The following is a 72,089-nucleotide window of genomic DNA, read 5'->3' on the forward strand; positions in this document are numbered from 1 at the left end:
GTACGTACAGCGGCCATGGTGCAAGAAAGAAAATACGGCCACGTATGTGTACATACGGACGGGGTCTCGAACGCCTACTCGCGCATATGTACGGCGAGGGCTCGTTGACATGGCTGGGTCGGAACGGAGAAACAGCATCGTCGTCGTGTTCATGGGGAGGCAACAGAATGCGTCGTGTTCATGGGGAGGCAACGGAATGCGTCGTGTTCATCGGGAGGCAACGGAACACGTGGGAGCCAACCGGCTGGGTCGGAACGGAATGCGTGGTCATGTTCATCGGGAGGGCTTGGACGGAACAGGCGATGGAAACGAGGCCTGGCGTACAGTAGAACGGAGGAAACGGCGTTGTGTTAGACCGGCCACGTTCGAAACGGGATCCTGTTCATCGGGAGGGGTCTGGCGTACCGCAAAACGGTCGAAACGGGGGTCCTGTTGATCGGGAGGGGTGTGGCATACCGCAAAATGGACGAAACGGACCTCCTACGGTCAAAACGGGGGTCCTGTTGATCGAGAGGGGTGTGGCGTACCGCAAAACGGACGAAACGGACCTCCTACGGTCGAAACGGGGGTCCTGTTCATCGGGAGGGGTGTGGCGTACCGCAAAACGGGACTCCACGGGATACTGTTCATCTCCACCGTCGACCTCCTCCAGCCTCCACGGGCTACCGTCGACCTCCTCCAGCCTCCACGGGCTCCTGTTCATCCAGCCTCCACCGCGCGCTACTCCACCGGCTACTGTTCAACCACCCCTGCACGGGCACCCCTCCACCGTCTACTGTTCATCCAACCCTCCACACCACGGGGTCCTGTTCAACCACCCCTCCACGGGCACCCCTCCATCGTCTACTGTTCATCCAGCCCTCCACACCACGGGGTCCTGTTCATCCAGAGGCAACGCCACCGCTCACTGTTCATCCAACCCCCCCCCCCCCGCAACGCTCACTGTTCATCCCAGAGGCAGCATCGATCAGCTTCAGTTAGCAGCAGTAGCGAAGGAATCGCTCGATCGGGTTCAGTTAACAGCCATCGATCGATCGCTCGGGTTCAGTGACGCGTAGCCTGCAGTGCAATCGCTCGGGTTCAGTTAGAGCCCAACGCCTCGCTCGGGTTCAGTTAGAGCCAACGCCTCGCACACACGCGCGTACGTGTACGAGAGAAACGCGCATCGCTCGGCCCCCGACCTCCCACCGTAACCGGGAACTCCCCGAAATTTCCTCGCCCTCGCTTCTACCACGGTTTTTTCCGTCATGGACGGCCCAAAGAATGTCATGCAGCTGCGTCTCCGGCCCGCCCAGGACGAAAAGCCCATTTTCTGTCATGATTTTTTGTCATAGAAGTAGGATCCCACCACATCTATGATGATACCGGGTTTTGTCACAATTATCGTCATAGAAGTGTCATATGTATGACAGAAAAAAAATTCGTTCAGCCCAAAATGTCACGGATGTGTCTTTACTAGTGTCCACAGTTACACACCTCGGTCATATTGTCGTAGTGCTTAGGCAAAGCCCTGCGCCAGTAACTTCATCATCACCATTGCCAAGCCTTCATGCTGACGGAACTCTCCCTCGACCTCAACTGGATCAAGAGTTTGAGGGACGTCACCAAGCTGAACGTGTGCAAATCGCGGAGGTGCCGTACGTTAGGTACTTGGATCGGTTGGATCGCGAAGACGTTCAACTACATCAATCGCGTTACTAAACGCTTCCGCTTTCGGTCTACGAGGGTACGTAGGCACACTCTCATGGCTTGTTGCTATGCATCTCCTAGATAGATCTTGCGTGGTCGTAGGCAAAAAATTTGAAATACTGCGTTCCCCAACAAATTCCTATGGTAATTCATACAATAATAATAGGATACCTACTGACCTTGAGAACAATATTAAATAATTCATTAGTTATCAAAATATTTTTAATTCCATGGTTGAAGAAACATTGAATAAAGTTGATGATATGGCTAGAAACATGGATATAATTGCTCATGATGTGGATACTCTTAAATTAAAATTTTGCCACCCAAGCATGATATTTGAGTCTATTAAATGTATCCAAATCTCTATTAATGAAAGTATGGAGAGAACCGCTAGGTTGAGAGCTAAGCGAGAATTCCTAGAAAAGGCTATTCCACCCGGTTTTTATCTTAATCATGATGAAGATATTAAAATGGTTGTTGTCTCACCAATTGAATCTTTATTTAGTAATATAAAACTTGATGAAAAGGGACTAGATATGATTCAACTTTAGCTAGAAGCCTTCCCAATTGTTGGGAGGGTGATGATCTCAGTGATAAAATTGATAAAAGTGGGTTTGGAGAGGTCAAGACTTTAAATAGTGATGTGCACAGTACTTCGGATTACAAGGACTTTAATTATTATAATTGTTCTTTAGTTGAATGTATTTACTTGTTGCAATCCATAATAAATTCACCCAATGCTTATGAACAAAATAAAGTCTTCACATAACATATTGTAGAAGCTATGATAAAATCTCCTAAAGAAAAGCTAGAGTTGGAGATTTCAATACCTAGAAAATTGCATGATGAATGGGAACCTACTATTAAAGTAAAGATTAAATATTATGAATGTAATTCTCTATGTGATTTGGATGCTAGTGTTTCCACTACACCAAAATCTTTATGTGATGTGCTAGGCCTTACCGATATGGATGAATGTTCCCTCAATTTGCATTTAGCGGATTACACTATTAAGAAACCATTGGGTAGAATAAATGATGTGCTTATTCTTTCTAATAGAAATTATTTGCCCGTTGATTTCATTGTGCTTGATATTGGTTGCAATATGTCTTGTCCTATAATACTTGGTAGGTCTTTCCTATGAACCATAGGTGCTATTATTGATATGAAAGAAGGTAATATAAGGTTCCAATTTCCATTAAAGAAAGGGATGGAACACTTCCCTAGAAATATATTTAAGCCACCATATGAATCTATTATGAGGGCCACCTATGGAATTAACATGGAAGATGACAATACTTGAAACAATGCCTTACGCCTAGCTAGGGGCATAAAACAGTAGCGCTTGTTGGGAGGCAACCCAATAGTTACTTTTTTTTCTTTTCTGTTTTTTGAGTGTTGACACAATTATGCTACCATTATTATTGTGTTTTTATATTTTAATTAGTGTTTGTGCCAAGTAAATCCTTTGGGGTGATTTGGTTGATAGTTGACTTGATTATGCGAAAACATAAACTTTTGCGCTTAGTCCAAGAATTCTTAAAAATCACTGGAACATGCTTTTGATTTCAATGTTTTACAGATGATTGATATAAAAATTTCCAATGTTGTCCTAATTTTTCAGAATTTTTAGAGTTCAATAAGTATGATCATTATTCAGATCTTTACAAATTGTTTTGTTTTAGACAGATTCTATTTTTGTTGCATAGTTTGCTTGTTTTGCAGATTCTATGGATTATATATATTGGGGGTATAAGTCATGGAGGAGTTGGAATAAATTAGTTATTATGAAATAATAAAATATGAATGGGTTCATAATAATACCTAAAGTTTATGATTTTCTTGTTATACTGACGTATCTCACGAGGTTTCTGTTGAGTTTTGTGTGGTGAAGTTTTTAAGTTTGGGTGAGGTCACGATGGATGAAGGAATAAGGAGTGGCAAGACCCTAAGATTGGGGATGCCCGAGGCACCCCAAGGTAATATTCAAGGAAGATCCAAGCGTCTGAGCTTGGGGATGCTCCGAAAGGCATCCACTCTCTCGTCTACAAACCATTGGTATATTACTTGGAGCTATATTTTTATTCATCACATGATATGAGTTTTACTTGGAGCGTCTTGTGCCATAGTAGTTTTTGCTTTGTTTTCTTTTTAGATTGCCACAATCATATTTTTATAGACACACCTTTTGAGAGGGACACACATTTATTCACGATTTGTTAGAATACTCTATGTGCTTCACTTATATCTTTTGAGCTAGGCAGTTGCTCAGGTGCTTCACTTATATCTTTCAGAGCACGGCGGTGGTTATATTTTAAAGAAACAGTTGCACTCTCATGCTTCACTTAAATCTTTTTGAGTTTAATAAATAGTAATGGCAATATGCACGTGTTATGAAATTGGTCCTAATATGATAGGTATTCAAGAATGATATAATAAAACTTTCATGTAGATCACTGAATATGGTATGTTTGATTCCTTGCAATAGTTTTACGATATTAAGGTGATTATATGTGGGAGGTACTAGTGAACGATTGTGGTTTATTAAGAATATTGGTTTTAAAGTTTGTGATTCCCGAAGCATGCACGTATAGTCTCTAGTTATGCAATGAAGTTGGAGCATGATTTATCATTGATTGTCTTCCTTATGAGTGGCGGCCGAGGACGAGCAATGGTCTTTTCCTACCAATCTATCCCCCTAGGGGCATGTGTCGTAGTACTTTGCTTTGAGGGCTAATACTTTTGCAATAAGTATGTTTGTACTTTATGACTAATGTGAGTCCATGGATTATACGCACTTTTACCTTTTAGCAATTTGCTAGCCTCTCCGGTACTGACATTGCCCTTTCTCACCTCGAGAGTTGGCGCAAACTTTGCCAGTGCATCCAAACCCCGTGATATGATACACTCTATCACACGTAAGCCTCCTTATATCTTCCTCAAAACAGCCACCATATCTACCTATTATAGCATTCCATTGCCATTCCGGGATATATTGCCATGCAACTTCCATCGTTCTGTTTATATGACAGACATCATCATTGTGATATTTCTTTGCATGATCATATAATTATAACTAACATAGTACTTGTGGCTCAGCCACCGTTCATCATTTTTTATACATGTTATGCTAGATCATTGTACATCCTGGTACACTGCCAGAGGCATTCATATAGAGTCATATTTTTCTACTTATCGAGTTGTAAGTAAATAAAGTGTGTTGATCATCATTATTAGAGCATTGTCCTGGTGAGGAAAGGATGATGGAGACTATGATTCCCCCACAAGTCGAGATGAGAAACCGGATGAAAAAAGAGGCCAAAGAGCCCATAAAAAAGAGAAAAGGAGAGAAGGGGCAATGTTACTATCGTTTTTCACACTTGTGCTTCAAAGTAGCACCATGTTTCTCATATAGAGTCTCCTAAGTTGTCACTTTCATATACTAGTGGGAAGTTTTTATTATAGAAGTTGGCTTGTATATTCCGATGATGGCTTCCTAAAATGCCCGAGGTCTTCATGAGCAAGCAAGTTGGATGCACACCCACTTAGTTTTCAGTTTGATCTTTCATACACTTATAGCTCTTAGTGCATCTGTTGCATAGAAATCCCTACTCCTCGCATTGATATCAATTGAAGGCATCTCCATAGCCTGTTGATTAGCCGCGTCGATGCGAGACTATCTTCCTTTTTGACTTCCCCTTATTGGTCTCTATCACCACATTCTATTAATTCCACCCATAGTGCTATATCCATGGCTCGAGCTCATGTATTGTGTGGGAGTTGAAAAAGCCGAAGCGCACTAAAAAGTATGAACCAATTGCTCAGCTTGTCATCGGGGTTGTGCATGATTAGTACTTTGTGTTAGGAAGACCGAGCATGACAGGCTATATGATTTTTTAGGGATAGCATTCTTTAGCATTTTTATTTTGAAAGGCATGATTGTTTGCTCGTATGTCTGAGTATCGATGTCTTTATATCAAATTATATACTATTGCTTTGAATCATTGATTTCTTAATATTCATACCATAAAAGAGATTACATGATGAACATGTTAGGTAGCATTCCACGTCAAAATTCTGTTTTAATCATTTACCTACTCGAGGACGAGCGGGAATTAAGCTTGGGGATGCTTGATACGTCTCCAACGTATCTATAATTTGTTATTGTTCCATGCTATTATAGTATCAGTCTTGGATGTTTTATATGCAATTATATGCTATTTTATATCAATTTTTGGGACTAACCTATTAACCCAGTGCCTAGTGCCAATTGGTGTTTTCTGCTTGTTTTTTATTTTCCAGAAAATCCGTCAAACACTACAAAACTTTTTGATGATTTTTTTTCTGGACATAAGAGATCCTGGAAGCTTCGGGAGTAGACCATAGGATGTACGAGGAGATGACAAGGCAACCCGGCGCGCCTAGGGGGCATGTTGCCTTGTGGGCCACTCCAGGCTCCGTCTGACCTAATTCCACTTCTATAAATTCTCAAATATTGAGAAACCAACAAAGAGCCGCCCGAAATACTTTTTCCGCCACCCCAAGTCTTTGTTCTTTTACGATCCCATCTGGAGGCCTTTTTCGGCACCCTGCCGGAGGGGGAATCGATAACGGAGGGCTTCTACATCAACCTTACAGGTGTACCGATGATGCGTGAGTAGTTTACCACAGACCTACGGGTCCATAGCTAGTAGCTAAATGGCTTCTTCTCTCTCTTTGATCTTCAATACCATGTTCTCCTCGATGTTCTTGGTGTTCTTCTTTTGCGGTGTGTTTGTTGGGATCCGATGAATTGTGGGTTTATGATCTGAATATTCATGAGAAGTAATTGAGTCTTTTCTGAACTTTGTTATGCATGATTGTTATAGCTTTGTATTTCTCTCTGATCTATCTGTTTGGTTTGGCCAACTAGATTGATTTATCTTCAGTGGGAGAGGTGCTTTGTGATGGGTTCAATCTCGCGGTGCTCTATCCCAGTGACATAAAGGGACAAGACACGTAAGTATTGTTGCCATTAAGTATAAAACAATGTGGTTTATTCATATTAGTTGAGTTTACTTTGTCTACATCATGTCATCTTACTTAAGGTGTTACTTTGTTTTTATTAACTTAATACCCTAGATGCATGCTGGATAGTGGTCGATGGGTGGAGTAATTGTAGTAGATGCAGCCAGGAGTCGGTCTACTTGTCTCGGACGTGATGCCTATATACATGATCATTGCCTTGAATATCATCATAACTATGCGTTTTTCTATCAGTTGCCCAATAGTAATTTGTTTACCCACCATATGCTATGTGTTCGAGAGAGAAGCCTCTAGTGAAAACTATGGTCCCCGAGTCTACTTTTATCATATATAAAAACCAAAAATATATTTGCTGCATTTTTTACCTTTTTTACCTTTGCAATTTATCTATCTGCCACTACAAGATTCAATCCTTGCAAGTAACCGCCAAGGGGATTGACAACCCTCTTGTTCGCGTTGGGTGCAAGTATTTGCTTTTGTGTGTGCAAGTGATTTTCATGAGGCCTTGCGTGATTCTTCCACTGGATTGATAACCTTGGTTCTTACTGAGGGAAATACTTATCTCTATTGTACTGCATCTCTTCTCCTCTTTGAGGAAAATCCCAACGCAGCTCACAAGTAGCATGATGATGTACGTAAGATGCTAAACGCTATTGCTTATAAGCTCTTTGTATCTTTTTCTTCTGCGTAGAGGTTTTTTTCATATTCATCCTTTACAACATTGCTTGATGCTCGAGCCAAATGAAATGCAAGCAATCAAGATATGCATGGGAGTAACTTATAGCAAGCGATATGACGCAACACTTCACTACAATGCACATGTGACGAGGCCCAACAATTTTCAAAATTCGAGTGGGTAAGATAATGCAATGGCTAGTGGATATCAAGTTAAATGGCAAGGGGAGATAGTGGTTGATGGAATAGATACCTTCAACAACTATACCTTTGTCACGGTCGGAGGGTATACGACCTTGCTTCCGGTTGTGGTGTTAAAGGGTGGATGAATGTTGTCCGTGACAAATTCTTGGCGGTGAAGAATGGCAGTGATGTTGATGTAGTCATCCCTAAGTAGCTGAAACACCTTATAAAATGCAAGCCACAAGTTCAAATAACCATGAAAGAAATGGCAAAGAAAAACAGGAAACAAAATGGTGGGTTGGATGTCTTGGAGGGCCGATGTCCGGGGGCTGTCAACCATGGCAATTTGGGGACATCCGACTTCAAAATTGGATTGTGGAGAAGAAACATTTTGGGGCTATGGTGGTGGAATTTGTGCACGAAAGCTATGGGGGGGTTTGGGAAGGCAGATCTACTTGCAACACATCAAATCTATGGATCAAATCAAACAAAATCTCACAAGATCCAACAAAACTACAAGAAATTGGGTAGGGCTATTTTTGCTGGAGATTTTTGAAATTGGGTGTAGATAATAAAAAGTTAGGCTAGACAGGTGTGGGGGGAGGCGCTCTAAGTTGTGAGAAACCTTGCCCATGATACTAATATGATATAGGTAAAGCCCTAGGTGTTCCAACAAAAGTATATGTAGTATAAAGTATGAGTTCTAAGGGCCAACCACATGTTAGCACAAAAAAGTAAAGGTTCGCAAATGATGTTTCCACTCATTAATATCGAGCATGTTCCTAAAATAAACTTTAGAAAACATTAGTCATCTCAATTGACACATCACTAATCACCAAAAAAAACAAATGAGGGCCTAAGTGCACTTTCTCTAATTAACTAGATTCGAAATCATGTAGACACTTGGCTTGATTAGGCTCATGGTACCAATCATCTATCCATGTATCTACCATGTAACATGTTCAAAATATATACGAGGTTATATCGTGTATCGATCAACTTCTTCAAAAGCTTCACCCTCTAGCCGCGTCATAGTTGTCTAATGTGACCTTCATCCCCCCCTCCTGCGTCACCATTGTCTAATGCGATAATGTCATCGCTACATACCTTTCCTCCAATAGTACACCATCAATGCCCGAAGCACTGTAGATCAATCTTCCATTTTGTCCATCAACAGGTTTGCTTGGTCAATGTCGAGTGGGCACGTCCTGAACGCAGGGGCATCTGCACCCACTTTTGAAAAAAAAAAGCATTTTAAGCATGTTCTAAAATGTCAAAAAATATTTTAAAAAAAAATCATGCATACATGTTGCCAAATGTGTGTGGGCGGCACAAAGTTTTGTGGAAAAAATGTCTTTTTGGTTTGCCTCCGCAAAAAGATAAATTTTAATGCTTCTAAATAGCGTTTCACGACACAATTTTTTGTCTTTTTTGCACAGGCCACAAAAAAGTTATTTTTCCGTGAAACTTGATGCACGCACATAAAACATGGAGACGTACCCATGCAACCATTTTCAATTTTTTTTAGTATTTAGAAATGTGTTTTCAAAGCGGGTTCATATGTACTCGGATTCATCCATGCACTTCTCGGTCAATGTCAGAGTACTTAACGTTCCTTCTATTGTCAGCACGCCGACATTTTCACCAATGTACTGCCTACAACACTCTTCCTCGAGTCCTTGTCCAGCTCTCGAATTTGATGGGCCGTTGGAACGCGTCCTCTTGTGCATCTCAACCTACCGGACTATCTCGTCAGGACGCGGAGCGCACACTGTGCCGCACGCTTTGTACGACATCCCCATGTCCATCGCTTCAGTTGTGTTGTAGGATTCTGTTGTGTAACCTAGTCTCCTCGTAACCGAAAATGCATAGGAGCTTTCAGGTGCTACGCCCCCCTATATTCAAAAATAATTTAGTAATTCAAAAAAAGTCAAAAAAATCCCGGAACTTTTTATGAAACAAACATGACCAGGTATTGCACTCGTATAAAAAGGTTTCAATAGGAAATGACTTTTATTGTATCCGGGGTCAAAGATTTCCAAAAAATGCTAGATACAAGTACTATTCATGCTATATTGTCGTCATAAATTTGTTTTTTCCCTGAAGTCAACGAGAATTATTCCTTGGCCAAACATTTTATGTGAGTACAATACCTAATCATATTTGATTCAAAAATATATCCAAGATTTTTTTGGCTTTTTTGAATTATTAAATTATTTTTGAATATAGGGGGTTGGAGCACCCGAGTGCTCCTAATCCGCTTCCCCTCGTAACGTACTAATCTATCTCATGTACCTATATAGTGAACAGAAACATGAAGAGTTCTTTTTTTTTGGAAAAGGAGAGTTTACCCCCGGCCTCTACATCAGATGATGCACGCAACCATTAACACAAAGAGTTATACATAAATCATAAATCTTCTAAACTAGGCAGATTTGTAGTCCACATTAAAAAGATAAGAAAATTTACTGGAACATAGCAGCAGGTTAGGTCGCAACCCAGTAGTTTGCATAAAACAACAGCGACTGAGCAATCGACGCAGCATTGCCTACATGGCAGTGTCACATAGCTGCCCAACATTTCTGGGGGTCACGAAGGGTGCTGATCCATGGAAGGCAACTGCCGTGAGCTTCTGCGCAGTGATCTCCGTGGGGTGCACAAAGTCCCAGAAAACGTGGTTGGTCCGGTTGTTGCAGAGGGAGCTGGCCGGAGTGCAGCTAAACATGGCATTTTTCTCCCCTCCTAGCCCGCAACACGCTGCATCCACCACACTGTAACCTACAGTATATATCACCGTAACATCAAATTAAGCTACAGTACATATCAAATTAACAGGTGAATGATTAGCGGTTGCCAGATTAGTGGGCCATCCGGGCAGTTTGACTAATTAGTGGGTCGTCGATCTGTTGTACCGTTTGCTTCTGGTCGCTGGAAGTAGTCGAGCATTGCAATGGATGGGTCGAACAAGGAGTAGAGCATATCCGGGTACTTGTCGCTCATGTCGCGCAGGAGGGAAGCCACCTTGATGTTGTACTGAGATGACATATAGTTTGCTAGTGCGTCGCACTCCTCCTTCCCCCGCAGCACCGGGCAGCACCCCAGTGGCGCTGCTCCGATGATGAACATCCTGCGCATCCCGAGTTTGTACAACCTCTGCAATTCATCATTCATGTAGGTTTTAATTCAGATTGCATACTCATGTACTCATGCGTCGGTGCAAATTAAATAATTAATGGAAGAGGAAATATGTACTCCCTTTCGTCCCATCATATAAGAGAATTTTTGACACTACACTAGTGCAAAAAATATTTTTATACTATTGAACGAAGGAAGCACATATCAAGAACAAGCTTATGTAATGTATAAGCAAAGGATGAACCAAAAAGTTTCCATACCTGTAGCTGGTCTTTCAGCGAGAGAGCCAACGAGGCGACGAACTCATCAGGAGACTGAGTTGGAGGACAAGGGCTTAGCACCTGGTTCACAAGGCTTGGACGGACGTAGTTGAGTATGTCGTTGCCACCGATTGCAACGGCGAAGATCGATCTGCTCAGGTGCGCCGAAGCCTGAGCCTGGCCGAGCTGCTGCACCAGTGATGCATTCACCTTGGAGAAGTGGTGATCGATTTGGTGGTCGAAGCTGATGCACTGACCCTGTATGTACGTTGATCCATGCATGGCATGCATATATAATTAAGAAATAATATGGCATATGGAAGAAGAAGTTAAAGTGTTGAAACCAGCGCAAGTAGTGCTAGTGCGTACGACGTAGTATCTCCATTTTACCTGGTTTGTTTGATTTGATACCCCTGCACCTCCTGAAGCGAAGTTGACACCAGTCAGATATATGGAATTGCTGCTTGGGGCGTTGCAGATGGACAGGTATGGAGGAGGGCTGCTCGGCAGCTTCAGATGTTCAGCTGTAATGGCAGGAATAAGAAGCATAATCAGGAAAAACAGAGTGCATACATGTCTAGTAAGTATATGCATCGTACAAATAACTGGGTATTGTATTGCATTGTATTATGGCATAACAAGGCATTATTCTGTTATCAGAAAATATCAGGGAACCCCTACTACAGTTCATTATGGTGATCTTCTAGTTGTTTCGTGTTTCATTCCCGTGATCTTCCAGTTGTTCCTTTAAACATCTTGGTCAGAGCAACTCCAATACGTCGATTCATTTCGTCTGCTCGTGTTCGTCTGGATCGCCGCGGATAGAAAAATCGGCCCAACGCGTCAACTAAACAGACGCGCGCCCACTTTTCGTCTGCCTGAAGACCCATTCCTGGCCTAAATTTTAGGTCTCATTTGCATCGGCGCGGACATGAAGCGGACGCGCGCAACACGCGCCTACTCCTCCCCCTGGCCCACCAGTCGGTGGCACATTGGCCATTATCTTCTATCCCCATTGACAGCAAGCCCTCGCCCGCTCCACCCCGTCGCCGCCGCCGCCCAGTTCCGATGTCCCTGCCAGCAGTTCGCGCCCACACACCTCCCACGCACACCGCCACCTCCCACGTCGCCGCCACCACCGCCTCGCCGCAGGGCAACCGTAGCTCCCCACCCCGACGACGCCGCGAGCACGAAGTCACCCCCACGGCCCCGGCCAGCTCCTTCGTCTGACGCCGCCACGCTCTGTTTGCGTATGGCTAGGCATATTTTCAACCGTATTCAAGAGGGGGTGGTCGGATACGATAAGTATTTGAGTGCAAGGAGGATGCCTTTGGAAAGATTGGTTTTTCCTCTTATCAGAAATGCACTGCAATTATCCAGATGCTTGCATACAGAGTGCCCGATGATCTCATTGATGAGTACATCCGTATGAGCGAGTCTGCGTGCCTAGAGTCCGTGTACATGTTCCGCAAGGCTGTGATTGCAGTGTTTGGCCCTGAGTACTTGAGAGAGCCGACTGCTGAAGATACAGCCCGCTTGTTGGCGATCAATGCCAACGGGGCTTCCCAGGGATGCTTGGCAGCATAGACTGCATGCACTGGGAGTGGAAGAACTGCCCTTCTGCTTGGCAAGGGCAGTATCTGGGCCATGTCAGGGCTTGCGCTATCATACTTGAGGCCTTGGCCTCACAAGATCTCTGGATCTGGCACTCTTTCTTCAGCATAGCCGGATCGCACAATGATATCAACGTGCTTCGACGCTCGCCTGTGTTTGCAAGACTTGCCGAAGGCAACAACCCAGCGGTGAATGTTAACATCAACGGCCACAACTACAACAAAGGATACTACCTAGCTGACGGTATCTATCCTCAGTGGGCCACTATTGTGAAGACAATCCCCAACCATGTCGGAGAGAAGAGGAGGAGATTTTCCCAAGAGCAAGAGAGTGCTAGGAAGGATGTCGAGCATGCTTTTGGTGTTCTGCAATCTCGATGGGGCATTGTTCGGTATCCTGTTAGAAGTTGGAGCACCAAGAAGTTGTGGGAGGTGATGAATGCTTGTGTGATCATGCACAATATGATCGTAGAGGATGAGCGCCCGGAACGTATCTACGATCAAGGGTTTCAGTTTCAGGGTGACAATGTTGTGCATGAGCATGGAGGAGGAGCGGCAATGTTTGCACCTTTCACCAAATTCCATCATCAAATGCGTGATTGGAAAACTCACATTCAGCTGCAAGATGATCTAGTTGAGCATATGTAGGCTCATGTTGGCAACCAATAGATATATCTTTTATAAAATGTATTTAAGATAATTTAATTTTTATTCGGCTTATAAACTATGATATACTCTCTCTATCCCAAAATAAGTGTCTCAACTTTGTACTAACTCTAGTACAAAGTTGTACTAAGGTTGAGACACTTATTTTGGGACAGGAGGAGTATTTATTTGGGTTGTGGAACTATGCTACATTTGTTTGCTCGTGAAACTATGCAAAATGTGTGTATATTTGTGGAACAACAGCGCCAAGCTGGTCGCGTGGGCAAATATGGATCGGCACGTTGAACACACTGCCGATCCAAATAAAAACAGAAGGAACACCTAGTGGGCGACTAATCCAAACGAACAAAGAGCAGATAAAGTACGCGTTCATTTAGATCAACGCGTTGGAGGCTCTCAGTGCTAGTTGAGAAGATCGTCGTTTTAATCAATTCAAGTACTAGTAGAGTATAAAACTAACTTTGGTCAACTAGTACTCAGCAATGCCATGTTCAGGGACAGGGAGTACAACATTAAAGATCATGCACGCACGTATTCCCTCACCACTTGATGATCATCTCGCCGGCCGGCCGATGCCCATAAAAAATGCAAAAGTTACAGGTTCACTCTCCTCGAAGCAATGCTCAGTTTAAAAGTCTGATGAGAAAAGAGACTTGACATCAACTGTTTAAGGCATACATACGCACCGAGGAAGTCGACGAAGTTCTTGCCGTTGCTGAATCTGCCAGTGGCCTTGCACCCCGGGTAGTCGACGCCGTTATGCGGGTGGTCCGCCCTGAGCACCGTCACGAGGTGGTTGTTGGTCCCGGCGTCCGCCTGCGAATCGCCGAGCACGTACAGCGCCGGAGCCAACCCTGCACCGGCTTCGCACAGCCAGCAACAAGCCAGCAGGAGCAGGACGCAAGGCAATCCACGAGAGACCACCATCCCAATACGAGAGCCCATTCTGACTACTCGCTAGCCACGTACTCCTACTACGGAGCGATCGCTCCTACGGTAGCATATATATACATGGGGAGAGAGGTGGGGTGGGAAACCCTCAACATGCAACGCGTACAGACGTCCTCGCTGTCAGTTATACTAACTCAAACCAGGCAGCTGTCAACCATGGCAGGACATCTCCAACAGTTTTAAGATAGTGTTGCGTTCATGGCATGCATGGAGGTGGAACTAGCCTCGGACGGTGGAATAGATTACTGGCAGCAATAATTTTTAAATTGGCTTGCGACTCTGTACCTCCGTAATCCTCCAGCTTGTTCACGTTGCCGCATCTATGTGAGTCATCTCTGAGATCGCATGCACTTCTCGCACAAAACAATGGAACTTGCACATCACAAGGTCGGTACGGGAGGTCAAGGACAGTTCAGCGTTAGGGTATGAGTGTACAACAACAATACTTATATGGCGTGCATATATATGGATAGCGTCATTGCGTGCATGGCAGCAGTCAAACCATGGCATCTCCAACAGTCGCGCCTCGGTAAACCGAGTTTTTAGCGCGCGCGGGACGATTCGGCGCGCTCTAGCGATGGCGGGAAAGTCGCGCGCGTGAACCGTTTGCGCGCGCGCGGGAAAAGGCGGCAGGTCGCGCGCTATTTTTGGCGCACCGCTTCCGGCGCGCCTATAAATTGCGGCGCTCGCCACGCGCCTATTCCGCACACTTCTCTTCCTCTTCCGCTGCCACGCACGCCTCCACCGCTTCCTCGGTTGCTTCCGCTGCCACGTGTGCCACCGCTCCAGCGCCCCGCCACCGACGCGCCACCATGCCGCCGCGCCGCCGAGGAGCGTCGGGCTACCGCGGCGTCCGCCAGCGCCCCAACGGCGGGTTCTACTCCGAGATACGGCCCGGCGAACTCCGGCTCGGCCTCGGCACCTTCCAGACGGCGCAAGAGGCCGCCCGCGCGTACGACGCGGCGGCGTGGCGCCTAGGCAGGCCGCGCACGCAGATGAACTTCCACGACGTCCACACGCTCCAGCAGGCGCTGGACGTCGCCCCGCCGCCTCGTCTTCACACGGCACAAGAGCGTGCGGAGCACGCTGAGCGGCAGCGCCGTCTCCTCGTCGCCCATGAGGACGAGCGGGTCATGGCGGAGTGGCGCCAGCGCTACCCGGAGGATGTCACCTACGAGCAAGCCTACTGGGCAAGGCGCCGCAAGGAGGAGACGCAAAGGCGCCGCGATGAGCGGTTGGACAGGCGTCGGCGGAAGGCCCTGGCGTTATCGCAGTGCGACATCGTTGAGAATGGTGGGCAGATGATCTTTACTTCTGATGATGATCGTTGGGACGACATGTGGCTAGATACCTCGGACCAGACCAGCGAGGATGGCGACGATGACGATGACGACAACGACTGGGCGTAGGCTGTAGTTGCGTATGTAGTTGCACTATATAGTAGTTTTTATCTATGTCGTTGCACTATCTAGTAGTTTTTATCTATCTATGTTATGGAACTGTGTAAAATATCTATGTATCGTTTTTTCTATCTATGAATTTTATTTATCGTTTATTAAAAAATGTACGCAATGTTTAGCGCGCGCTGCATTTTAGCGCGGCCGCTGGAGCTACGCGCGCGCGCTCAATTTTGACACGTCTGCTGGAGGCAGTGCTACCGGCCGCGCCAAACCAGGCAAACGGCGCGCGGCAAATGCGTTTTTTGCGCGCGGCGCGTTGCGCGGCTGTTGGAGATGCTCTTATAAGCTACTATAGCGTTCATGACGTGCATGGAGGTGGAACTAGACTCGCATACATGTGTGGCACTTAGAGCAACTCTAATGAGGTGACCCATTTTGTCCGTTTAGGTCATCCGGACCAAAACTTGGCCCAACGAGGCGACCAAAACGGGCATAGCGTTCGTCTGCTATTCGTTTTGTGTTCGCTTGGACTCATATCTAGCTCAAATTTGGGTCACATTTGATCCGCGGCGGACGTTTTCTATGGTCTCCTCGTTCGCCTCCGTCCGCTGCATGCGGGCACTGGCCCATCTGTCAGCGAGAGGCCACCTACCCATTCCACCCCCGTCTCTCTCTTTTTCTTTCTTTCTCCCATCCACCCCACAGCGGCCCGCCACCGGCCGCTTTGGCCTCCGTTGCGAGCTAGCAGGCAGCACGGGCTGCTTGTTGGAGCCGCACCCGTGCTAGCTAGCTAGCTAGCCGCCGGCCGAGCTGTATGTCGCGGGTGCTAGCTAGCTAGCCACCGGCCGAGTTGCCCGCCGTGCCGCCGCAACCGCACAGGACGACGCCGCGACTGCACAGAGACGACGCCAGCCTCGCCTCCCCCCGCGCTCGCCCTCGGCATCGCCTCCCCGCGCCGCCGCTCGCCCTGCCCCACGCTCGCCTCGCCCGCGCTCGTCCTGGCCTCGCCTCACCTTGTCGAGCTCCTGGCCGCGCCCGGCCGTGCCCGCTCCCCGCACATCAGCAGCAAAGGACGGGCGGGCTCGTCGTCCTCCAGCGCCTGTGCTCGCACAACAGCAGCAGATAAGGATGGCAATGGGTCAGGTTTGGATCGGGTTATCAAATCCATATCCATGAAGGCACTCTTTGCCCGCCCATGAAAAAATCCATGGGTAAAAAATTATGTCCATGTCCAAACCCGATGGATATCCATACCCACTGGATATCCACTGGGTCCTCTCGAGACATATAAATAAGACATAACACAATCTTAACATAAGCTCTTCCAGTCTTCACCTCCTGGCAGGCTAGGCCTCACTTATGGTAAACATCAACTTATGGTAAATCAACGTCCACTAACAACCTAAGATCATTTAGTATTTTTTTCTAATAGATGAGAATGACGAGTCATTTAGCAAGGTGATAATAATAAGGGAAGGGGCGTTGTAGTATGTTACGAGGGGATTAAATGTCAACTAATAGAAGTTACGATGGGGATTGTGCAATTTCTTTTGCATGTTTTAGATAACAAAGTGTAAAATTGCAGTGGTACATGTGACTGTGGGGCAGGGATAGCAGATTTTGCCCATTAAGTCATACTATCGGGTCGGGTTTGGGTATATCCACGGGTACAAGATTATATTCATGCCCTATCCACGAGCAATCGGGTCGGGTTTGGGCGTCTCCCATGGACACAAAAGCATATCCAAACCCTATTCATTCGGGTTGGATATCCATGGGTATCCATGTCCATGGGTAAAATTGTATCCTTAGCAGCAGAGGATAGGCGGGCTCGTTCTCCTCTGGTCCTCCAGCACCTGTGCTCCGGCGTGGTGGGCTCGTGCTTCTTCGGCGGCCGTGCTCCGCTATGGTGGGCTCGTCCTCCTCCCTGCCTGCTACGTGTTTGATGGAATGTCGTGGCGGACATGATAAAAAAGCGTCTGCCTCCGTTGGGCCCACCGCTGACCCATTTAAAAAGCGGACATGGACGAGCGGACGGGCGACCCGAACGAAAAGCGGACAAAATTGATGTCCGTTTGGGTCACCCCGTTGGAGTTGCTCCTATCATTTGGGATTTTAAGACCCTGATAAATGACACACGTGTGGCACAAACACATGACAACTCTAAACGTTTTTTATGGCAAGTTTAGTGACGCGAAGATGACAAATTTAGTTGGCATGGCAACTTTCTCTTCAGATGGCGAGTTTTTAGGGGTTTTTTTTCCGATTTGCTTTTCTTTTCGAATGGCAACTTTAGTTATAAAAAATATCAAGGCAGGATTACTTGGTGCCACACGCTGGCACTTATCATTTGAGAGTTTAAATTGGCGCGCAACTCTGTACCTCCCTAATCCGCCAGCGTTTACACATTGCCGCATCTCTACAAGTCAACTTTGAGATCACTTGCACTTCTCGCACAAAAGAATGGAACTTGCACATCACTAGATCAAACAACATTGTGATGTGTTCTGGGTTAGTCTATGAGCGTGTACAAACAACATTGTGAGATTCGTTAAGAGTAGAAGTCATCCATGGTCATTTACTTGTCCATTGCGTGCAAATTGGTCGCTGGACTCAAGAGGTGCTTGAGGTGGTTTGTGTCTCCAGAACTATCACTTTTAATTGACAGCCAAAAATCTACCAAATTTTAGACCCCGATAACTTGCGTTCGATCGCCAGGAAGACCCTATTTACTGCCCGCGGGTGGTAAATTGTTGAGCCTTCGCTGAATGCAGCCGCGAATGGGTGGCCTATTTGGAGCTAACGAACTCGAGGCGCGGAAAAAAAATCACCACGAAAGTGTTGCATGAGCGAGATCGAACTGACGACGTCCCATTTGTTATCACGTGTTCCTAACTAATAGACCTTATGAGTTCTAGCGGTTCATTCGCAGCGCCAGACTTTAAGTACCAATTGCAGCGGCAGAACTGAATTTATTTTGAATTTTTCTGAATAATTCATGCTATTCTTTCATAAAAGTTGACAAACATCGTAAATAATGTTTAAAAACTTGTGAACAAAATTCGAATTCAAACAAAATTTTAAACGTGATTTTTTTTAAAAAAAATAGTGAACAAAAAAATTGAAAAACATGAACATTTTTTTTGAAATTCTGAACATTTATCGATTTTTTATATATATGCTGAAAATTTTGGAAACATGCCCTGAACGATTTTCAAAATGCACATAGAACATTTTTGTGATATACACTGAACTATATTTAAATACACATTCAACATTTTTGTGACATATGCTGAATAATATTTAAATACACATTGGGTATTTCTGTGATATATTCTGCACAATATAAAAATACACAACAACCATCTTCTAAATATGTTGAACATGTTTTTAATATAGGGTGAATATTTCCTTAAATATACGATGACCATTTTGTATATAAACATGAAATGAACTTTGTATAATACATGAAAAAAGGAAAGAAAAAGAAATGGAAAAGAAACAAAAACAAAAACAGAAACATAAAGAAAGAAAGAAAAGAAACAAAAGGAAACAAAAGATATAAGAAATAGAAAAAGAAAAACAGAAAAGGGAAGAAGCAGCCTCGCGACCGTGGGTTGGCCCAGAATGAGGGGCCGGAGGCCGAGATTCAGGGGCGCGCCTATGTCTCGCGTTCAGCGATTCGAGCTTCCGACTAGCTGACGCGCAAGCATATGGGCCACCCCAGTTTGCGGTAGTACACTGCCTAATTTTGTTTTCTGTTTTTTTCTCTTTATATTTCGCTTTTATTCCTTTTTTACTTTTGTTTACACTTTCAAATATTATCAACATCTATATTACCAAAATGTACTTTACATAATGTTTTGGAAAATGTTGATCATGCATTTAAAAAATGTTAAATGCGTATAAAAAATGTTGATCATGTATGAAAATAATGATGAAATGTTTTGATCATGTAAATAAAAATATTAATCAAGAACTTGAAAAAAATTGTAACGCCCTGGCCATAGCCACCGGTTCCCGGCCGTTACACCTGGGATCTAGACTGGCCTCACAGATCAACACTAGTCTTTCATGTGCACTTTGTCCTCACTCATGCGTACCCGGAACCAACTTCTCGGTCGGTCGCGCATCCTAGAATTACTCTAAGCCAAGCACGCTTAACTTTGGAGTTATTTTCGAATGGGCTCCCGGAAAAGATGAAATTCCTTGTTGATATGAGTAATCTATCATTCCTATTAAGTCAGGCTCTCACAAAAATATTGAACAAGTATTTCACAAATGTTAGCCAAGCATTGAGAAATGTTAAATGTGTATAGAGAAAAAGTTGACCACTCATTAAAAAGGAAAAAAATGATCATTGTATATAAAAATTGTAATCAAGCATTTGAAAAAAAATGTTGAACAGGATTTAGAAAATGTTAATCAAGCATTTAAAAAATGTTAAATATGTATAGAAAAAAGTTGACCATTCATTCAAAAAACTGTTAATCTTGCATTTGAAAAGATGGTGATAAAGCATTTGAAAAATGTTAAACATGCATAGAAAAAATGTCGATCATGTATTGTAAAAATGTTAAACTTGTATTTAATATTTTAATCCAGCATTTGAAATTTTTTAAAGTGTTGATAAGAAAAATGTTGATTATGCATTAAAATGTTAATCAAGCATTTGAATTTTTTTAAAATTTTTGTATAGAATTCTTTTGATTATGTATTAAAAAGGTTAAATTTGTAATGGAAAAATGTTGAATATGTATTAAAAAAATGTTGTTGATATATACAAAAAATGTATAATGCAAAAACAAGAAACAAAGCAAAACAACAAAAATTATAAATGATAAAAACTCAGCCGCACGGTCACGACTCCAAGGCTGACTGGATCAACGTACATCCCAGTCAAAAAACGTACATCTCATCTCAAGCTCCTAGAGGATCGATAAGTGAGTTGCAGGACTTGGCCGAACCGGAGGGAGAAGCATTGAAAGAAGCGCTAGCGATGTCATACATTGTGTCCCGGATGCGCACACCTTGAGGAGCGGTCCAAACCCATCATAGCTTTCAATATCTCCAAATCCAAGACCAAGCACACCACGAGCAACCAAAACAACACCTTCATGAAGGGAACGACGTCGAGACACCGTTGTTGCCTGATCCGATGAATCGGACCTAGGGTTTTACCCGGCACTCGAAAAAGGCACAAAGAGAAGCCATGGTCGCCCCGGCCTATGAACAAACAATCCCAAAGGCTGCTGGATTAGGTAACAAAGACGTGGAGAACTATCACAAGCAGAACTGCCACCGTTGGAAAGAGAGCCGCACCCGTCATCGAGGATGGTGACACCGGAAACCGTCAAGCGCACCTGCATGAATGATCGCCACCAACACTAGCAACCACCGCGAACCAAATCCGGCCAGGGGAGCCCTGGATTCGCTGCCAACAACACCACCACGACCAACAGAGCGGAGGCGGAGCATCATCGTGCCAAGCTGCCGCTGCCAGGAGGACGCCGAAATCGAGGCAACTGAAGGTCGGGGAGGGAGGGCTAGGGGTGAAGGCACCGCACGGACAACCACTAGTGACGGCGGAGGGGCGAAAGGGGTGAGGAGAGGTGCCGCCAGGCCATCGGGAGACGCGTCGCCGGAACGCCCGAACGTCAGGTTGACAGCCAGGAGGTCCCGCATGCAACGGACTGCGCAACGGGGAGAGACCCCGCCACTGTTATCACTAGGCAAGCTTTGCCTGCGGCGAGGGAAGGAGCTGGAGAGAGGGGTGTCGGTGGCAGCATGGTGTGTGTGTGTGAGGAGGGGGAGGCGGGACGCCTGTCGCCTTTTTTTTAACACGTACAGACATAAACGCATACACTCATCCTATGAACACATACCCTATCTCTGTGAGCACCTTCAAGAGACTGAACTATCATATCATCTTGAGAATTATGAAGTCACCGTGAGCGCCCCGTCGTCGAGAGGAACGTCTCCTTCCACTGAAAGCACAGCGCGGAAAATCCTAAAATAAATTCAAGAATAATGCGAGCACCAGAACTTGAATTCTGATAGGCTGGGAATACCATTGTCCCTCTAACCATCATCCAACCACAAGTTGGTTCGTTTGCTCAGAATTAACAACATGCGACATAGAAGAACGTACTATTAACATCGGTCGAGCAGGACACGGTATGTCACTTTGATTCAAATTGAACAGACCACTTGCCAACGCCAGGTAATTCACAAAGCTAATCTGCAGTGAAACAAAGCAGATTGCCTTCCCGTTCGACCACTAAACACAATGATGGTCGGGGCAGCCAGACAACTTGAGCCACCCATTGCCGGTTCGGCTAGCTCTGTCTGTCAACGATCACTCACCGGCTGACGACTCCATCCTCTGCGTTATCAAGCGCACCGCGGCGTTGGCGGCGGAGAAGGCCCCGTGGAAGCTCTCCTGGTACGACAGCTCCTGCAGATCTCCGACCATCTTCATCAGGATCTCCCCCACATCAGACTGCTTCGCCGTGAGGGACTCGTGGTACGACCTTGCGGCCGTGTTGCTGATGTCCACGTTGGCCGGCTCGGGGCAGTACTCGTCGTCCAGCCACTTGTGTAGCGTTCCCCTCAGCCATTCGGATTCCTGGTAAGAGGTGGAAAGATGGAGGTGGCCTTGTTCAATGACTGTACAAATGGCGTGTAAATAAACTTGAGCTAATGACAGTCCAGAAACAGGAGCAGGAGAAATAATCTACTCCCTAAAGTTAGTACAAAGTTAGGTCATCTATTTTGAAACGGAGGGAGTAGCTTTGTGAAGTACTCCCTTTGTATTGAAAATATAAAAGCGTTTAGATCACTGCATAACAACTTTCGAGCTCCTCCATAAGACCATAACAGGGATTTTAAGTTCAGGAGCTACGTACATAAAACTTTCGAGCTACTCCAGGAGGTGCCGCTACAAGATTAAATGAACGGGATGGAGATGACGGAGGTGGAATCATGGATGCGAACCTGCGCTGCTCCTCCGGGCGTGAGCCAGGAATCAGGCACCCTCAGCTCCTGCACGCGGTTGTCCTTGTCACCGCCGCGGCCGGTGGCGCGAGGAGCAGGGGGCAAGGGCCGCCGCGGAGAGGACGCGTTGATGGAGGTGGAGGTCGAGAGTGGGAAGGAGGGGCTGATGGGGGAAGCGAAGAAAGCAGAAGCCTTCGAGGGAGAAGCAGAAGCGAGGCCATGGAGGAGGAGAAAGGCAGAGGATGAGGTAGAAGATGCCATTTTTTATTTTTTCTCCTATTTTTCTTCTTCCTCTTCTATGTCTCCTTTTCTGGAGGTGTGGTGTGTGACTGGTGTGTTGCCCCTTTCCAAACTCTTTTTGTATAAATCAAATTAATACATAAAGTTCATTGTTTTCTTCTAAAACCTTTTTAAATCTAAATTACATCGATCTGATCTTTTCTTCGCTTTTTTAGTGTCCCTCCCCTGCTTATTGAAAAGCAAAATTATACATTTTACAAAATTCTGAAAAAACGATTGTGCTACGTGCAATTAAGGATGCATATTGAATGTTAGTTCAAAAAAATGGTGCATATTAATGTTGATTTGAAAATATAAAAATTTGTGACCTGTGCAATATTAAAAAAATATGTTTTTTCTTTCACAATTGTGATCTTTCTTATTTCTAAACTAAAATTGTACTGGTATACACTTTATAACAGCAAAGCGTATGGAATTTTGCAGATTCTTTTGGTTAATCCTGCCCTTCCAAAAATCAGATAAGGGCTAGGTGTGGCTGACTTAGGGTTAAGTGAGCCCAAATTAGTTCAACGGGGGAAAGTAGATGTGCTTGATTATTTATTTATTTATTTTGGGTGCTATAATGTGCTTGATTCTTTGAAGTTCAACAAGACAACACCATAACGATGCAAGCGAGACATTATCTAAAATTAATAATCTAGCAAGCGAGTGATCATATGGGAATAAAATTATTATGGCAGAACCAAGAATCGGAGACCCTCCTTTTTACGAGAAATGAGTCATAGCTGTGGTATGAAAGAAAAGAAACAATATATTCACAGCTGTATAACTTCTTAGACATGCAAGAAAACAGAAAATGCAGTGACTCTTCAATCTTCATAGGTCCATTAGCTTTTCTATAACAATAGTACAACACATATGAATTCGAACTTAGGACATGGTCCTAGCTTGTTTATGAAGCCTTTGGGTAATTAACCCTAAGCAACAACACAAAATCTCGAGAGGATGAAGAAAGAACAAATGGTAATGAACACACAACATAGACTGAATGCAAAGCTGTCCATAAATTATTTTCTCTCGCCCCAAATGCGACCGAAAAATCAGAAGTCCACAGATCCAGACAACACCTTTGCCTTCTAAAGCTGTCCAATGAACCGAGGCACTTACGCGGTCTTCTCTGTCACAAGCTTCTCGATAAGGTCCGCTGCATCCTGCACGGTTGCAATGTCCTGCGCGCTTGTTTCATCGACGGTGATGTTGAACTCTTCCTCGAGGCCCATCACAATCTCAACCTGCAAAACATAATCGGTGTTATGTATGAATGACGCTTCTTTTGGCTACTGTCATTTCTGTGGGATGGGGAGTTGCCGATTTACCGTATCCAGTGAGTCAGCACCAAGTTCAGAGAATTTTGATTCCGCTGTGACAGGGGTCCCATCAGGGACTGCCAGCTGCTTCTTGACTATCATACAAACCTTGTCGACGGTCTCTTTCTTGGCCTGTGCCTCTCCTGTGGCCTGCTCAAGAAACGAAAGAACATCATTACCTCAAATCAGCACATTGAGCGTGGCTGTAAAAAATGCTGAAACATTTGCCATCTTTATCCGATAACGTTATCCAAGGAAGATTTTTACTGCACCTATGGTGTCTAGACTGCAATTTGAAAGAACATTTGCCATGAAATGATGAAAATATTTGCCCATATTTAATGTTTGAATTACCGCCAGTGTAAACAATTCTCACCTATTTTAACCCTAAACTTATTTACATATTTCAAGTACTGCCAACGCAAACAATTCTCACCTATTTCAATCTCAAACTTGTTCAAACATTTTAATATACAAAAGGTATTTTAAAAATGACGTATGTCTAGGAAGAAATAGACATCAGTTTTATTAAGATAAGAGTTCCAGATCGAACCCAGGCTGCCTAGCCCACCATCCATGGTGCTAGCCAGTAAGCGCCTGGGTGAATCACTTGGCCAGCTATAGAAGTACAAAGGTTCGGAAAAAAGATATAGATATTGTGAACACATGGTGGCAGACTTTTACTATTGCGACAGAGAAGAAATGTGTGCCTACCGAACAACAAATCTTAAACCGAAGCGAACTCGGTCTTGATCTGATGGATACAAAGCTCATCTTCTGGCTACGGAAGGAAACTGAGCTCCGGCTCGAAATTACATTAGCCACCTGCAACGAACCAAGAAATTGTCTCCATAACTGAACTGTTCAAACACACAGACCATAGAAAAAAATACTACAGCAAAAATGCATGAACTATTTGAAATTAATAAAGTGCAGTTAATCAACCAAATGCAAATTAATCCCATGAAAATAGATAAAGCAAGCAACACGACATGATGAAACTTAAGCTCACAGATTTCGAGCCAGAGTGCCATGATGGAACTTCTGCTCACTCGTTTTGCAAAGTTGCCAAATGGGCCAAAAGGGTCAGGGTGATCAGTGCTCTGGATCCTTGAGCTTGTCGGCACCTGCGCAGTCAGCTGCAGTTTCGAACGAGGATGTGGAATCGTCGTTGAGCAGCGCTTTCGAACCAGAATGTGAAATAATCGTTGGGCTGCGCTTCAAACCAGAGGAAGGAATGAACTACTAGTGCCTTTCTGATACCAAGTGTCCTGCTTCCTGGCTGGCAACCAGCACTGCAAATTTTCATGAATTATCCAGTCTAGGTATTCGATATTTAACCCAAGACATTGGTGCAATACACGAGGATCACGATGCAACCATGCGTCAACCAAGTTTCTCAAATACCAGGCCCAACATGAAACTAGTCATGTTGAACCCAAAAATACCTCCAAATGGATTCTGGAATCTAATAGTGCGGGACACTCCGGGTCAGACTGGAGGCACATGGCAATATACAACTGCAAAACAAAGGCCGGCATTTTTTATTTGGCTAACGCATCAACATCGATGTGGAGAGCAACACATTGGTAAAGAACTGTTGATCTAATTCAGCAAGATCTGAAGCATGTGATGTGCTTGGGTGGCTTCCTAGAGCTTTGCATCTTCTGAACCAGGCTACATTAGAATACTAAACTATTTTTTTTAAATAAGCCTTACTGTGCCATCCAGATCCAGTTGCAACACCGGTTACGTCAAACGCAGCCATTTTGGAATCTTTGAAGTTTGTACTAAAATAAATCAAATTGTCAACATCTGTCAGTAAATATGTGTAAATAAGCCAATTTTCCCACCAGTGTAAGGTTTTAACCTCATAGGTAACAAGTTAAAGCTTTTCTGCCTTTCTAACCATACTATACCAGTTCAAATGTACCTATTTCTCTCTAGATAAATGAATATATGGACTGAACGCATGGGCACATCTTATGATGTGCTCAATATATACTCCATTTAGTGGGTATTGTTTTTTCAACACTTAAGTGTGAAAATTACAGGCATATGAGAAACATCGCCAAGATATCAAAAGAGGAAGCATGTTTATGCTACTCAGTGAACTATTGAATCAAACCAAGAAAGCATCTATTCATCCAAGTATCCAACCAAATCAACCACGAACTTAGAAGAAACACACAGGAACAGCCTTGGAATCTCATGAATCTCGCAAACTAGAACTATGCAAATGACCGAATCTGTGACAAGACAGCGGTCAGTCCGAGAACGGCACCTGGCTGGACAGCCGCCGGCGGACGGCGGACGGCGAGAAGGAGGCAACGGCGGCGAGGCAGTGCGCCATGGGTTGGCCGGCTGAGCTGCTCGGTAGAATTTGGGGGCGGTGGGAAGAGGCCGGCTGGTAGGTGGAGTGCTACGCTGCTCGGGAGGTCCTGGGCTCTGGAGCTGCTACCAACCAATGGTGGCAATTATAGTGCAGATAGGAGATAAAATAGATAGGCTTAGGATAAAGTGTCCAAAGAACGCTGATGCACTATACTCCGAGAGAAAAATGGAAGAAAATAAATTCAGAGTATATCTATAGGGATGCCTCAGCCGTGGATATGCAAAATGGATATACATGGGACATGTCATGCCACATTTGTAAAGTTTGTAAGTTTGCAGTGTTTCTTCAACATCACTTGTTTTCTTTGTGTCGTGGTATCTACTCCTTGTATAAAACGAAATTTAAATTTTAAAAAGGAAATGTTAACTAGGGAAGGTCCCACAGAACACCCCCATAGCCATTGGATCCAGATCATGGGAATAGCAGTTTTAAAAAGAATGCTGGCATTTTTTTCCGCTACATGGCGCACGATCTGGATCAAACCCATAATTTGCTTTGTCTTCCCGTATGCCCGAGCCACCAAATCAGCCGTGAACCAATGATGCAAATGTGAGATTAAGCATTCGTGCATCATGATGCAAGTCACATAGCCCCTGGTTTAACATTGAGCCTCTCTTGTCATCTATGTATACAACATCCAGCCCGGCATCCAACTTGAAAGTGCAACTAATCCCCAGATGGTTTTAGAGCTTCACATAGCTCGCCAGTCCTCCTTGGACAACGGCGAGTTGACGGCAACATAGTTGTAACAACACGACACGTCGGACAAGGGAACCACGGGAGGACATCCCTATGCAAAAACATCGGTTGTGTTAAGAACCCATATAACTGCTCTCTGTAGGGCTTTCGTTTAGACCTAAAGGCCGGATTGCCTCGCACCATTGGGCATCCCAGAACAAGCAGGTCACCAGGAGCACTCTTCATTGGCCTTTGGCTAGGGAGGTAGAAGCCAATGGTTGGTTAATGCAAGTATCTTAAATATACAATCTCGAGCAACATCGACAACATCGTCGGTATACAAATAAAAACGTAAATTCAACTCAAAATGGCTTACAAAAAATAATTTTATAGGCCATCCATAAACCTATCCAGATGACAATCCTTTCCGAAGATTCGAGCAAAGGGCATGACCTTCTCGAAATTGATCTTCTTCGGCTTGATTTCTTTCCCGTTGGCACCCTTTGGACCATCCATGGCAACCATTGATGTCTACTACACAACTTATTCTTGTAGACTCGTGTTGAGCCTCAAGCGCAGAGTTTTATAGGACATCAGCAAATTTCCCTCAAGTGGAATGACCTAACGTTTATCAATCCGTGGGAGGCGTAGGATGAAGATGGTCTCTCTTAAACAACCCTGCAATCAAATACAAGAAATCTCTTGTGTTCCCAACACACCAAATATAACGGTAATTTGTATAGGTGCACTAGTTCAGCGAAGAGACGGTGGTACAAGTGTAGTATGGATAGTAGATATAGGTTTTAGTAATATGAAAATATAAAAACAACAAGGTAGCAAGTGATAAAACGGAGGACAAACGGTATTGCAATGCTTGAAAACAAGGCCTAGGGTTCATACTTTCACTAGTGCAATCTCTCAACAATGCTAACATAATTGAATCATATAACAATCCCTCAACGTGCGACAAAGAATCACTCCAAATTCCTTATCAAGCGAAGAACATAAGATGTAGGGTACGAAACCACCTCAAAGTTATCATTTCCAATCAATTTATTGAGCTATTCCTATAAGTGTCACAAACAGCACTAGAGTTCGTACTAAAATAACACTATATGATACACATAAGCCAATTCCAATGTCACTTATATACTCCAATGTCACCACAAGTATCTGTGAGTTGATTATTCGATATGCATCAAACAACTTCAGATTCATAATATTCAATCCAACAAAAAGAACTTCAAAGAGTGCCCCAAGGTTTCTACCGGAGAAAGGAGGACGAAAACATGTATCAACTCCTATGCATAAATTACCCTAATGTCACGATAATCCGCAAGTTGAATACTGAAAGGATCGAGAGGATGGGTCTAGAGGGGGGTGATTAGACCCTTAACAAGCAAAAAGGGCAGTTTTTAATTTGCCCAAGTTAAGGTTGAGTTTAGCACATGTTAAAGCACACACAATGCATTTTACACAGGCATAACAAGAGTATGAGCAGTGGAAAGAGTAAAGCATGCAAGTGCAAGAATTTAAAGTGATGGGATTGGAGTGTGCAAACGCATTGGAGACGCGGAGGATTATTGGCGTGGTTCCGATAGGTGGTGCTATCATACGTCCATGTTGATTGAGACTTCAACCCACGAAGGGTAACGACTGCGCGAGTCCACAGAGGGCTCCACCCATAAAGAGTCCATGAAGAAGCAACATTGTCTATCCCACCATGGCCATCACCCACGAAGGACTTGCCTCACTCGGGTAGATCTTCATGAAGTGGGCGATGTCCTTGCCCTTACAAACTTCTTGGTTCAACTCCACATCACGATGTAGGCTCCCAAGCGACACCTAACCAATCTAGGAGACACCACTCTCTAAAAGGTAATAGAGGGTGTGTTGATGATGAACTCATTGCTCTTGTGCGTCAAATGATAGTCTCCCCAACACTCAACTCTCTCACACAGATTTGGCTATGGTGGAAGAAGGATTTGAGTGGAAAGCAACTTGGGGAAGGCTAGAAATCAAGGTTCAAATGGTAGGAATGGAATCTCTTGATCTCAACACATCAGTAGGTGGTTCTCTCTCAGAAGATGAATGGTGGAAGTATAGGCACATTCTGATGGCTCTCTCTCATGAGAAGAAGGGGTGGAGGGGTTGATAACCAACAAGTATAGGGGATCGCAACAGTTTTCAAGGGTAGAGTATTCAACCCAAATTTATAGATTCGACACAAGGGGAGCCAAAGAATATTTGCAAGCATTAGCAGCTGAGTTTTCAATTCAACCACACATACGTGCTTATGGAAAGAACTTGCATGACATCTTTTGTCCTACCCTCCTGTGGCAACGGGGTCCATAAGGAAACTAAGGGATATTAAGGCCTCCTTTTAATAGAGAACCGGAACAAAGCATTAGCACATAGTGAATACAAGAACTCCTCAAACTACGGTCATCACCGGAAAGTATCCCGAATACTGTCACTCCGGGGTTTATGGATCATAACACGTAATAGGTGACTATAACTTGCAAGATCGGATCTAGAACATAGATATAATGGTGATAACATAAACGGTTCAGATCTGAAATCATGGCACCCGGGCCCAAAGTGACAATCATTAAGCATGGCAAAGTCATAGCAACATCAATCTCAGAACATAATGGATACTAGGGATCAAGCCCTAACAAAACTAACTTGATTACATGATGAATCTCATCCAACTCCCTCACCGGCCAGTGAGCCTACAAAGGGATTGCTCACTCCCGGTGGGGAGCATCATGGAATTGGCGATGGAGAAGGGTTGGTGATGACGAAGATCGAAGATTCCCCTCTTAGGAGCCCCAAACGGACTCCAGATCTGGCCATGAAGAACAGGAGGTGGCGGCGGCTCCGTCTCATGAAACGCGATAATTCTTTCTCCCTATTTTTTTCCCAAAAATAGGATTTTATAGCGTCGGAGATAGGGTCAGCAGGGCCACCAGGTGGGCACAACCCACCTGGACGCGCTAGGATGGGGGTGCCCTGGTGGGTTGTGCTCACCCAGAGGGCCCCCTTCGGCGGTTCTTGGCTCCAGTATTTTTCTTTTATTCCATAAAAAATCTCCAAAAAGTTCCGTGCCATTTAGAGAACTTTTATTTTTTTCACAAAAACAACACCATGGTAGTTTTGCCGAAAACAGCGTCAGTCCGGGTTAGTTTCATTCAAATCATGCAAATTAGAGTCCAAAACAAGAGGAAAAGCATTAGGAAAAGTAGATATGACGGAGACGTATCAACTCCCCCAAGCTTAAACCTTTGCTTGTCCTCAAGCAATTCAGTTGACAAACTGAAAGTGAAAAAGAAAAACTTTTACGAACTCTTTTGCTTTTGTTTACATAAATAAGTTTAAGTAGCACCCAGGTTTTCAGCAAAGATCATGACTAACCATGTCAATAATAACTCTTAAAAGTTATATTAACTCGTATCACTGGCATAATCAACTAGCGAGCAATAATAAGATATCTCAAATGACAACACTTTGTCAAAACAACCATGATATAATATGGCAACAGTGGTATCTCGCTAGCCCTTTCTGAGACTGCAAAACATAAATGCAGAGCACCTCCAAAGTTCAAGCAGTGACTAAACATTGTAATTCATGGTAGAAAAGATCCAGTCATGATGCATCCAACATTAGCTATACACAATGCATGAGGATGACAATAGTGCTCTCAGATCTGGCGCTTATTTGAGAAGGTGATGACACAACATAAAATTAAATAGATAGTCCCTTCGCAGAGGGAAGCAGTGATTTGCAGCGGTGCCAGAGCTCAAGTTTTTAAAACAGAGATAAATGAAATTTTGAGAAATGCACCCTTCCTGTTTAGTTCGCGACCATTAGTTATCGGTATCTTCCATGCTAAACACATTAGTGGTGATTCCCAAGCGATAAAAGTAAAGGTTTACTCCCCCTCCACCAACAAACACACTCCAGGGCTAGCCGAATCCACGGGTACCGTCCATACCAACAACAATCCTGGGGGAGTTTTGTTTAATTATTTGCAATTTTGAATTCGCGACTGGGAATCCCTGTTACTGCTGAAAGCACAAGTGCTCCCTTGGTTATTTTGGTAATTAATGTCAACATATCTCTTGTTGGACTAATACTTTTACCTAGTGTATTTCAGACAAGTTCAACAATGGCGTGGCAAGGACAAAAGGATGTGGAACCTGATACGTCTCCAACGTATCTATAATTTTTGATTGTTCCATGTATTATATTATCTGTTTTGGATGTTTAATGGGCTTTATTATGCACTTTTATATTATTTTTGGGACTAACCTATTAACCGAAGGCCCAATGCAAATTGCTATTTTTTTTTGCCTATTTCAGTGTTTCGCAGAAAAGGAATATCAAACGGAATCCAAACGGAATGAAACCTTCGCGAGGATCGTTTTTGGACCAAACGCAATCCAGGAGACTTGGAGTGGACGTCAAGGAAGCAACGAGGCGGCCACGAGGCAGGGAGGCGTGCCCCCACCCTCGTGGGCCCCTCGTGGCTCCACCGACCTACTTCTTTCGCCTATATATACTCTTATACCCTAAAAACATCCAGGGGAGCCACGAAACCTAATTTCCATCGCCGCAACCTTCTGTACCCGTGAGATCCCATCTTGGGGCCTTTTCCGGCGCTCCGCCGGAGGGGGAATCGGTCACAAAGGGCTTCTACATCTACACCATAGCCTCTCCGATGATGTGTGAGTAGTTTACCACAGACCTTCGGGTCCATAGTTATTAGCTAGATGGCTTCTTCTCTCTCTTTGGATCTCAATACAAAGTTCTCCTCGATCTTCTTGGAGATCTATTTGATGTAGTTCTTTTTGCGGTGTGTTTGTCGAGATCCGATGAATTATGGGTTTATGATCAAGATTATCTATGAACAATATTTGATTCTTCTCTGAATTCTTATATGCATGATTTAATATCTTTGCAAGTCTCTTCGAATTATCAGTTTGGTTTGGCCTACTAGATTGATCTTTCTTGCAATGGGAGAAGTGCTTAGCTTCGGGTTCAATCTTGCGGTGTCCTTTCCCAGTGACAGCAGGGGCAGCAAGGCACGTATTCTATTGTTGCCATCGAGGATAAAAAGATGGGGTTTATATCATATTGCTTGAGTTTATCCCTCTACATCATGTCATCTTGCCTAATGCGTTACTCTGTTCTTATGAACTTAATACTCTAGATGCATGCTGGATAGCGGTCGATGTGTGGAGTAATAGTAGTAGATGCAGAATCGTTTCGGTCTACTTGACGCAGACGTGATGCCTATGTTCATGATCATGCCTAGATATTCTCATAACTATGCGCTTTTCTATCAATTGCTCGATAGTAATTTGTTCACCCACCTTAAAATATGCTATCTTGAGAGAAGCCACTAGTGAAACCTATGGCCCCCGGGTCTACTTTCTATCATATAAGTTTTCGATCTATTTTATTTTGCAATCTTTACTTTCCAATCTATACAACAAAAATACCAAAAATATTTATCTTATTATCTCTATCAGATCTCACTTTTGCAAGTGGCCGTGAAGGGATTGACAACCCCTTTATCGTGTTGGTTGCAGGGTTCTTGATTGTTTGTGCAGGTACTAGGGACTTGCGTGTAGTCTCCTACTGGATTGATTCCTTGGTTCTCAAAAACCGAGGGAAATACTTATGCTACTTTGCTGCATTACCCTTTCCTCTTCAAGGGAAAACCAACGCATGCTCAAGAGGTAGCAAGAAGGATTTCTGGCGCCGTTGCCGGGGAGATCTACGCACAAGTCAAGACATATCAAGTACCCATCACAAACTCTTCTCCCTCGCATTACATTATTTTCCATTTGCCTCTCGTTTTCCTCTCCCCCACTTAACCTTTGCCGTTTTATTCGTCCTTTTTCATTCGTCTCTTTTTGCTTGTTTCTTGTGTGTCCGTGTGTTAGTCCGTTTGTTTCGCCCTCATGGCGAATCCTTTATCTCTTCCTTTGTCCCCCGAGTTTGAAGTTCTTCACTTCAAACAAAGACAAGGAGAAAATTTAAAATATGCTTGGTATAGGATGATGGAATCTTATCGTAATTGTACCCTAGAGGTAAATTTTAGAATTTTACTTCGCAATTTTTATGTTGGACTAAATATGTCCCATAGAATACTCTTGGATTCTGCCGCCAAAGGCAATTTTATCGAAATTGATCCCAGTATTGTGCATGAATTTATAGAGGGAATAGTATCAATACTTCCCCAAAAGAAGGGACTTCATCCTACTCAGGAAGAGACACAAGTTCTTGAGAAAATTTGTGAAGTAACGAAAATCTTAACAAAGTCTCTTGAACCTCTCAAAAGTGTGAGCGGAAACCTTCACCGCATGAATATGTTGACCACCCTTTGCAATAAGCGGTTGGATTCTTTAGATCTGAAAATTTCCGAATATGAAGGGAAACGCAAAGAACCTCCCGGATTCGAGCATGACTCCGCTAGAAAGATAAAAACCAAAGATGACAATACCTAGATCTATTCTTGCTTTTATGCCTAGCTAAGGGCGTTAAACGATATCGCTTGTTGGGAGGCAACCCAATTTTATTTTTATTCCTTGCTTTTTGTTCCTGTTTAGTAATAAATAATTCATATAGCCTTTGTTTAGATGTATTTTTATGTTTTAATTAGTGTTTGTGCCAAGTAGAACCAATAGGATCTTCTTGGGTGATAGTTGTTTGATCTTGCTGAAAAAGACAGAAACTTTTCGCTCACGAATATAATTGTTTAAATTCACCAGAATGTGATAAATACCAATTCTTTTTGCAGTAGATCAATATTCAAATTATCATGGTTGTCCTAGTTTTTCAGAATCTTTGGAGTTCCATAAGTATTCGAACAAATCATATTGCTACAGACTGTTCTGTTTTTGACAGATTCTGTTTTTCATGTGTTGTTTGCTTATTTGGATGAATCTATGGCTAGTATCGGGGGGTATAAACCATAGAGAAGTTGGAATATAGTAGGTTTAACACAAATATAAATAAAGAATGAGTTCATTACAGTACCTTAATGTGGTGGTTTGTTTTCTTACACTAACGGAGCTCATGAGATTTTCTGTTGAGTTTTGTGTTGTGAAGTTTTCAAGTTTTGGGTAAAGATTTGATGGATTATGGAATAAGGAGTTGCAAGAGACTAAGCTTGGGGATGCCCAAGGCACCCCAAGGCAAAATACAAGGACAACCAAAAGCCTAAGCTTCGGGATGCCCCGGAAGGCATCCCCTCTTTCGTCTTCGTCTATCGGTAACTTTACTTGAGGCTATATTTTTATTCACCACATGATATGTGTTTTGCTTGGAGCGTCTTGTATGATTTGAGTCTTTGCTTTTTAGTTTACCACAATCATCCTTGCTGTACACACCTTTTGGAGAGACACACATGAATCGGAATTTATTAGAATACTCTCTGTGCTTCACTTATATCTTTTGAGCTAGATAATTTTGCTCTAGTGCTTCGCTTATATCTTTTAGAGCACGGTGGTGGTTTTATTTTATAGAAATTATTGATCTCTCATGCTTCACTTATATTATTTTGAGAGTCTTTTAGAACAGCATGGTAATTTGCTTTGGCTATAAAATTAGTCCTAATATGATAGGCATCCAAGATGGGTATAATAAAAACTTCCATATAGAGTGCATTGAATACTACGAGAAGTCTGATACTTGATGATTGTTTTGAGATATGAAGATGGTGATATTAGAGTTGTGCTAGTTGAGTAATTGTGAATTTGAGAGATACTTGGGTTGAAGTTTGCAAGTCCCGTAGCATGCACGTATGGTAACCGTTGTGTGACAAATTTGAAACATGAGGTGTTCTTTGATTGTCATCCTTATGAGTGGCGGTCGGGGACGAGCGATGGTCTTTTCCTACCAATCTATCCCCCTAGGAGCATGCGCGTAATGCTTGGTTTTTTATGACTTGTAGATTTTTGCAATAAGTATGTGAGTTCTTTATGACTAATGTTGAGTCCATGGATTATACACACTCTCACCTTTCCATCATTGCTAGCCTCTTCGGTACCGTGCATTGCCCTTTCTCACCTTGAGAGTTGGTGCAAACTTCGCCGGTGCATCCAAACCCCGTGATATGATACGCTCTATCACACATAAACCCCTTTATATCTTCCTCAAAACAGCCACCATACCTACCTATTATGGCATTTCCATAGCCATTCCGAGATATATTGCCATGCAACTTTCCACCGTTTCATTTATTATGACACGCTTCATTATTGTCATATTGCCTTGCATGATCATGTAGTTGACATCGTATTTGTGGCAAGGCCACCATGCATAATTTTTCATACATGTCATCTTGTTTCATTGCCCATCCCGGTACACCGCCGGAGGCACTCATATAGAGTCATATTTTGTTCTAGTATCGAGTTGTAATCATTGAGTTTTAAGTAAATAGAAGTGTGATGATCATCATTAATAGAGCATTGTCCTATGAAAAAAAGGCCAAATAAAAAAAGGAAAGGCCAAAAAAATAAAGGCTAAAAAAAGGAAGGCCAAAAAAGGGACAATGCTACTATCCTTTTTCCACACTTGTGCTTCAAAGTAGCACCATGATCTTTATGATAGAGAGTCTCTTATTTTGTCACTTTCATATACTACTGGGAATTTTTCATTATAGAACTTGGCTTGTATATTCCAACAATGGGCTTCCTCAAATGCCCTAGGTCTTCGTGAGCAAGCAAGTTGGATGCACACCCACTTAGTTTCTTTTGTTGAGCTTTCATACATTTATAGCTCTAGTGCATCCATTGCATGGCAATCCCTACTCCTTGCATTGACATCAATTGATGGGCATCTCCCTAGCCCGTTGATTAGCCGCGTCAATGTGAGACTTTCTCCTTTTTTGTCTTTTCCACACAACCCCCATCATTAAATTCTATTCCACCCATAGTGCTATGTCCATGGCTCACGCTCATGTATTGCGTGAAAGTTGAAAAAGTTTGAGAAATACTAAAGTATGAAACAATTGCTTGGCTTTGTCATCGGGGTTGTGCATGATGAGAGCATTTTTGTGTGACGAAAATGAAGCATGGCCAAACTATATGATTTTGTAGGGATGAGCTTTCTTTGGCTATGTTATTTTGAGAAGACATAATTGCTTAGTTAGTATGCTTGAAGTATTATTATTTTTATGTCAATATTAAACTTTTATCTTGAATCTTTCGGATCTGAACATTCATGCCACAATAAACAAAATTACATTGAAAATTATGTTAGGTAGCATTCCACATCAAAAATTCTGTTTTTATCATTTACCTACTCGAGGACGAGCAGGAATTAAGCTTGGGGATGCTTGATACATCTCCAACGTATCTATAATTTTTTATTGTTCCATGCTATTATATTATCTGTTTTGGATGTTTAATGGGCTTTGTTATGCACTTTTATATTATTTTTGGGACTAACCTGTTAACCGAAGGCCCAGTGCAAATTGCTGTTTTTTTGCCTATTTCAGTGTTTCGCAGAAAAGGAATATCAAACGGAATCCAAACGAAATGAAACCTTCGCGAGGATCGTTTTTGGAACAAACGCAAGCCAGAAGACTTGGAGTGGACGTCAAGGAAGCAACAAGGCGGCCATGAGGCAGGGAGGCGCGCCCCCACCCTCGTGGGCCCCTTGTGGCTCCACCGACCTACTTCTTTCGCCTATATATACTCTTATACCCTGAAAACATCCAGGGGAGCCACGAAACCTAATTTCCACCGCCGCAACCTTCTGTACCCGTGAGATCCCATCTTGGGGCCTTTTTCGGTGCTACGCCGGAGGGGGGATCGATCACGGAGGGCTTCTACATCAACACCATAGCCTCTCCGATGATGTGTGAGTAGTTTACCACAGACCTTCGGGTCCATAGTTATTAGCTAGATGGCTTCTTCTCTCTCTTTGGATCTCAATACAAAGTTCTCCTTGATCTTCTTGGAGATCTATTCGATGTAATTCTTTTTGCGGTGTGTTTGTCGAGATCTGATGAATTGTGGGTTTATGATCAAGATTATCTATGAACAATATTTGATTCTTCTCTGAATTCTTATATGCATGATTTAATATCTTTGCAAGTCTCTTCGAATTATCAGTTTGGTTTGGCCTACTAGATTGATCTTTCTTGCAATGGGAGAAGTGCTTAGCTTTGGGTTCAATCTTGCGGTGTCCTTTCCCAGTGACAGCAGGGGCAGCAAGGCACGTATTGTATTGTTGCCATCGAGGATAAAAAGATGGGGTTTATATCATATTGCTTGAGTTTATCCCTCTACATCATGTCATCTTGCCTAGTGCGTTACTCTGTTCTTATGAACTTAATACTCTAGATGCATGCTGGATAGCGGTCGATGTGTGGAGTAATACTAGTAGCTGCAGAATCATTTCGGTCTACTTGACACAGACGTGATGCCTATGTTCATGATCATGCCTAGATATTCTCATAACTATGCGCTTTTCTATCAATTGCTCGACAGTAATTTGTTCACCCATCGTAAAATATGCTATCTTGAGAGAAGCCACTAGTGAAACCTATGGCCCCCGGGTCTACTTTCCATCATATAAGTTTCCGATCTATTTTATTTTGCAATCTTTACTTTCCAATCTATACAACAAAAATACCAAAAATATTTATCTTATTATCTCTATCAGATCTCACTTTTGCAAGTGGCCATGAAGGGATTGACAACCCCTTATCGCGTTGGTTGCAAGGTTCTTGATTGTTTGTGCAGGTACTAGGGACTTGCCTGTAGTCTCCTACTGGATTGATACCTTGGTTCTCAAAAACTAAGGGAAATACTTACGCTACTTTGCTGCATCACCCTTTCCTCTTCAAGGGAAAACCAACGCATGCTAAAGAGGTAGCAGAACCCCTTCAAAATGTTAAGGACACATGTTGGCAAAAGCTCAAGACTCTTCATTTATATTTTAGTGATCCAAGATCACATTGAGTCAATAGTAAAGCCAATACTATTAAAAGGTGATGAGGTATTGCTTAATGGTCTACTTGCTCGAAGTGCTTAGTGATATTTCTCCAAAACCCTCAACCATTTTCTCATTTCCAAATATGTCCAAAACTCAAAGTCAGACTCGGCCCCACCGAAATGATCTATCCGGTGCCACCGAGTTCTCTTGACCTAGCCACTGCCAGAAACCCTAGACAGTTCGGTCACACCGATACGGATCTCGGTCTCACCGAGATGGCCTTGTAAACTCTCTATTCCTGTTGCAATTATTTCGGTCTCACCAAAATGTGCAACCGGTCCCACCGAGTTTGCTTGACATCTTCTCGGTTGCCCTATTGCTTCACTTCGGTCTCACCGAGTTGATGCAATCGGTCCCACCGAGTTGATGGTTGCCCTAAGCCCTAGCACATCGGTCCCATCGAGGTGTTCCAGTCGGTCCCATCGAGATTCCTAACGTTCACATTTTGAACTAAATCGGTCCCACCGAGTTCTTCTATTCGGTCTGACCGAGCTGGGTCAAATGTGTGTATAACAGTTGGATTTTGTGTGGAGGCTATATATACCCCTTCAACCCCTTCTCCATATGTGAGAGAGCCATCAGAACGTGCCTACACTTCCAGCCTACATTTTCTGAGAGAGAACCACCTACTCATGTGTTGAGATCAAGATATTCCAATTCAACCACAAGAATCTTGATTTCTAGCCTTCCCCAAGTTGCTTTCCACTCAAATCATCTTCCACCATATGCAAATCTGTGAGAGAGAGTTGAGTGTTGGGGAGACTATAATTTGAAGCACAAGATCAAGGAGTTCATCATCAACACAACATCTATTACCTTTTGGAGAGTGGTCTCTCCTAGATTGGTTAGGTGTCGCTTGGGAGCCTCCGACAAGATTGTGGAGTTGAACCAAGAAGTTTGTAAGGGCAAGGAGATCGCCTACTTCGTGAAGATCTACCCAGTGAGGCATGTCCTTCGTGGGCGATGGCCATGGTGGGATAGACAAGGTTGCTTCTTCATGGGTGGAGCCCTCCATGGACTCGCGCAACCATTACCCTTCGTGGGTTGAAGTCTCCATCAATGTGGATGTACGATAGCACCACCTATCGGAACCACGCCAAAATTCTACGTGTCTTCATTGCATTTGCACACTCCAATCCCATCCTTTTCTTTCTTGGAATTAGCATGCTTTACTCTTTCCACTGCTCATACTCTTGCCATGATTGTTTGAAATGTATTGTGAATGCTTAAACTTGTGCTAAAACTCCACCTCAACTTGAATAACTTAAAAATTGCCACTTTTACTTATTGAGGGTCTAATCACCCCCCTCTAGACCCCTCTTCTCGATCCTTTCAATTGGTATCAGAGCATTGGTCTCCATTGTTTTGGTTTAATCACCATTGGAGGAATATGGATGATTCTACGATTGGGAGTATTAGACGTAGAGTGCCTATGCTTGACGGAGAGTTCTACAATGCTTGGAAGAATGAGATGCTTGAGATTTTCAATGAATATAATTTTAACAAGTACATTACTAGACCTTACATGCCCCTATTGATCCTTTGCATCCTACCCCCGATGAGTATCTTGACATGATCCGCAATCTTAGAACTATTGATCTTATCATGAGAGGATTCCCTAGAAATTTTCTTGTATGATTGCCTACATTTGAATGTGCTTATACTATATGGAAATATCTTGAGGAACGCTTTCCAAACTATTCCTTAAAAAATCTTGATGAGATCCTTCAAAAGTCAATTGCTTTTCAAAAGATGGATACGAGTGATCCCAAATTTGATGATTGTCTATTTGAGCTTCGTGACCTCATGCGTGCCATAGGAGATGTTGGAGTCATTAGTAGCATCATCTCGCAAGTTATTAGAATTCATAAGCATGCACATTGTCATGGTCATACATCTAATGAATCACTCTCTCTAGGTGATGATCATTCACATGATGATGTTGAGCATGGATATTATGATGAGGATGATGATAGTAACTTTGAGCTTGATGAGTCAATGAGACACTTTGGTCTTATGGCAAACCTTCGTGGCTACATGGCCGGAGGAAAGGAATGGGTTCTTGATAGTGGATGTACGAATCATATGACCAGAGATAAGGACATGTTTCGTGAGCTTGCTGAAAACGACGGTCCCCGAAAGTATGTCACTTTTGGTGATAACTCAAAGGGTAAGGTAGTTTTCCTTGGTAAGGTGGCCATCTCCCACGATAGCTCTATCCAAAATGTCATGCTCGTTGAATCTCTTGGTTAAAATCTACTTTCATATCTAGACTAGCTGACTTCGGTTTCAATGTTCTGTTTACTGAAGTAGATTGCCAAGTGTTTCGAAGAGATAATCATAATATGCTCTTTACCGGTATTCGCAGAGGTGACCTATACATTGTTGATTTCACTAAGAGAGCTCAACCTCGTACTTGATTAATTGCTAAATCTTCTAAAGGTTGGTTGTGGCATAGAAGGTTAGGTCATGTGGGTATGCGAAATCTTGATAAGCTTATTAAAGGTGATCATATCCTTGGTGTTAAAGATGTCATATTTGACAAGGATAGACTTTGAAGTGCTTGTCAAGTAGGAAAACAAGTCGGAGGAAGTCATCCCGTGAAGAACATCATGACCATGAGAAGACCGCTCGAGCTACTTCATATGGATCTTTTTGGTCCCAACGCCTAAAAGAGTCTCGGTGGTAACTCGTTCGGATTGTTCATTGTTGATGATTTTTCAAGATTTACGTGGGTGTTCTTTCTTGATGGTAAATCGCAGGTCCAAAAGATCTTCAAGAACTTCGCTAGGAAGGCCCAAAACCAATTTGAAGTGAAGATCAAGAAGGTTCGAAGTGACAACGGAACGACGTTCAAGAACGCCAATGTGGATACCTTTCTTGACGAAGAAGGGATTTCACATGAGTTCTCGGCTACACACACACCTCAACAAAATGGAGTTGTTGAGAGGAAGAACCGGACACCTATTGAGATGGCAAGAATGATGCTTGATGAATACAAGATGCCAAGACACTTTTGGGCGGAAGCGGTTGAGATAGCTTGTCATGCAACAAATCGACTATATCTTCACAAGCTTCTCGGCAAGACGGCATATGAGCTTCTCACCGGTAACAAACCCCAAATTGGATACTTTCGAGTATTTGGCTCAAAGTGTTACATTCTTGATAAGCATCGTCATTCGAAATTTGCTCCTAAATCTCATGAAGATTTCCTACTCGGTTATGGCTTAAACTCTCACACTTACCCTGTCTACAACAATTTCACCCAAAAGGTTGAAGAGACGGTAGATGTGAAGTTTGATGAATCTAATGACTCGCAAGTAGAGCAATTGCTAACTGATGTAGGAGACAAAGATCCTTCAGAAGTAATTCAAGACTTATCTATTGGCAAGATTCGTCCAACGGAGGTGAAGGAGAGTACTTCGTCCATTCAAGTGGAAGCCTCAACCTCACATCAAGGTGAACCACAAGTCGACTTGGAGGCATCCACAAGTGGAACACGTCAAAACGGAGGAAATGAGGAAGTACAACAAGATGAACCACATCGAACTCCCTCTCCACCTCCACAAGAAAACGACAACGCCAACAACAATGATGAAGGACAAGAGGAAGAAGAAGACAATGAAGAGGATGTTCCACCCCAACCCAAACAAAAGCTTTCACGAGTTAGAGAGAGAGTCAAAAGAGACCATCCCATCGAACAAATCTTCGATGATATTCAAACCGGGAGAATTACTCGCTCTAAAACTCGTTTAGCTAACTTTTTGTGAACATTGCTCATTCATTTCTAGTATTGAACCTATGAAGTTTGAAGAAGCTCTTGAGGATCCAGATTGGGTGAACGCTATGCATGAAGAGCTACACAACTTCGAGAGGAATCAAGTGTGGACTTTGGTTGAAAAGTTGGAGGATAACCACAATGTCATTGGAACCAAGTGGGTGTTTTGGAATAAGCAAGATGAAGATGGACAAGTTGTACGCAACAAGGCCCGTCTCGTCGCCCAAGGCTACACTCAAGTCGAAGGTATGGACTATGGTGAGACATATGCCCCTGTTGCTAGAATTGAGTCCATAAGCATCTTACTTGCTTATGCCAATCACCATGATATCACTTTATACCAAATGGACATTAAAAGTGCTTTTCTAAATGGTGAAATTGAGGAGGAAGTTTATGTTAAACAACCGACTGGCTTTGTCAATCCTAAGAAATCTAATCATGTTTACAAACTTCACAAAGCTCTTTATGGTCTTAAACAAGCTCCTAGAGCATGGTATAAATGCTTGACCAAGTTCCTTATTGGAAAAGGCTTTGAAATTAGGAAGATTGATTCTACACTTTTTACTAAAAGGGTTAATGGTGATTTATTTGTGTGCCAAATTTATGTGGATGATATCATATTTGTTTCTACTAAGCCCCATTTTAGTGAAAAGTTTGGAAGGCTAATGTCAGAGAAGTTTGAGATGTCTATGATGTGTGAACTCAAATTTTTCCTTGGTTTGAAAATCAAGCAAACTAAGGAAGGTACCTTTGTTTCACAAACAAAGTATACCAAGGACCTTTTCAAGAAGTTTAACATGCAAGAGAGAAAAGGTATGAAAACACCCATGCCTACTAGTGGACATCTTGACTTGACTAAGGATGGCAAACCGGTTGACCAAAAGGTTTACCGCTCTATGATTGGTTCATTGTTATATCTATGTGCCTCCCGTCCCAATATTATGCTAAGTGTGTGCATGTGTGCACGATATCAAGCGGCCCCTAAAGAATGTCATCTTAAGGCCGTGAAAAGGATATTGAGATACTTAATTCATACACCAAACTTTGGCATTTGGTATCCTAAGAGGTCCTCTTTTGATCTTGTTGGCTATTCCGATTCAAACTATGCCGGTGACAAGGTTGATAGGAAGTCCACTTCGGGTACTTGTCAATTTCTTGGTAGATCCCTTGTGTCTTGGTCCTCCAAGAAACAAAACTCAGTATCCTTATCCACTATCAAAGCGGAATACATTGCCGCCGGATCATGTTGTGCTCAATTATTTTGGATGACCCAAACTCTTAAGGATTATGGGATACATGTGAAACATGTTCCGTTGTTTTGTGATAATGAAAGTGCTATTAAGATTGCACACAATCCCGTGCAACATTCTCGAACTAAGCATATTGAAGTTTGTCATCATTTCATTCGAGATCATGTTGCTAAAGGAGACATAAATCTTAAGCACGTTCGTACCAATAAGCAATTGGCGGATATATTCACCAAACCACTTGATGAGAAAGTATTTTGCCGTTTGAGAGGTGAATTGAACATCATTGATGCCTCAAACTTGGAGGAGAAACTCCATTTGGATACATTCAAGGCATGAGCCTTTTATGACTAATCCTTGATATTTCTCTTATGATGATAATCATATGTCTTGGATCTATACTTGTACTCTTGCATGTCATCTAACCCTTGGAGGCACTTGGATGAACCCAAATCTATGAGATTGCAAATCACTCACATTTTGAGCAATATCTACATAAGCAAGTTCCTACTGCATGGTTGTTGAATACAAGGAAGCATGAACTCACTTATCATATTCTTTGACAACTTCAATATATCAAATTTCATTTGATATAAAGTTTCATGATTGTCATTTTGGATACACAAGTGCTTTTCCTTGCAAGACTAACCCATGTAGGAAGATGAACTCAAACCCCAAGTGGTGCTCCCAACTCTTGATGAACTACATCAACCTTGAGCATCCAAGACAAGTTCGACTACATGATCAACATCAACACCACAACCCAAGGTATGTTATTCCATCTTAGAGAAGCTTTGCCCCAAGTCATGTGTCAAAGAAACTCAACAAGATGTGAACACATCAAAATGCTTAAACAAAAAATGGTAACCACATTTTGAGCTTAAACGATGAGTATGACCTACGATCAAGTGCTATCACTTGACTCCTCAGTCAATATACTAACATAGGTGACTTTGTCGCGGACCCCTTCTAGATGAAGTTCTCTAGTGTTTCTTGCTCATTTACTTTGTGTTCTTGAATATATTTCTTGCCATTTTTGTCTCCCTCTAAAACAGAAAAAACTTCATCTAGATCTCTTCTCTTATTTATGTTTTCTCTGTTCCTTCGGTGTTTAATTCATTACAAATCCTTGTGAGATTCTATTTGCCAAGTGAGCTGAGATTGACAAAATCTTTACTCCAAGTTGAACTTGGTCCCTCCGATCCAAACCCATCGGCTCGACCGAAACACAAGGACTCCTTGTGAACAGTTCATCGATTCAGCCGACATGGACTGATTCAGTCTCACCGATCTGGACTTTCTGTGACTCTGTCATTTCGGCATCACCGAAGGAAAACAAACGGCGTTCCGACTTCAACTCTGAGAAAATGTTTTTCAAGTCTTTATTGCCTTTTTTCTTCAGCTCCACTCAATGATTCTATCCTCTATCAGCATCTCAGGCTTCCTACTGCTTTTTAATGACTCTCAAGGACCACACCTACTTGACTCATGCTCCAGAAGAACCCTTCTTGGAAATTGATGTCAAAGGGGGGAGAGAGAGACTATCAAAGCTTATCATATGAGCTCATCTAAGCTCTTCTACAAATGTTGTTGACAAAAGAGGAGAGAAGTCACATGCCTTTAAGAGGGGAAAGACATGTCAACATACTTGATCTTATTGCCTAATATTCCTGTTGCTCTGAATATTGGTTGATCGTACCATTTCTTGCTCTGATTTTCTCTCACCCTACCTTCTCCCATTATCCAATATCAGAATCAGGGGGAGAAAGAGTCCATGTCTAGGGGAGAAAAATCTTTGGATTTCATTGCATATCCTTTAGATCTTTGGGGGCATGCCAGTTTCTAAATGAAGTACCTAGTACTCACCCATTACATGTCATCCCAGTCTTGGTACTTTTGTGGTTTCCTGAAATTGCTTTACTTACAAGTGTTCTTGTGTTATCTAACCCTGTTTTCTCAAGTCCACTCCTTCCAAAGCTATCTCAAGACCACAAGGTAAGTATATGCATCACACTCATGTGCATGATGATCTCTTGTTGATGTACATATTGTTTGCAAGAGGGATTCACAAACATGAAGGTACACTCCTTAACCACATCATTTGCTCTGATGCATATAGCCAAGATACATGTAACTCATTGCTTACTCTGACATGCTCATGCATTCACATATTCTTATATTCTATCTTTACATGATTGCATACGTGCAGGGGGAGCCTATGCATGTTACATGTCTTTCCAAAGCTTTACTTGTTACCATGTATATCTTTAATATAAAGCTTTGATGTATGTTGTCATCAATTACCAAAAAGGGGGAGATTGAAAGCACAAGTGCTCCCTGGGTGATTTTGGAAATTAATGTCAACATATCTCTTGTTGGACTAATACTTTTACCTAGTGTATTTCAGACAAGTTCAACAATGGCGTGGCAAGGACAAAAGGATGTGGAACTCCTTCAAAATGCTAAGGACACTTGTTGGCAAAAGCTCAAGAATCTTCATTTATATTTTAGTGACCCAAGATCACATTGAGTCAATAGGAAAGCCAATACCATTAAAAGGGCATGAGGTGTTGCTTAATGGTCTACTTGCTCAGAGTTCTTAGTGATATTGCTCCAAAACCCTCAACCACTTTCTCATTTCCAAATATGTACAAAACTCAAAGTCAAACTCGGCCCCAACGAAATGATCTATCGGGCGCCACCGAGTTGTCTTGACCTAGCCACTGCCAAAACCCCTAGATAGTTGGTCACACCGATATGGATCTGGTCTCACCAAGAGGGCCTTGCAAACTCTCTATTGCCTGTTGCAATTATTCCGGTCTCACCGAAATGTGCAATTGGTCCCACCGGGTTTGCTTGACATCTTCTCGGTTGCCCTATTGCTTCACTTCGGTCTCACAGAGTTGATGCAATCGGTCCCACCGAGTTGATGGTTGCCCTAAGCCCTAGCACATCGGTCCCACCGAGTTGTTCCAGTCGGCCCCACTGAGATTCCTAATGTTCACATTTTGAACTAAATCGGTCTCACCGAGTTCTTCTATTTGGTCTGACCGAGTTGGGTCAAATATGTGTAACGGTTGGATTTTGTGTGGAGGCTATATATACCCCTCCACCCCCTTCTCCATATGTGAGAGAGCCATCAGAACGTGCCGACACTTCCAGCCTACATTTTCTGTGAGAGAACCACCTACTCATGTGTTGAGATCAAGACATTCCAATCCAACCACAAGAATCTTGATTTCTAGCCTTCCCCAAGTTGCTTTCCACTCAAATCATCTTTCCACCATATCCATATCTGTGAGAGAGAGTTGAGTGTTGGGGAGGCTATCATTTGAAGCACAAGAGCAAGGAGTTCATCATCAACACAACATCTATTACCTTTTGGAGAGTGGTGTCTCCTAGATTGGTTAGGTGTCGCTTGGGAGCCTCTGACAAGATTGTGGAGTTGAACCAAGAAGTTTGTAAGGGCAAGGAGATCGCCTACTGAGGGAGTCCTGGATTAGGGGGTCCTTGGGTGTCCAGACTACTCAATATGGGCCGGACTGATGGGTCATGAAGAAAAAACAGAAGACTATTCCCCGTGTCCGGATGGGACTCTATATGTGTGGATGGCAAGTTTGGTGTCCGGATATAGATCAAGACGCTTAATTGGACTTTCACAAAGCACATACCTTGATAAAGTTTTGAAGAATTTCAAAATGGATCAGTCAAACAAAGGGTTCTTGCCTATGTTATAAGGTGTGAAGTTGAGTCAGACTCAATGCCCGACCACTGCAGAAGATAGAGAGAAAATGAAAGTCATTCCCTATGCCTCAGCAATAGGTTCTATCATGTATGCAATGCTGTGTACCAGACCTGATGTGTGCCTTACTATAAGTTTAGCAGGGAGGTACAAAAGTAATCCAGGAGTGGATCACTGGACAGCGGTCAAGAACATCCTGAAATACCTGAAAAGGACTAAGGATATGTTTCTCGTTTATGGAGGTGACAAAGAGCTCGTCGTAAATGGTTACGTCGATGCAAGCTTTGACACTGATCTGGATGACTCTAAGTCACAAACCGGATATGTATTTATATTGAATGGTGGAGCTGTCAGTTGGTGCAGTTCCAAGCAGAGCGTCGTGGCGGGATCTATGTGTGAAGGAGAGTACATAGCTACTCCAGAAGCAGCAAATGAAGGAGTTCATATCCGATCTAGGTGTAATACCTAGTGCATCGGGTCCAATGAAAATCTTTTGAGATAATGCTAGAGCAATAGCCTTGGCGAAGGAATCCAGATTTCACAAGACAAACACATCAAGAGACGCTTCAATTCCATCTGCGATCAAGTCAAGGAGGGAGACATAGAGATTTGCAAGATACATACGGATCTGAATGTTGCAGACCCGTTGACTAAGCCTCTCTCACGAGCAAAACATGATCAGCACCAAGACTCCATGGGTGTTAGAATCATTACTGTGTAATCTAGATTATTGACTCTAGTGCAAGTGGGAGGCTGAAGGAAATATGCCCTAGAGGCAATAATAAAGTTGTTATTTATATTTCCTTATATCATGATAAATGTTTATTATTCATGCTAGAATTTTATTAACCGGAAACTTAGTACATGTGTGAATACATAGACAAAACAGAGTGTCCCTAGTATGCCTCTACTTGACTAGCTCGTTAATTAAAGATGGTTAAGTTTCCTGACCATAGACATGTGTTGTCGTTTGATAAGTGGGATCACATCATTAGAGAATGATGTGATGGACAAGACCCATCCGTTAGCTTAGCATAATGATCGTTTAGTTTTACTGCTATTGCTTTCTTCATGACTTATACATATTCCTCTGACTATGAGATTATGCAACTCCCGGATACCGGAGGAACACTTTGTGTGCTATCAAACGTCACAACGTAACTGGGTGATTATAAAGATGCTCTACAGGTGTCTCCGATGGTGTTTGTTGAGTTGGCATAGATCGAGATTAGGATTTGTCACTCCGTGTATCGGAGAGGTATCTCTGGGCCCTCTCGGTAATGCACATCACTATAAGTCTTGCAAGCAATGTGACTAATGAGTTAGTTGTGGGATGATGCATTACGGAACGAGTAAAGAGACTTGCCGGTAACGAGATTGAACTAGGTATGAAGATACCGACGATCGAATCTCGGGCAAGTAACATACCGATGACAAAGGGAATAACGTATGTTGTTATGTGGTTTGACCGATAAAGATCTTCGTAGAGTATGTAGGAACCAATATGAGCATCCAGGTTCCGCTATTGGTTATTGACCGGAGAGGAGTCTCGGTCATGTCTACATAGTTCTCGAACCCGTAGGGTCCGCATGCTTAATGTTCGATGACGATTTTGTATTATATGAGTTATGTGTTTTGATGACCGAATGTTGTTCGGAGTCCCGGATGAGATCACGGACATGACGAGGAGTCTCGAAATGGTTGAGACATAAATAATGGTATATTGGATGATGTTATTCGGACACCGGAAGAGTTCCGAGAGGTACCGGGTAAAAACGGTGTGCCGGAGGGGTTACCGGAACCCCCCGGGGAAGTAATGGGCCAACATGGTCCTTAGGGAGAGAGAGGGCAGGCCACAAGGAGGTGCCCCCCCATGGGGAGTCCGAATAGGACTAGGGGAGGGGGCGCGGCCCCCCTTTCCCTCTCCCTTCCTTCTTCCCCCTTCCACCAAGTGGAATCCTACTAGGACTTGGAGTCCTAGTAGGACTCCTCTCTCTTGGTGCGCCCTACAGGGGCCGGCCGGCCTCCCCCTCTCCTCCTTTATATACGGAGGCAAGGGCACCCTAGAACACACAAGATCAATTGTCTTAGCCGTGTGCGGTGCCCCCCTCCACAGATTACACCTCAGATCATATTGTCGTAGTGCTTAGACGAAGCCCTGCGCGGATCACATAATCAACACCGTCATCATGCCGTCGTGCTGACGGAACTCATCTACATCCCCGAACCTCTGCTGGATTAAGAGCTCGAGGGACGTCATCGCGCTGAACGTGTGCAGAACTCGGAGGTGCCATGCGTTCGGTACTTGATCGGTTGGATCGTGATTGGATCGCGAAGAGTACGACTACATCAACCGCGTTAACATAATGCTTCCGCTTCGGTCTACGAGGGTACGTGGACACACTCTCCTGGCTCATTGCTATGCATCTCCTAGATAGATCTTGCGTGATCGTAGGTATTTTTTTTGAAATACTGCGTTCCCAACATGAACCTGGGTAAACATCGTGTCCCCATTGTCCTTGTTACCATTGATCCTCAGACACACAGTTCGATACCCCCTACCCAAGATCTGCCGGTTTTGACACCGACATTGGTGCTTTCATTGAGAGTTCTGTTGTGTTGTTGACAGAAGGATCAATGGCTCGCCTTGTCATCAACAACAACGCTGTTTTCGGGGAGACCTTTCTCCCTACAAACTCTTTGTGTTTGGCGGCTTCATGCTGTGTACCGACTCGATTGGTCAGCTCGAGCAAGTCGACAGCTACGCCCCTGGTCATCAGATCAGGTTTGGAAGTCTGAGTTACATCGCTGACATCCGAGGAGACCTGATCTTCGAGGGGTTCACGACCTCTGCCACCGTTCCCCACCCATATGAAGGAGGACCCTCGGATCCGCTATCAGATCCCGTTCGGGGACCGACACTCGTATCCGCCTCGGCCTTAGATCCGGGGCTAATCACATCATCCGAAGACGGGAGTGTGAACCCCGCTGGAATGTCCCATCAAGGAGCTTCCGGCTGGAGACCCAGAGGCGATCACGCCGTCGGCTGACCCAGACTCAAACGGGGTTTGCCCCATCATCGGGAAGCTAGATCCACCTCTGGATGTCAACTTTGAACTCTCGAGATATGCGTCTACCCGATTAGGGCAAGTGGTTATTATCAAACCTAGCTCCACAGACCCTTCGCTCTTAAACGAAACACTAGACCTAATGCAATCCCTTGCCATCACGGAGGTATCGCCTCCGAACTATGCCCAACTCGAGCTGGGGGCTGAGAGCAGGGAATTTTACGTCCTACCCACCACCCACTTAATAGCCATTGTCGAGGATTTAACCGACATGCTAGGCTATGCCTCTGAAGACATCGATGGTATGGACGACGATGCCGGAGCCGAACCAAGTCAAAACCCGCCTATCACTGGGCGTTGGACGACCACTTCTACTTACGACATATACATGGTGGACACGCCTGACAAGAAGGACGATGATGGCACTCAAGACCCAGATGAGGATAGGCCCGTCGATGAACCACCAAAACGCTGACGTCAGCGGGGCCGCTCACCGTTGCGTCGGACGAGGGAAAGCAATACCGGCACCGGAGACAATGACACTCCGGACAACGCCGAAGACCCCGACCACCTCGTTGAGCTTGCACTCGAGCAGGATGAGTGGGAGGAGGGACAAGTTAACCCCGATGAGCTTACTGATCACGAGGATTCGGAAGATAGTAACTATTTAACGGCCTCCAAAGAGGACGCTAGCCTCGGTAACGAAGATTTCATCGTACCGGAGGAACCCCTCAAACAAGAACGCTTCAAGCTATGGCTAATCGCCACTGCACGGAGCCTGAAAAGGAAATAACAGCAGATTCAAGCCAAACAGGATACGCTCAACGACAGATGGGCTAAGGTCCTAGCCGCCGAAGAAGGATATGGCTTTGAGTGCCAAACAAAGAGCTATCCCAAGTGCATGCTACTGCCACAATTCAACGACGAGGCCTTCGAGCCCATACCATCAAAATACGATCATGCCGATCTACCAGACCGACCACCACGTGGACGGGACAAAACGGCCAATTATGCCAAATACCAGCCCGCGCCCCCTCGCTGTAGAGGCAAGGAGACAGCAGCTCCGAGCTACACGACGACCTGCGTCAGGACCTGACCAATAGAGCAAACTAGACTAGATCAATCTATGGATCACGAGGACGCGTTCCAACACGAGATGACGGTAATCAGGCCTGGCACAACAAACATAACCAAATCCGGGGTCAGCCCCGAACACAGATGTCATCCGAACTCCGTCGTGATGTCGCCCGTTACAGAGGTGCCGCGCACCCCATGTGCTTCACCGATGAGGTAATGCAGCACCAGTTTCCGGAAGGGTTTAAACCCGTAAACATCGAGCCATACGATGGAACTACAGATCGCGCTGTATGGATTGAAGATTTTCTCCTCCACATTCACATGGCTCGCGGAGATGATCTCCACGCAATTAAGTACCTCCCTCTAACGCTAAAAGGACCAGCACGACACTGGTTGAATAGCCTCCCAAAGAACTCCATTGGAAGTTGGGAAGACATAGAGGATGCTTTTCGGGACAACTTTCAGGGCACTTATGTCCGGCCACCGGATGCCGATGACTTGAGTCACATAATCCAACAGCCCGGAGAGTCAGCTCGCAAACTTTGGAATCAGTTCTTAACTAAAAAGAACCAAATCTTGGATTGTCCGGACGCCGAGGCCTTAGCGGCATTCAAGCATAGTGTCCGTGACGAATGGCTTGCCCGACACCTCGGTCAGGAAAAGTTGAAGACCATGGCAGCCCTTACTACACTCATGACCCGCTTCTGCGCGGGCGAAGATAGCTGGTTGGCTTGTAGAAGCAATAGTACCAGCGACCCCGACACTTCTAAGGCCTGGGATGGCAATGGAAGGCCACGACGCAACAAAAACAAGCGTCGGAACAACCACGAAGAAACAGAGGATACATCAGTAAATGCATGATTCAGTGGCTCTAAAGCTCGTCAGCGGAAGAAGCTGTTTAATGGTAATAGGGACGGTCCATCCAACTTGGACAAGATACTGGATCGCCCCTGCCAGATTCATGGCACCGCCGACAAGCCTGCCAACCACACCAATAGAAATTGTTGGGTTTTTAAATAGGCCGACACATTAAAGCCGAACATAAGGGGAAAGGACCTCCAAGCGAGGACGATAATGAGCCTCACCCACCGTGCACTAGGGGACAGAAATAGTTTCCCCCCGAGGTGAAAACGGTGAACATGATCTATGTCACCCACATCCCTAAGAGGGAGCGCAAACACGCATTAAGGGACGTCTACACCGTAGAGCCTGTCGCCCCAAAATTCAACCCTTGGTCGGCTTGTCCGATCACCTTTGATCGCAGGGACCACCCAACCAGTATCCGTCACGGAGGTTCGGCGGCCCTGGTGCTCGATCCTATCATCGACGAATACCATCTCACTAGAGTCCTTATGGACGCAGCAGCAGCCTCAACTTGATCTATCAAGATACTGTCCATAAGATGGCTATCGACCCGTCAAGAATCAAGCCTAGCAACACTACCTTTAAAGGAGTGATACCTGACGTGGAGGCCCGCTGCACGGGCTCCTTAACACTGGAGGTCATATTCGACTCTCCAGACAACTTCCGAAGTGAGGATTTGATCTTCGACATCGTACCTTTCCGCAGTGGTTATCATGCACTGCTCGGACGAACGGCTTTCGCCCGCTTCAATGCGGTCCCGCACTATGCCTATCTGAAGCTTAAACTGCCTAGACCTCGCGGCGTCATCACAGTAAATGGGAATATGGAGCGCTCCCTCTGTACTAAGGAGTGATAACCCACAAGTATAGGGGATCGCAACAGTTTTCGAGGGTAGAGTATTCAACCCAAATTTATTGATTCGACACAAGGGGAGCCAAAGAATATTCTCAAGTATTAGCAGCTGAGTTATCAATTCAACCACACCTGAAAGACTTAATATCTGCAGCAAAGTAGTATGGAATTAACGGTAACGGTGGCAAAAGTAACAGTAGCAGTTGATACGTCTCCAACGTATCTATAATTTATGAAGTATTCATGCCATGTTTACAATAGTTTTATATGATTTTGGTATGATTTGATTAGAACTAACCCGGACTGACGCTATTTTCAGCAGAACTACCGTGGTGTTGTTTTTGTGCAGAAATAAAAGTTCTCGGAATGCGATGAAAATCAACGGAGAATTTTTCTGGAAAATATAAAAAATACTGGAACAAAAATCTACCGGAGGGGAGTCCCGTGGGCCCCACGAGGGTGGGGGGCGCGCCCCCTATCTTGTGGACGCCTCGGGGACCCCCCTGACTTGTTCTCGACGCCATCCTCTCCTATAAATACAGAAACCTCCAGAAAATAACCTAGATCGGAAGTTCCGCCGCCGCAAGCCTCTGTAGCCATGAGAAATCAATGTAGGCCCTCTCTGGCACCCTGCCGGAGGGGGCCATCATCACCGGAGACCATGGAGGAGGATCCCGGAGGGGCCATCATCGCCATGAAGGCCAAGGACCAGAGGAAGAACCTCTCCCCATCTAGGGGGAGGCCATGGAGGAGGAAGCACAAGGGGGAGAACCTCTCCTCTCTCTCGGTGGCGCCGGAGTGCCATCGGGAGGGGAATCATCGCCTCGGTGATCGTCTTCATCAACATCACCATCATCATCTCTTTTACGCGGTCCACTCTCCCGCACCCCGCTGTAATCCCTACTTGAACATGGTGCTTTATGCCACATATTATGATCCAATGATGTGTTGCCATCCTATGATGTTTTGAGTAGATATCCTTTGTCTTTGGGTTGATTGATGATCTAGATTGGTATGAGTTGTATGTTTTATTTTGGTGCTGTCCTATTGTGCCCACTGTGTCGCGCAAGCATGAGGGATTCCCGCTGTAGGGTGTTGCAATACGTTCATGATTCGCTTATAGTGAGTTGCTTGAGTGACAGAAGCATAAACCCGAGTAAGGGGGTTGTTGCGTATGGGATATAGGGGACTTGATGCTTTAACGCTATGGTTGGGTTTTACCTTAATGATCTTTAGTAGTTGCGGATGCTTGCTAGAGTTCCAATCATAAGTGCATATGATCCAAGAAGAGAAAGTATGTTAGCTTATGCCTCTCCCTCATATGAAATTGCAATAGTGATTACCGGTCTTGTTAACAATTGCCTAGGACAATTCTGCACACCGATCCATCATTATTCCACACTCGCTATTTATAATATTTAGTAATTTATTATAACTTTATGATAACATCACCTACTTTTATATTTTAGCTCTCCGATATCATGCAAAGTTATCCTCTTCATACCCACAACGTAGTTTTATTTCTCGTTTCTAGTTGGAAGCAAACACTCGGTGTACGTAGAGTCGTATCAGTGGCAGATAGGACTTGAGAGAATATTGATCTTACCTTTAGCTCCTTGTGGGTTCGACACTCCATACTTATCACTTCCATCATTGGGAATTGCTACGATATTCCCTGCACTTGCAGATTATTAGCAGTTTTGTAGTAATCGTAACAGTGGCAACGGAAAAGTAATGACTGAGCAAAGATCAATATGTGAAAAGCTCGTAGGCACTGGATCAATGATGGATAATTATGTCGGATGTCATTCATCATGCAACAGTTATGACATAGGGTGACATATAACTAGCTCCAATTCATCAATATAATGTAGGCATGTATTCCGAATATAGTCATACGTGCTTATGGAAAAGAACTTACATGACATCTTTTGTCCTACCCTCCCGTGGCAGCGGGGTCCTATTGGAAACTAAGGGATATTAATGCCTCCTTTTAATAGAGTACCGCACCAAAGCATTAAAACTTAGTGAATACATGAACTCCTCAAACTACGGTCATCACCGGGAGTGGTCCCGACTATTGTCACTCCGGGGTTGCCGGATCATAACACGTAGTAGGTGACTATTGACTTGCAAGATAGGATCAAGAACACAAATATATTCATGAAAACATAATAGGTTCAGATCTGAAATCATGGCACTCGGGCCTAGTGACAAGCATTAAGCATAGCAAAGTCATAGCAACATCAATCTTAGAACATAGTGGATACTAGGGATCAAACCCTAACAAAACTAACATGATTACATGCTAAATCTCATCCAACCCATCACCGTCCAGCGAGCCTACGATGAGATTACTCACGCACAACGGTGAGCATCATGAAATTGGTGACAGAGGATGGTTGATGATGACGATGGCGACAGATTCCCCTCTCTAGAGCCTCGAACAGACTCTAGATCTGCCCTCCCGAGGAAGAATAGGGCTTGGCAGCGGCTCCTTATCGTAAAACGCGATGAATCCTTCTCTCTAATTTTTTTTCTCCCTGAAAGAGAATATATGGAGTTGGAGTTGAGGTCGGTGGAGGTCCAAGGGGCCCACAAGGTCGGACGGCGCGCCCCAGGAGGTGGGCACACCCCCACCCTTGTGTCCAGGGTGTGGGCCCCCTTCTGTTGATTCTTTCTCCAATATTTTTTATTAATTCCAAAACTTATCTCCGTGAAGTTTCAGGTCATTCTGAGAACTTTTTATTCTGCACAAAAATAACACCATGTCAGTTCTGTTGAAAACAGCGTCAGTCCGGGTTAGTTCCATTCAAATCATGCAAGTTAGAGTCCAAAACAAGGGCAAAAGAGTTTGGAAAAGTAGATACGACAGAGACATATCAACTCCCCCAAGCTTAACCCATCGCTTGTCCTCAAGCAATTCAGTTGACAAATTGAAAGTGATAAAGAAAAACTTTTACAAACTTATTTTTATCTTGTTGATACAAATATGTAAAGCCAGCATTAAAGTTTTTAGCAAAGATTATGAAGTGATCATATTCACAATAACTTTTAGGTCTCACATTTACTCATATCAATGGCATAATCAAGTAGCGAGCAATAATAATAAATATCGGATGACAACACTTTCTCAAAATAATCATGATATGATATAACAAGATGGTATCTTGCTAGCTTTTTTGAGACCGCAAAATATAAATGCAGAGCACCCCTGAAGATCAAGGACTGACTAGACATTGTAATTCATGGCAAAAGAGATCCAGTCACAGTCATACCCAATATAAATTATTAACAATGCATACAAATGATGGTGGTGCTCTCTAACTGGTGCTCTTTATAAGAGGATGACGACTCAGCAATAAAAGTAAATAGATAGGCCCTTCGCAGAGGGAAGCAGGGATTTGTAGAGGTGCCAGAGCTCGAGTTTTTAAAACAGAGATAATAATATTTTGAGCGGCATGATTTCATTTTCAAAATAACAACCAAGAGATCTCGGTATCTTCCATGCTACATACATTATAGGCGGTTCCCAAACAGAATGGTAAAGTTTATACTCCCCCACCACCAACAAGCACACTCCACGACTGGTCCGAAACAACGAGTACCGTCCAACTAACAACAGTCTTATGGGAGTTTTGTTTGTAATTATTTTGATTTGATTTGAGTATGGGACTGGGCATCCCGGTTACCAGCCATTTTCTCGTGAATGATGAGCGGAGTCCACTCATCGTGAGAATAACCCACCTAGCATGGAAGATATGGACAGCCCTAGTTGGTACATGAGCGATTCGAGCATACAAAACAGATTATTATTTGAAGGTTTAGAGTTTGGCACATGCAAATTTACTTGGAACGACAGGTAAATACCACATATAGGAAGGTATGGTGGACTCATATGGAACAACTTCGGGGTTTATGGAAGTGGATGCACAAGCATTATTCCCGCTTAGTATAAGTGAAGGCTAGAAAGAGACTGGGAAGCAACCAACTAGAGAGTGACAACAGTCATAAACATGCATTGAGATTAACCAACATTGAATGCAAGCATGAGTAGGAATATAAATCATCATGAACATAAATATCGTTGAGGCTATGTTGATTTTGTTTCAACTACATGCGTGAATATGTGCCAAGTCAAGCCACTCGAATCATTCAAACGAGGATACCATCCTATCATACTACATCACAACCATTTTAATTTCCATGTTGGCACGCAAGGTAAACCATTATAAACTCCTAGCTAATTAAGCATGGCATGAATTACTATAATCTCTAATTGTCATTGCAAACATGTTTCATTCATAATAGGCTGAATCAGGAACGATGAACTAATCATATTTACGAAAACAAGATAGGTCAAGTTCATACCAGCTTTTCCTCATCTCAATCATTTCATCATATATTGTCATTATTGCCTTTCACTTGCACGACCGAACGGTGTGGATACTAATAATAGTGCACGTGCATTGGACTAAGCTGGAATCTGCAAACATTTATTCAAAGGAGAAGACAAGGTAATATGGGCTCCTTGTTAGATTAACAATAATGCATATGAGAGCCACTCAACATTTTCATCGTGGTCTTCCCCTCCGACACCCAAAGAAAAGAAAAGAATTTCAAAGAAACACACTGAAATATTTTTGGAGTTTTTGTTTTTCTGAAGAAGTAAAACAAGAACGAGAAAAACTATTTACACGGGAAAGCTCCCAACAAGCAAAAGAAGAACGAGAAATGTTTTTGTGTTTTGTTTTAATTTTACAACTAAGCATGCATAGAAAGTAAACTAACTACAACTAATTTTTTTGGTTTTTTCTTAAGTTTTTCAAACACACAAGAACTAAGTGGGAAAAAGAAATAAACTAGCATGGGTATTACAATGAAAAAGTGTGAGCACCGACAACTAGAATGAGTGTGTGAACATGAATGTAATGTTGGTGAGAAATGCGTACTCCCCCGAGCTTAGGCTTTTGGCCTAAGTTGGTCTAAGCACATGGATCAAAGTAGCCCTCTCCGGTGTACTGAGGAGGATCCTGGGGGTTCCACTTGTTAGCGAGCTCCTGTGGATCCCACTGGTAAATAGAATCCTGGTATGGATCAGGTGATGGCTCTGGCTCAGGAGGTGGGGATCGTGTCCCCTCCCAGTATGCACGAATGTCCGCGGGCAAAATGAAGTACCTGCCTGAATGAATATTGAACAAAACAGGTGTAGGCAAGGTAATAATCTGAAAGGTGCCCTCGCTAAATACCAGGTTATAAATAAGTCTCTTTTCCTCATCATGGCGAATAAACTTATGTGCTACCATGCTGTCATAATCTAAATGTATAGTGGGTATCAATTTCTCCTCTTTTTCATAGTGCCTAATGGGTATCTCAAAGTGTTTGCCAAGGCGGGAGGCGAAGATACCTCTGAAAATAGGACCCTTTGCACGGTTCATACTCAACCATTTAGCAACCATAGCACCCAAACTGTAAGTTCTATCTCTATGTAAAGCATGGCGCAAAATAGAGAGGTCAGGGGCACTAAGGCCTCCACTCTCTCCACGACCAATTAAACATCTCCCAGCAAATAATGAGTAATAACGTAAAATAGGGAAATGTATGCTAGCCACTCTCGCTCCCGACACTCCTCTGCCTTCCCCTATGGTAATTTCATGAATAAGGCTTTCCACATCACTAGGATGTGGTTCCTCGACGCTACCTTCATAAGGTAATTTACAAACCTCACAAAGGTCATAAAGCGTCATTTCTTTGTACTCATCATATAAGTGAAAATCTACCGTGGGTGGTTATCTCCTAGCATGCAAATAAATTTTTTGGACGAAAGTATTAGTGAGTAGGAGATACTCATCACACTGGTCGAGGAGGAAGTCGGTGATGCCCACATTCCCAGCCAAATAATAGAAATCATCATAAATTCCGGCTGCTTGTAAGAATGCATCACATGGCCAAATCTCCGTGGCGCGAGGAAGATTATACTTAGGCTTTTCCTTTTCATTTTCTTTTTCCTTTGAACCCCGGCTCGAGGAGCCTCTCAAAAATCTCTTCAACATTTTCTTCCTCTGAAAATTTCTGAAATTTTTAGTGACTCAAAATAAAAGTGAAGCAAACTCAACAAAATTGATAGCAACTTCTCCTACAAGTGCCTAGAGGCTATATCATGCATCAAAACCATTTTGAACCATATAAATTTGACATGCAAGCTCAAGAGCATGGTCACCACATCAACAAAAATTTGCAATGAATAAAGCACTAGAACAAAAACTAATTGGACCATTGGAGGAGTCACATACCGAAGAACAATCCCCTAAAGCAGTTGTAACGCCCACGATGCGGCTATATCTCCCACGTGTCGAGGCACGACTTAGAGGCATAACCGCATTGTGGTTTTGTCGCAAGAAGGGTCATCTTCACACAATCCCATGTAATGAACAAGAATGGGATAAAGAGTTGGCTTACAATCGCCACTTCACACAATACATAAATATAATGCATACATCATCCAAAATACACACATAGACCGACTACGGTCAAGATCCAAATGAAAATAAGATAACCCCAAATGCTAGATCCCCGATCGTCCCAACTGGGCTCCACTACTGATCATCAGGAAAAGACACATAGTAACGACCACGTTCCTCATCGAATTCCCACTTGAGATCGATCCCATCATCTGCACTGGCATCGTCGGCACCTGCAACTGTTTTGGTAGAATCTGTGAGTCACGAGGACTCAGCAATCTCACACCCGCGAGATCAAGACTATTTAAGCTTATAGGAAAGGATGGTGTAATGAGGTGGAGCTGCAGCAGGCAATAAGCATATATGGTGGCTAACATACGCAAAAAGAGAGCGAGAAGAGAAGCAATGGAACGGTCGTCATCTAGTAATGACCAAGAAGTGATCCTGAACTCCTACTTACGTCATTCATAACTCAAATCGTGTCCACTTCCCGGACTCCGCCGAGAAGAGACCATCACAGCTACACACACGGTTGATGTATTTTAAATCGGGTCAAGTGACAAGTTCTCTACAACCGGACATTAACAAATTCCCATCTGCCTCATAACCGCGGGCACGGCTTTCGAAAGATAATACCCTGCAGGGGTGTCCCAACTTAGCCCATCATAAGCTCTCACGGTCAACGAAGGATAAACCTTCTCCCGGAAAGACCCGATCAGTCTCGGAATCCCGGTTTACAAGACATTTCGACAATGGTAAAACAAGACCAGCAAAGCCGCCCGATGTGCCGACAAATCCCGATAGGAGCTGCACATATCTCGTTCTCAGGGCACAACGGATGAGACAGACGTCGGGTTGGCATAGACCCTGGTTGCCCAGGGGGCGCCGGACATCGCCCAGTTTGGGCCAGCACTCGAAGGAGCACTGGTCCGGGGGTTTAAAATAAAGATGACCCTCGGGCTCGCGAAAACCCGAGGGAAAAGGCTTAGGTGGCAAATGGTAAAACCAAAGTTGGGCCTTGCTGGAGGAGTTTTATTCAAGGCGAACTGTCAAGGGGGTCCCATAAATCACCCAACCGCGTAAGGAACTCAAACTCAAGGAACATAATACCGGTAGGACAGAAACTAGGGCGGCAAGAGTGGAACAAAACACAAGGCATAAGGCCGAGCTTTACACCCTTTACCAAAATATATAGATGCATTAATTAAATAAGAGATATTGTGATATCCCAACATATCCATGTTCCGACATGGAACAAACTTCAACTTCACCTGCAACTAGCAACGCTATAAGAAGGGCTGAGCAAAAGCGGTAACTTAGCCAAACAACGGTTTGCTAGGAAAGGATGGTTAGAGGCTAACATGGCAATATGGGAGACATGATATAACAAGTGGTAGGTAGCGCAGCATGGCAATAGAGCGAACAACTAGCAAAGCAAAGATAGAAGTGATTTCGAGGGGTGGTCATCTTGCCTGCAAGGTTCTCAGAGTTGTCGAGAGCTTGATCCTCGTAAGCGTACTCAACAGGTTCCTCACGAACTCGTCTCCCGGCTCTACCCAAGACAAGAACACAAGCAAAGGAACCACAATCAATCACGAGAAATGCACAAGCAACATGATGCAAGACATGTATGATATGCGATGCATATGCGTGCTCCGGAAGGAAAATGATGAACAAGGCAGTAACTTGGCAAACCAAGCATGCCACTGGAAAGATAGGATGATTTCGGTCGAAATCGATATAAAGATCACCGGAAACGGATGCACGGTTTGCAAATGGCAAGCAAAACAAGAATGACACGAATCTGCGATTAACAGCAAGATAGCACTTAGAATGCAACAAGTAACAATGCTACAGCACTCCAACGTAGCAACAAAGCATATGACAGTAATCTACAGGAGATGCTTGACAAAAGATGAACACTGAGCTACGGCTAGATCACAACATAACAGGCTCAAACAAGCATGACAAAAGTGCAAAAGATATCAGGTTCACAGACTTGAAATTACTGGACATGGCAGAAAACAGCATCAGGTAGCAATGTTCAGAGCACGAAATCAACATGCTACAGGAACTTAACATGACAAAACAAGACATGGAAGTATTCTACTAAATGCATATGACAAAAGTCCCTTACTGATCATAAGCCAAAAAGGACACGAAGATATGATGGCAACCCAGTAAACATAGCAAGTTTCGTTATCAGGTTTCAGACTTGGCAGAAAAAACAGAGCATGGCAGAAACAATAATATGAAGGCATCTTGGCGAGCTTGATGCACTCACCACAAAGCAATACAGGACAAAACAAGCATACCTATAGCAAGATGACAAGTTTATGAAGCTATCCATGTCAAGAATAAAAGCATAGCATGTATGGATCGACTACAATAAGCTTGGCAAAATTGCATATCATGTTAAGAATCTGCGAGAAATATTTTATAGCAAAAGTAGAGCAAGATTGAGTCATGCTATGGCACTCTATAATTGCAAAAAAGGGAAGGAATGGATCAATTACGACAATATCTACAAAACATCCTTACTGTACATCTCCAAAATATGCATGGATCTCTCTGTAGCATCAAGTTTACATGGCAACAAAAATAACAGCAGACAAAGACTTAGAGAAAACACTAAGTCCCTGAAATCAGAAACATTACGGGGCCTAGTTTGCATGCTTGTTCTAGTCACCACAGAGATCACAAAAATATATGGCATACACCATTGGAAAGATGGAGTGGCATACAACAAAACACATGTAGAGCTCATGCCCATAAGATGCACATATTAAATGATACAAAAATAACAAATCTCCAAGTTCTGCTAAGAACCAGCAGACAACAGCAACTAGCACTCTTCAACCAGAGATTTGGGCATCAAGATGGCCTCTAATGAACATGGTGCAATTGAACAAAATGAAGAGCAACACGAGTCGAACATTTCAATATATTACACGCGCGAAACGGAGCTATATGCAGAGAGTTATGCCATGATGAACAGGGGTATATAATGTTAAAATTAAAGACAGAAGATTTCGGGGATCGGGAAAAGTCAACCGTAGGTTAAAATGGATCGAGACCTGGCGAAGGAGCTCGGGCTCATCGCCGGCGATGGAGGGTGGCGCCGGAGGAGAGGAGGGAGATGCCGGAGGGAGGCGGCGCTCGGGCTACGGCGGCGGGGCGGCGCCGAGCCGCGGCGGCGGACGGGAGGCGCGGTGGTGGTGGCGCGCGGCGGCGGTGCGGCGACGAGGGGCGCCGGCGGCCGGGCGGCGGCGCGGCGAGGCGGCGGGGCAGGCACGGGCGGCGGGGCGTCGCGGGTCGGCGGGGGCGGCGTACGGGCCCGGCGGGTCGCGGGCGGCGCGGGGCCACGTGGCAGCCCGTGGTTCGCTGCGGCCGTCGGTGGAGATTTGTCCGGCGCGGCCGGACGTGTCCGGCGGCGGCGGGGAAAAATGCTAGGGTTTGATCTGCGTGTTATTTCGGGAGGGTAGGCATATATATAGGTAGAGGGAGCTAGGAGAGTCCAAATGAGGTGCGGTTTTCGCCCACACGATCGTGATCGAACGACCTACATCATGGAGATGACTTGGAGGGGTTTTGGGCTGGTTTTGAGGGTTTTTTTGCTGCAACACACCGAAGGCATCTACGGTTACCCGGTTAACCGTTGGAGTACCAAACGACCTCCAAATGGAACGAAACTTGACCGGTGGTCTCCTGGTAGTATACCAAGGCCACTTGACAAGCCTCGGTCCATTTCGAGAAAGTTTAACACCCGCTCACGAAAGAAAACAAGAGGGGTGCGCCGGAGGAGATGGGAGCGCCGGATTGCAAAACGGACAACGGGGAAAATGCTCGGATGCAAGAGACGAACACGTATGCAACTGCGATGCACATGATGACATGATATGAAATGCATGACAAGAACAAAATGCAAAACGAAAGACAAAACCCGACCACGGAGGGAATATCATAGCACATAGCCGAAAATGGCAAGAGTTGGAGTTACAAATATGGAAAGTTACATCCGGGGTGTTACAACAGTTTTGTGAATGGGGCTTTGAGCAAGGAGATAAAAAATGGCAGCATGATGAGCAGGAACACGAGTTTGAGCTATGGAGTGATTTTTTTTTCTAGAGGAAGGAGTGAATGGGTGCTGGAATAAGTGGAGGGGGCCACATGGGGCCCACAAGGTCAGGGGCGTGCCCCAGGGGGGTGGGCGCGCCCTCCACCCTTGTGGCCAGCTGGTGAGGCCCCCTGGTGTGTGTTTAGTGCCAGAAATTCTTAAATATTGCATAAAAATGATACTAAATTTTCAGGGCATTTGGAGAACTTTTATTTTCGGGACATTTTTTATTGCATGGATAATTATGAAAACTGACAAAAAAATACTATTTTTACTTTATTTAGTCTAATTAACAGAAAGTGAAAGATGGGTACAGAGAGTTGTGCTTTCTAAATTCATCCATCTCATGCTCATCAAAAGGAATCCATTAACAAGGTTGATCAAGTCTTATTAGCAAACTTCTTCCAAATGACATGAAACCGGAGAATTTTCGAATAACACTAGGTTACCTCAACGGGGATATGCATGTCCCCAACAATAAGAATATCATATTTCTTTTTGACAGGAGGAAGAGGCTCCAATAGTAATAGTTGATTTTTTTTCGATAGAATTGATAATATGAACTTGAGGTTGTTTCTTCGGAAAGTGTACCGTATGCTCATTACCATTAACATGAAAAGTGACATTGCCTTTGTTGCAATCAATAACAGCCCCTACAGTATTCAAAAAGGGTCTATCAAGGATAACCGACATACTGTCGTCCTCGGGAATATTAAGAATAACAAATTCTTTAAGATAGTAACGTTTGCAACCACAACAGGCACATCCTCACAAATACCGATGGGTATAGCAGTTGATTTATCAGCCATTTGCAAAGAGATTTCAGTAGGTGTCAACTTATTCAATTCAAGTCTATGATACAAAGAGAAAGGCATAACACTAACACCGGCTCCAAGATCACATAAAGCAGCTTTAACATAGTTTCTTTTAATGGAGCATGGTATAGTTGGTACTCCGAGATCTCCAAATTTCTTTGGTATTCCATCCTTAAAATTATAATTAGCAAGCATGGTGGAAATTTCAGCTTCCGGTATCTTTCTTTTATTTGTAACAATATCTTTCATATACTTAGCATAAGGAGGCATTTTAAGCATATCAGTCAAATGCATATGCAAGAAGATAGGTCTAATCATTTCAGCAAAGTGCTCAAAATCCTCATCATCCTTTTTCTTGGATGGCTTAGGAGGAAAGGGCATGTGTTTCTGAACCCATGGTTCTCTTTCTTTATCATGTTTCCTAGCAACGAAGTCTCTCTTCTCATAACGTTGATTCCTTGATTATGGGTTATCAAGATCAACAGCAGGTTCAATCTCTGTCGGATTTCGGGATCCGCAAACCCTTGAGAGGTTCGAACTCTGGGGTGCGTGCGAAGAACTCATCCTCCCCAGTCTACCTACTCGCTAATCTCACAGACTAGCCCGGCAAACTGAATGGAAAAGAGACACAACAGTTTACCCAAGTTCGGGCCACCTTGCGGTGTAAAACCCTACTCCTGCTTTGTGGTGGATTAGCCTCAAGGGGCTGAGGATGAACTAGTACAGTGGCGAACAACCTCAGGAGGAGAGGTGTTCTTGGGCTCGAGTGAGCTGGTGGATTTGAGGGTGGAATGGATCTCCTGCCTCCATGGTGGTGGTAAGTCCTATTTATAGTGGCCTTGGTCCTCTTCCCAAATGAAGGCGGGAAGGGATCCCACAACGGCCAAATTCGAAGGGAGACAACTAGTACACGCTATCCTGACAAAAGTAGTCTTCGCCTGCAAAATCCTCTGGTCGTGACGCCGCGGTGGGCTCGGTTGTGACCTCCATCCTGCCGTCCTGGCGGTCTTGGTCTTGTTGCACGGGGATGGAAACATTTGGCTGATTCCTCGGGACTCTGTGCCTGCGCTTGCCTCTTTAGCACCAAAGAGGAAACTGGTACACTGCGCCTGCTGGCGCCCGCCTGGCCTTGGTCGTCATGGCTCACGTCATCCGAACCTCACGAGGTGAGGCTTGCATAGAAATCTCCGCTCCTCGGGAGCCAGCCTGGGGAGGCCGCTCCTTGTGGAGGTCTTGGTGTCGTCCACCTCGCGAGGCTTGGCCCCTCGCGAGGGTCTTGAGTTGTTGATTGTTGAAGCTGGGCCGCACCAGGCCGTCGATGGAGCCATGTCGTGGGCTCCAGGCAGGCAAGTCTGGGTAGCCCTGTTCCGAGAACGCCGACAGTAGCCCCGGGCCCAAGGCGTGCTCGAACTTGGCTTCGAGGTGAAGCCAAAGGGCAAGTGCGGAGCGCCGCGTGCCCTAACCGCCTGCGGCCTTGGTCGACGCATGGCGATTGATGGGGCGTGGGCGCCTCCGCTTCCCCACACGGCCTCGACAACCGTTCCCGATTGACAAAAAGGCTGGCGCCTGCCACTGAGCCTTCATTGCATTTCCTTCATCTTGCTCTAGATCCCCTTCTCCCTTTGCTCAGAAAACCTCTAGATCTGCCGATTTACCCTGATCTCACCACCAATGGCCTCCGACAAGGCGAAGTATTTGTCTCCAACTGCGTGCCCAGCTACTTGGTTCGAGCCAGCCCTGAGCGCGTCCACCATCCCCGAGAAGAAGCACCTCGCCGCTGCGCTCCAGCTGACGGCGAGCAGCAGCAACAATGGGGGAGAGACGACGCTCCGGGTCGGCTCTGCCAAGCCGGAAGCCCTGGGCGGCACCTTTTACCCCTTCTTCCTGCATATCATCTTTGCCGGGCTGGTTCCTCCTTTCTCCAGTTTCTTCTACGCCATCCTTCGCCATTACGGGCTCCACGCCCTCCATCTTCACCCCAACTCCATCCTCCTCCTGTCGATCTTCGCTTTCTACTGCAAGGCGTTCGTGGGGGTGATACCCTCCGTTGCACTATTCCACCACTTCTTCTACCTCCGGATAAGCGGCGGCCAGTGCTCGGGGTGCGCCAGCTTCATCGCGGCCAATGGCAGCAACGCGATCTCAAGGACCGGGAAGAAGGTGGAGGATTTCCGGAACAAGTGGATCTTCATGGACGCCAAGCGCTCCCACACTCGACAGGAGATGCCGACTGCGCCGCCAACGCCCCTGGAGGGATGGGGTCATGAGAAGCTCATCGATCCCAAGGCGGAGAAGCTGACAGGGGCCATGATTGTCAAGGAGGACCAGAAGGCGGAGAAGCTGACAGGAGGTCTTGACGCAGCGCCTGGCTCCGCTCCAGGCGCACTCGCGCCCCCTGTGGAGGTTCAAGGGCGCAGAAGACGACCTCCGGCTGCGCCCGGACAACTTGTCCGATGAGGGCTGAGCAAGGTCGTGCACACCTTGCTCGAGAAGGACCAGGGTTGCCCCCCGGACACCCATCTTCTGCTGTACCGCCGCCTCGATGGAGAGAAGGTGGCCGCTGCCATGCCCAGCTTCAACGAGCGGGGGCTCGTGCCGCTGCAGCCTTCCCAGCCCCCGGGCTCCCCGATGACGGTGTCCTCTGACGAGCCCGGCGAGGAGAAGAAGGTGGACTCGGAGGCGACCTGGGAAGGGGTAGGAGACACTTCTCCCCCATGATAGACCGATCTCCTCCACGGCCTTCCCAATGACGAGACGACGGCGAGCACCCAGTCAGGAAGCGCTCCACCGGGGTCGCCACGAGGTCCGGGGGCACTCCCCAAAAGAGGCTGAGGCAGGGGACCCCGAAGAGGGACATGTCGTCACTGCTTCCCCAGGGCGGTGCCTCTGTCTCGTCGCCGGCTGCCACCATCGTAGAGCCGGCCATGCGCTCGTCCGCCCCTGAGGGCACGACGGCGCCCATGTCCATGAAGCCCGCGGGCATCACGCTTCTGAAGAGGACGAGGGATTACGTCGCCATGGACCAGTAAGTGCGCCGTCTTGTCTTTTCTTCCTGCTCTTGACGTGGTGTTCTGACATTTCCCTCTCTGCGGCCAGGCCAACACCGGCGGCAAAGTGGAAGAAGGAGGAGGCCAGAAACACCGAGGCCAAGTAGCCTGCCACGGCCGCACCGCCTCCGGCGTTGAAGAACGAGGCCAGCTCGCATGCTCCCATGGCAGGGTTATCCTCCTGAGACTCGGATGCCCAGCCTCAGGAGAAGGCAGTCCCTGCGGCCAAGCCGGCTCCGGAGGCGCCCACCCTCAGCTCGCCTGCTAAGGTCCAGAGGGCTCTGGAGCCCCCGGTCCTCTCTGCTGCCGCTGCTTTGGCCGTCTTGACGCTGGCGCCATCTCCTCCCCCGTCCATCATGCTGCCGAACCATGGCTCTTCTTCCGCGCTGGGTGCTCTGGAGGAGGCTTTCTCTGTGCTGGACCAGCTTCGGGACGATCTTCAGGGCCCCGACCGGCACAGGGCGTCGGGGCACCTGGAGCTGGTCTCAGGGTGGCTCCGGGCTGACACGTCCGTCAGGGCGGCCTCAGAGGAGGGCCGGCAGGTAGCCGGCCTAGCCGCGGCCGCCTGCGATGTGGCGGTGAAGGATGCCAAGGCCGCCGAGGAGTGCTGCCATGCGGCGGAGGCCGAGCTGAAGACCCTCCGCGACAAGTAGGCTGCCCAGGCCCGCCAGCTCAAGGTGCAGGAGGAGGAGCCGAAGGCCCGGGAAGCTGCGGTTGCCGACCGTGACGCCGAGGTGGAGAAGGTAGCCCGGGAACAGGCCACTGAATGCAGTCGCCTGGACAAGCCAAAGGAGGAGGTGGAGGCTGCTCAGGCGTCCCACACCAAGCTTGTCTCTGACGAGAAGGCTCGGCTGGAGGCCAAGGAAAAACTCTCGCCAAGGCTGAGGAGGCGGCCATCGCGAGGCGTGCCACCTTCGACTCCCTCAAGCAGAGGTCCCGCAAGGCACTGCAGGATCTCTACGGGAGTAGGTACAAGGAGCCGTTGGTGACTCCGGTGGAAGGCCCCGCCGAGCTACTCCTCAAGCTCGTCGCGGCGCTCGAGGGCGTTGTCGTCGGAGTTAGCCCCATGGTGGAAGGAGAATCCCGCGCGCTTTCCACCTTGGCTGTGACGCGCGTCTTCAGCCACCCCCGTCTTCGGGGCCCCGGCTTCGACCTTGGTGCCTTGCTTGAGTCCGTGGACCCGGAGCACTACACCGCTGCTGCCAAAGCCATGAAGGACCAGGTGGAGGCCCTGCTGCGGAAGTTCCTCGCCGTCAACCCCGCGACCACGGCTGACGGCATGGGCGACGACAGCATCGTCGACAATGGGACTCCACTCATGGGCGATGGCAGTGTCCAAGGCTAAAGAAGATGCTCAATGGTGGCGCTCCCCTCCGTTCAAGTCCTGCAACAGGTATCGTGCCTCACGGAGGCGTAAGAACTTATGCTTGATACCCTTAAGAGACAGTATGCTTTGTAATAATTTGCTAGGGGACCTGGTGAGGTGACATATGCCAGGCATGACCTGAGCGTAGCCCCCGTGCCCAACCCCCTCGCGCAACTCTCTCGGGGGAAAGCGGCACGGTGAGGCTGAGCATCGAGCCTGATGGCTCCCTGAGGTTAATGCAGCCGTGAGGCCACCCTCAGTTGTTTATCACCAGCGTGGAGCATGGCGCTTCCGCTCTTGCACGGGCATAGCCGCTTCTCGACCGTGTCGACTGCCAGCACGGAGCATGGTGCTTCCACTAGTGCGTGCGTGGGGGATCCCTCTGAGGGGAGACCCCGAGGCGTGTACAGCCCCGCCCTGACACATGGCTTGCACGACAGGGCTGGAGGAGGTGTGTATGGGTACTCGTGAGCCAGCGCGGGACTCACGAGGCCCTACCTCAAGGCGGGTTGCACCTGAATTTGACTCGTAACACTCGTGATAGACCTGCGAGATGGTTAGGCAACCTGTGCCAAATGAATCTCCTGAGGTTATCACATATGAAGGCTAAAACACCAACGACCTCAGGAGGTGATGTGAACGGGGCCGGCCCGCCAAACAGAGCTCAGTCGTTGGGTTTGTCGACGCTGCAGGGACGAACCCGAGCATAGACGCCGTGCCCAGTCTTCTCATGCGAATGTCCTGAAGAAAGACAACCGGCGCATGGCTCCCACGCCCTAACTTACCCGCCCCCGATTAGCTCATGAGAGAACAAGGCACCAAGGACCATGGGAGGTGACGTGCACGGGAGCTGGCCCGCGAGCCAGAGCTCAGCCACTTGGGTTTAGCGACGCTGCATGGATGGATCCGAGCATAGACACCGTGCCAGTCCTTAATCATGAGGCGGTCGTGGGTGGGCTTGCAAGGGCGTATGACGTTCATGGTGACGAAGCACCGGACAGACATATGATAATCATAAATCAATTCATGAATAGGGTAGAGCTAGTTCTGATAGATGCAAAACGATACATACCGCAGGGACGGACCCACGCGGCTTGGGGATAATGCAGTCTGAGGGGCGCCCCTAACTGAATAAACCAGAAAATGTCACCTGGCACCATTGCTGAAGAGATGTTGAAGTAGCTGAGGACGCGTGCCGCAGAAGTCACTCCTCATGAGCCGCCCAGGCCCTGAATCTCGGGAGGCTCTGAGGGCCCGGGGGGCTCGCGGGGATCCGTCACCATCTCCGTCAAGATCGCCTGGTGCCTGGCCTCCTAAGCCGCCAGGATGCTCCACATGTGATGCTGGTGCACGATAGCTCTGCTCAGCAAGCCGAAAGGCATGTGAACGTAGCTGTGAGGGGGGCCCTTGCACCGGCCAGCGCATGATGGCCAGAAGCGCTCCTGAGATGCGGCCCTGTTAAGCCCTGGGATGTTGACGCAGACGCACAACTCCCTATCCTCGCCGGGACAAGGAGCCGCGCTGGGTGGTGGGCGCCGCGCATAGCTCTCGCCTCTTGAACCTCCTCCGTTGCCTTGGTGATGAACTCCTGAGCACCTGGCACCCCGTGCCTTGTGCCCTCCTGGCAGAAGCGCGCGCTGAAGCACGCCTCCACATGGTGCCCGAGCGCCTCCCTCATGACACTGGCTAGGTCAGAGGCCTTCCAGAGGAGAGCCCCTGAGCCCAACCTGAGAGGGGTGTCGGTGTCAAAACCGGCGGATCTCAGGTAGGGGGTCCTGAACTATGCGTCTAAGGTCGATGGTAACAGGAGACGGGGGACACGATGTTTACCCAGGTTCTGTCCCTCTCTATGGAGGTAATACCCTACTTCCTACTTGATTGATCTTGATGAATATGAGTATTACAAGAGTAGATCTACCACGAGATCGTAATGGCTAAAACCCTAAAAGTCTAGCCTGTATGACTATGATTATTGTTCTTGTCTCTACGGACTAACCCCTCCCGTTTATATAGACACTGGAGGGGACTAGGGTTGTACAAAGTCGGTTACAGAGAAAGGAATCTTCATATCAGGATGCCAAGCTTGCCTTCCACGCCAAGGAGAGTCCTATCTGGACACGGGAGAGAGTCTTCGGTCTTATATCTTCATAGCCCATCAGTCCGGCCCACGTACCATAGTCCGGATGCCCGAGGACCCCTTAATCCAGGACTCCCTCAGTAGCCCCTGAACCAGGCTTCAATGACGATATGTCCGGCGCGTAGATTGTCTTCGGCATTGCAAGGCGGGTTCCTTCTCCGAATACTCCAACACAGTCTTCGGACACAACGACCGTGTCCGGCTCGGCAAAACGAGCACCACACATAACCGCAGAGAGTATAATATTTCACGAGTCCAATCCGCTGACAACTTTTGTAACATGATACCACGTCATCACCCAGTTATTATTTCGAACCGTTTTTCGGCCTGCTGCTTCGAGATGCGGTCTCACTGGCACGTCTTGTCAAAGCAAAGATCGTGTCCCCTTATTGCGGGATTCTCATCAATATGGGCGTGGGTAATCCAACCATGCCGTCTGCACGACCCTTGGGAATAGGCGAGTTTTAAGGCGAGTGGGGAGGCGCTTGATATTCACAACCTTTATAAGGAGATAAGGATTCCCTTCTTTCACCCATGCCTTCTCTCTCTCTACCCTCCCATTCTCGAGCTCCAGCGCCCAAGTCCTCATCTTTTCCGCGTTGAGAAAGCACTCGACCATGTCCGGATCTGGAGCGCAAGGCAAGTGGATGGCCTCCTCCGTCAAGGAGAAGGACATCACCAAGCTTCGGGAGGCCGGGTACCTGGCGAAAGAAATCGCCCATCGGCTTCCAGCCAAGGGGCAAATCGTCCCACACCGAAACCCAATGGAAGGGTGGTGTTCATCCCCCACTTCATCCGCGGGTTAGGGTTTCCTCTCCACCCTTTCGTCCACGGACTCATGTTCTATTACGGGCTAGATTTCCATGATCTAGCCCCAAACTCCTTCCTCAACATCTCGGCATTCATTGTTGTGTGCGAGGCCTTCCTCCGCATTCCACCCCACTTCGGACTGTGGCTTAAGATCTTCAACGTGAAGCTGAAGGTGGTGGATGGCCAACAAGCAGAGTGCGGAGGTGCCATGGTGAGCAAGATGCCCAATGTCACATGGCCAAAAGGTACTTTTGTGGAGACCGTCAAAGAGTGGCAGAAACTGTGGTTCTATATCACAGAGCCCCGCGACGCCACCTGGGCCGCGGCTCCCGAATTCAAGTCCGGAGCTCCAATGCGGCTCACCTCCTGGCTAGAGAAGGGCCCGAATTGGTCTTCGTCGGACGAACTGATAG

At 45.3% G+C, this 72,089-nt stretch overlaps 4 protein-coding genes across 4 annotated transcripts; 1 reads left to right on the plus strand and 3 right to left on the minus strand.

Moving 5' to 3' along the window:
- Nucleotides 1-9,128: 9,128 nt before the first annotated feature.
- Nucleotides 9,129-14,198, minus strand: LOC109746194 (GDSL esterase/lipase At5g55050). The gene is made up of 5 exons (XM_020305331.4): nt 13,936-14,198; nt 11,361-11,494; nt 10,971-11,228; nt 10,488-10,728; nt 9,129-10,353 (listed from the first exon to the last, which is right to left on the minus strand). Exons 1-5 carry the CDS (start codon nt 14,192-14,194, stop codon nt 10,124-10,126), a joined length of 1,122 nt encoding a protein of 373 aa, XP_020160920.1. The 5' UTR covers nt 14,195-14,198; the 3' UTR covers nt 9,129-10,123.
- Nucleotides 14,199-15,012: 814 nt separating this feature from the next.
- On the plus strand, nt 15,013-15,609 carry LOC109746179 (uncharacterized). The gene has a single exon (XM_020305311.1). It carries the CDS (start codon nt 15,013-15,015, stop codon nt 15,607-15,609), a length of 597 nt encoding a protein of 198 aa, XP_020160900.1.
- A 6,067-nt stretch (nt 15,610-21,676) lies between these two features.
- LOC109746075 (uncharacterized) lies at nt 21,677-22,911 on the minus strand. Its single transcript, XM_020305190.4, has 2 exons — nt 22,597-22,911; nt 21,677-22,228 (listed from the first exon to the last, which is right to left on the minus strand). Exons 1-2 carry the CDS (start codon nt 22,855-22,857, stop codon nt 21,959-21,961), a joined length of 531 nt encoding a protein of 176 aa, XP_020160779.1. The 5' UTR covers nt 22,858-22,911; the 3' UTR covers nt 21,677-21,958.
- An 800-nt stretch (nt 22,912-23,711) lies between these two features.
- LOC109746084 (acyl carrier protein 1, chloroplastic) lies at nt 23,712-26,761 on the minus strand. Its single transcript, XM_020305198.3, has 4 exons — nt 26,488-26,761; nt 24,918-25,028; nt 24,213-24,353; nt 23,712-24,128 (listed from the first exon to the last, which is right to left on the minus strand). The coding sequence occupies exons 1-4, from the start codon at nt 26,554-26,556 to the stop codon at nt 24,000-24,002; spliced, it is 450 nt and encodes a 149-aa protein (XP_020160787.1). The 5' UTR covers nt 26,557-26,761; the 3' UTR covers nt 23,712-23,999.
- Between the last annotated feature and the right edge of the window lie 45,328 nt (nt 26,762-72,089).

This window comes from Aegilops tauschii, chromosome 5 (assembly GCF_002575655.3).
Source record: "Aegilops tauschii subsp. strangulata cultivar AL8/78 chromosome 5, Aet v6.0, whole genome shotgun sequence".
Lineage (NCBI taxonomy): Eukaryota > Viridiplantae > Streptophyta > Magnoliopsida > Poales > Poaceae > Aegilops > Aegilops tauschii.

What these genes read in the sequence shown, in the direction of transcription:
- LOC109746194 (XM_020305331.4), bottom strand. Translation starts at nt 14,194, where the DNA reads ATGGGCTCTCGTATTGGGATGGTGGTCTCTCGTGGATTGCCTTGCGTC. An exon ending in TATCAAATCAAACAAACCAG is followed by an intron (nt 11,229 to 11,360) that starts GTAAAATGGAGA and finishes ACGTACATACAG; the next exon opens with GGTCAGTGCATCAGCTTCGA. An exon ending in CCAGCGACCAGAAGCAAACG is followed by an intron (nt 10,354 to 10,487) that starts GTACAACAGATC and finishes TATATACTGTAG; the next exon opens with GTTACAGTGTGGTGGATGCA.
- LOC109746084 (XM_020305198.3), bottom strand. Translation starts at nt 26,556, where the DNA reads ATGGCGCACTGCCTCGCCGCCGTTGCCTCCTTCTCGCCGTCCGCCGTC. An exon ending in GGTTTAAGATTTGTTGTTCG is followed by an intron (nt 24,354 to 24,917) that starts GTAGGCACACAT and finishes TTTCTTGAGCAG; the next exon opens with GCCACAGGAGAGGCACAGGC. An exon ending in GTGCTGACTCACTGGATACG is followed by an intron (nt 24,129 to 24,212) that starts GTAAATCGGCAA and finishes TATGTTTTGCAG; the next exon opens with GTTGAGATTGTGATGGGCCT.
- LOC109746075 (XM_020305190.4), bottom strand. Translation starts at nt 22,857, where the DNA reads ATGGCATCTTCTACCTCATCCTCTGCCTTTCTCCTCCTCCATGGCCTC. An exon ending in CGCCCGGAGGAGCAGCGCAG is followed by an intron (nt 22,229 to 22,596) that starts GTTCGCATCCAT and finishes ACCTCTTACCAG; the next exon opens with GAATCCGAATGGCTGAGGGG.
- LOC109746179 (XM_020305311.1), top strand. Translation starts at nt 15,013, where the DNA reads ATGCCGCCGCGCCGCCGAGGAGCGTCGGGCTACCGCGGCGTCCGCCAG.